The following is a 60,521-nucleotide window of genomic DNA, read 5'->3' as shown; positions in this document are numbered from 1 at the left end:
ATGGAGCCCAGGGCCTTGCATATGCCAGGCAAACACTCTACACCTGCCACCCAATTAAATGCTTTTTTTTTCTTCTTCTTGATTTCAGTTTCCACACCGTAGAAAAATGAGATTTTTCATTCTAAAAAACCTTTCACAGTGGACCAACTCCAGAATGTTCCATTGCAAAAGGGTAAAGGACGAGGAGGCACGAAGGACTCATCATGGGTTTCCCTCTCTTTTTGAAATTGTTTACTTTTTTAAAACTAAAAAGAACTTTTTTAAAAAATGAAAAGTAACCTTCACTTGTAGCTCCAGTGAGCTGGATCTTAGGGGGGAAAATATTCCCCAAACCATTTCTGCCAGCCTGTTTGGAGCCCTCGTGGGTGTCACTAATTCTCCTAGCTGGCCTCATGCAAGTAGGAGCAAAGGAGGTGACTGGAGTGCAGTCCCTGTCTGGAGTCACTCCCCTGTCCTGCTAGGCTCTGACCACTGGGACGTCCTACCCGACAATGGCAGATGAGTGCCCCTGGGAGCCACCAACTTCTGGTTTAGAAATGATGAATGGGAACACACAGCGAGCTACCCTGACAGATTCGCAGAATTCACGGAACACTGCTGAGTGCTGGCTGCCTGCCAGGCCACTGGGGACATGGGACTGGGCACAGGAGGGACAAAGTCTGGTCTGGGGCTGTTCCCTGTCTCCTCCTCTTCTCCCAGGACCTTCACATAACCGCTATTGGGCTGTTAGCTAATGAGTGGTCCTTCTTCCTGCCTTTTGATGTTTTTTTTTTTTTTTCTGAATTTTCAGAATTTACTACAATGAACACATATCTATTCTCTAATTTCCCTTACTTTGAAAATGTAAATAATCACAATCTCACCCCCCCTACACATACACACACAACCCAAGTTCCAATTTGTACTTTTCAGAAAAGGTTCAGCCTGACTTCTCATTTTAGAGATGGGGAAACTGAGGCTTAAAGAAGGGAACTGTCCAGCCCAAGGTCACTGGGCCATTAGGATTACGCCTCATTAACATGCTTTAGGAAGTCCCCTTCTCAGGTTAGAGTTCCAAGTGGGGGAGGGTCTCTGTTTTCATTGGCCAGGAGCTGCTCCCAGCTAAGCTGGGAGGTAAGAAGGTTCCCAGGGTCAAGGGCAACCTGAGACTTAATGCTCAGAAGCCCATTAATCTTCTTTGATGCCCGGCACCTGCCCAATAAGCAGGGCCAGCCCCTAGTGCCTGGTCACCAGAGCAGCCTGAGAGCCTGGCTCCTTCTTTCCCCAGATTCCCCCCCCCCCCATCCAGTGGCTGCTCAGCCCTGACCAGATCCGCGCTCCTCTAGTCCTGCCTCTGTCCCAGTCCTGGCCCAGTCCTACCTGTCCTCTGGTCAGTCCTGGGTAAGCTCCCACTCCTCTCTGAGCTCCAGTCTCTTTCCCTACCTCCTTGTGAAAAAGGTTGAACAGAAAGGTTCTACCACCCGGCCACCGTCACACCTGCTGCCTATAGGAGCAGGCTGGGCCTCGCTGGCACCCTTGAGAGAGGTCTTCCTGAAGTTTCCTGGGGGTGGCTGTCAGTGGTCTGTAAGGCTGGCAAGACCCCACCAAACAGAGCCTCGGGAAGCTGTTTGGTGGTCTCCCGTTTTACAGATGAGGCTTGGGGTGAGGATCTGCCCAGGTAACCTAGCTCCTCCTAGAACTCACTCCTCCCTACAGCCTGGGCACTGGGCTCTGTCTGGGCTCAGCATGTGGGACCTGGTGTGTTGCCCGGGCTCTTTGTGCCTTAGTCTCCACACCTCCAGTGCCAATAGGCAGGGTCCTCTGCTCCGAGGCTGAGGGAAAGATGAAAGATGACACTTGAGTGCTGCCAGCAGACTGGGTAAGCGTCCCTGGCGGAAGATAGACAGGCCAGGGCGCTCATGTATCTCGCTACATAACAGAGACTTCTTTGTGTTGTTGTCTTTGTTTTTTGTGGTGCTGGGGATTGAACTCAGGGAGTTGAGCATGCTCTAACCCTAACCACATTCTCAGCCTAGCACTTCTTAGATTAGAAATGGCCCCTCAGTCCTCCGTGAAGCCATTTGACCCTTCTCCTGCAGCAGTCCCACAGCCCCCAGTCCCCATTGCGGTGTCTACAGTGTCCCAACTGCCCTGACTCCCCTGCCCACCTGTTGGGCTTAGAAGCTTTTCTAGTGTGTCCACATGCATCGGGTGCTGCCAGGAGGGACGCCCAGCTCACCCAGGCTGGGCTACTCCCCAGCAGACAGGTTGTACCTCGGGGACAGGAACCAACTGGGAGTGCCCCCTGGGACCAGGTACAGGGCAGACGCTGCTAATGATGTGTAGAATGCATGAATGAGACGCAGGTGGAACTGACAACACCCTGGCAGACTCTTGCTCTTATGTCTCTCTCTCTCCACTCACCGAATCAAGGTGACTCTGAATGTGGAATTTGGCATCAGGTGACCTCGAGCCTAAACCCTGGCCAGCCAGCCATAGCCGATGCTACCTGTTACCCACCATGTCTCCTCAGCCATGCCCACTTGGGGGGCCTCTCAAACCAACTCCCAGATGCTTGAGACTCCCTTTGGGGTCCTATATCAGTCTTTTCTTTATTCTGACATCTGAGTCTTGCTGACCCTATAGGGACTGACAGTGCCCCCCGGTTCCTGCCAGGGCTGGCCAGTTCCTAGAAATAGTAGAGGAGTCCTTGGACGCACTCCTCTCAAGTGCCACACAAGCAACCCTGATCACACCCACCACCTCCTCTTTGGGACTCTCACACTCTGGGACACTATGCACCTGTGCTCATCACCCCAGGGCCAGACAGCAGACAGCCGGGGGGATGCCCTCTGCCCCAAAGCCTACTGGAAGAGTTCTTCAAGCTAGGAATCCTACACCTGCTTACCTTGCCTCCCTGTTCCTTCCCATGGAAACACAACAATTATCCTGCCCACAGCTCCCTCCCTCTCTCTGCCTCTGACTGGCCCTGGTACTGCCCCATGTGACCTCCATGGCATGCTGTGTCCCCTTCTGTTAGGAACTATGAGCACCAAAATTTCTCCTGATCTGTGGGCCTCACATTGCTGAATGATAATAAAACATAGATGATTTTAAAACAGCTTCTGGCTGGGGATGTAGCTCAGTGGTAAGTGCTTGCCTAGCACATGCAAGACCTTGGGTTTGATCCCCAACACAACCACAACAACAAAAGTTTAAAAATCAATAACAAGAACAGGCCCAAAGGCCCTCTGGCCATGCAGGGCAGGGCAGAGAGGCCGGGCAAGTGAATGGTCCCTGGAGCCCTCAATCAGTGACTGTCAGGAGCTGGTGGATAAATGCCCTCACTCCTTCACCCCTCAGGTAGCATGATCCGGGCACGATTGTCCTGGGAAGTGAGAAGCCAGAGCTGGTCTGGCGCTCACGGCTCCTGTGGATCATAAACAATCTCATGGGTCAGTATCAGATAAAGCCGCTTCCTAATCTTGACTTGGCACTGAACAAACAAAGCCACTAGGCACACCATGAAAATACCAATGTCCCTCCTATATTCAATGAGATGAGCGGCTGCTACTTCGTTCCACCTGCAGCGCCAGCCTCACTTTATCCCTCCACGTTCTAATAAAACTCATTAAGATACCCAAGCATGGAGTTGCTCCCCCTTCCTAAGAGCATCCAGTCTGGCTCTGCTTCCTTGGACCCCTCTCAAAATCCCCCAACACAAGCCTAGGAGGTCCTAGTGTGAGTCCTTCTTAGTACCATCCTCCTTGGATGCCCTAGGTTTCCCCGTGAAATTTGCTCTCACTCACTGCAGCAAGTCTATAAACCCAACTTTACCAATGTGGTTCTGGGAGTCCTTGGTGGGCTGGAGCAACAGAATAAGTTCCAGTCACTCCCAGACCTGAGCTGCTTGCTTACAAACCCTGCTTGTTAGCATCTCTTAGCTTTCTGTTACTGTGACAAAATACCTGAGATAATCAATTTATAAGGAGAAAAGCTTTATTGTGGCTCATGGTTTTAGAGGTCTCAGTCCATGGTCGCTTGGCCCTGTGGCCTTTGAGTCTGTCGTGAGGCAGACATGGTGGTGGGGAGCACTTGACAGAGAAAACTGTTCACTTCACAGCAGCCAGGAAGCAAAGAAAGAGAAAGAAGAGGGGCCAGGGCCCTGACATCCCCTTCCAGGGTACATCCCAAATGATCTAACTTCCTCCCATTAGGCCCCACCTCCTAAGGCTCCACCTCCTTCCAATAGGACCTCAGCCCAGAGACCAAGTCTTAAGTACATGGGCTTTTAAATACATCCAGGCCCTGACAGCTGACCTGAAGTTCCATGAACTGAGACCTTAAAACCAAAAAAATCCTTGGCACGACTTGACTTGTAGCTGAGTCACTCTAATCTCTACCTTCATTATCACATCTCTGTCTCAGTTTCTTATCTGGAAATCGGTTATTGGATTTAGGGCCAGCCTAATTCAGAAGGACTCTTTTTCTTAACTAATACTATATGCAAAGTCTATAAATAAGATGTTCTGGGTGAACATGAATTTGGTGACAGGGAGGACACTGTTCAATCCATTGCCATCTGACCCACCAAAAGTCATTTTGGTCCCACGTCCCAAGACAGATCTACCCATCCCAATGTGCCCCAAAGAGAGAAAATGGAAAGGATGAAGGGGTCTGCTAAGGTTTGGATAAGTGTCCTCCAGGGACCTCTGTGTTCAGGGAGATTCTCCAGTGGCTCTATTGGGAGACGGGAGAACTTTTAGAAGGTGGGGTTAGTAGGAGGTCCTTAGGGGATTGTGACACCCTAGCCCTTCTTCTTTCCTGCTCATGAGGTGAACAGTTTGCTCCACTACTTGCTCTCCCCACCTGCCACTACCATTTGATACACTCACCAGAACCCAGAGCAATGGATCCACCCTATCTTGGACGGAAACTCTAAACCTGGGAGCCCAAATAATACTTTTTTTCCTATATAAGTTAATTTTCTCAGGTGTTTCATTATGGTGATGGAAAGCTAATGGAACACAGGGTCACTTAGTCCAAAGTAAATGTGAAATCCTCTGAAATCTAGCAGGCAGCCCCATTAGATGCTGTGGCTGAATGCTCGGTTTGAACCTGGGGTGGTGACCTGCTTTCTGGGACCTGTCTTCTGTGGCTTGCCTTTGCATCTATGGCTCTCCCTCCGTCAGTAGGCCTTCATCCATTTCTGTACCTGTCAGTGCAGGCTGGCAGTGTTTCCCCCAGTGTGACAGTCCCAGAAAGCTTGCGGGTGCCCTGTGTAAACCACAGGGGTCCATGCCATTGACGAGAGGCTCTGCACAGGTCCTTCCTGGATAATTCCATCTCTGTTCCTGGATTCTGAGATGGTCGATTGGATGCATGAATCACATCCCTAATCTCTTCAACAAAAATATTCAATAACGTTTTTGGGGTTGTCTTCAGGCCACACCTTCCTGGCAGTGGAGTTCCTAATTTTAGCAATCTGGACATGCTGAGGACCTCTCAAATCACCAAGTGCTGGTTCCTTTTTTACTCAACACTTCCTTCCTCAATTTATGGCTTTGCTCTCAATCTGTACTACAGCAGCAAGAAGAAACCAGACTATATCTACCATACTTTGCTTGGAAATCTCCCCGGCTAAATATCCAAGTTCATTGCTCACAAGTTCCATTTTCCACCCAACAGCCAAGTTTGGTGCCACTCCATAACAAAGCTCACTTTTCTGCCAGTGCCCCCAAATGTGTTCCTCCTGAGCCCTCAAGAGAAGCACCTGAATGTTCATATTTCGACTAATACTCCGTTAATGATGAGTAATTCATTCTCTAAGACAATGAGAGCTCTTCCTATGGTTCTCCTCATTTCTTCCTAAACCCTCACAAGGAGAACCTTAAATAAATGTTCATATTTCCACCAACAATCCCTTGAAGTCAATCCAATTCAGCTATAGCAAAATACCACAGATGGGGTGATTCATAAACAATAAAAATCATGGTTCTGGAGGCCAGAAAGTCTACTATCAAGGTGTTGGCGATGACAAAGTCCCTCTTCCCATAATGTAATATGGCAGAGGGCAGAGAGACAGAGAGAGGCTTAAGTCTTCCTTTCATAAGGACCCCACTCCATGAAAACAGCATTAATTTATTAATGAGGGTAGAACCCTTATGGCCTAATCCCCTCTTAAATTCCCATCTCTTCACACTGTTACAAAGGTGATTGAGTTTCCAATACATGCTTTTGTAGGGACATATTCAAACTATAGTACTGGGGTTTTTTTCTATCATTTTCTACTACTATCACCAAATACTTGAAGCAGGCGAACTTGGTGAAGAAAAGAGGTCTATTTAGCTCACTGCTCTGGAGGTTCAAGGGCATGACCCTGGCATCAGCTCAGCTGTGGGTATGCCCCCAATCACCTAGAACTTCCCACTAGGCTTTACCTCTTAAACTTCCCGCCTCCTACCACCACACCGAGAGTCAAATGTCTAACATATGAACCTTTTAGGGAGATAAATAACATCCAAAATGGAACTGGAGATTATCATGCTGAGTGAAATAAGCCAATCCCCCAAAACCAAAGGCTGAATGTTCTCTCTGATATGCGGATGCTAATTCACAATAGGTTGGGGGTAAGGACAGAAGTACTTTGGATTAGACAAAGGGGAATGAAGGGAAGGGAGAGGGCATGGGAATCCGAAGACAGTAGAATGAATCAGACATCTTCCGACATTCCTATGCTCATATGTGAATACACGACCAGTGAAACTCCACATCACGTACAACCACAAGAATGGGAAGTTATACTCCATGTATACACAATATGTCCAAATACAGTCTGCTGTCATATACAACTAAAAAGGACAAATTAAGGGCTGGGGTTGTGGCTCAGTGGTAGAGCGCTTGCCTAGAACGTGTGAGGCACTGGGTTCGATCCTCAGCACATAAAAATGAATAAATAAAATAAAGGTATAAAAAAGTTGTATCTGTTTAGAAAAAAAAAATAACATTCAAACCATGGCACCCCTTGAACGAACCTCTCCAGCCTGTGTTACCCAAGACCAAAGCCATTTCCACATTTTCAAGGATTGCTGTAAAAATTACCACGGACTCCATGGCTTCACATGATAGAAATCCACTCTGGGGCTGGGATTGTGGCTCAGCGGTAGAGCGCTCGCCTAGCATGGGTGGGACCCGGGTTCGATCCTCAGCACCACATAAAAATAAAGGCATTGTGTTGTGTCCATCTACACCTAAAAAATAAATATCAAAAAAAAAAAAAAAAGAAATCCACTCTGTTCAGGAGGCTACGAGTCAGCAAGGGAGGCACCTTCAAGGTGGTGCTTCCTCTCAGACCCTCAGGGGAGGGTCCTTCCTTGCCTCTTCCCAGTTTCTGGCTGCTTCCAGACGTCCGTGGTATTCCTGGGCTCCTGGCTGAATCACATGGCTCTGGCTTCCTCCCTGTGTGTGCCTCTGCGTGTCCTGCCCTCTTCTGACCAGCACACCCCACCAATGGATTCGGGCTCTTCCTAATCCCACGTGGCTGTTGTGACTCTCCTTCACCTGAATTCTGCCTTAGCATCCTTCTTCTTCACGGTCCCCTCCTCGTCACACATGACCTACATAGTTTGAGATGGTCTCCACCCAATTCCTCTTTTAGATAGATAAGGCCCCATATCCTGAACCGCTCAACCACGTCGGACCACGTCGGCTTTAACTCTGGTGAACTTGACAGTGTAACCCAGCACTTCAAGGGTAGTGAAGCCCCTACCCTTCCAATGGACCCCTCCAGCCCTGTCTCAGGAAACCCACCTCCCTAACCGGCCAGGCCCCAGCAGAGGCTTAGGTCCACAGGCCCTGTTCTCCTGCTCCTTGGCCCTGGTTGGGCATGCATGTCCCAAATGCACCCTTTTTTCCCAAGTGGCCTTGTAAGACATGCTGCCCTCTGCTCTCTGGGCTCTGTGAGTACTGGTCAACTTGCCTTTCTCGTCTGTGTTTCCCGACTATGCTATACTTTTTGCGGTAGTGGTTACTGGGGATTGAACTCAGGGGCACTTGACCACTGAACCAATCCTCAGCCCTATTTTGTATTTAGAGACAGGGTCTGGCTGAGTTGCTTGGCACCTCACTGTTGCTGAGGCTGGTTTTGAACTCGCCATCCTCCTGCCTCAGCCTCCTGAGCCACTGGGATTACAGGCCTGCTTTACCATGCCTGGCTATGCTACACTTAATCACACCAAACCCAACTTAAATACCTCATTCCACAAACCCCAACCGAGACTTCGTCTTGATTAAACTGATTACATCTGCAAAGACCTTATTTTCAAATAAAGTCACATAATGAGGTTCCAGGAAGGTATGGAATTGAGGGACACCAGTCAATTTATTCTATCTTGTATCAGCTTCCATCCCTTCTCTGCCTTGCTCTCCACTCCCATATTGGATCAATTCCCAATTAAATTCCTTGCATTCTAATGCAGGGAGCTGAGTTTGCTACTAGGAGAGTCCACCTAAGACCCGGCCTCCCTGTGCTGAGCAGTGGGATCCTCCTCCTGAGGCAGGGTGAGAACCCTAGCCCCTTCCTCTGAGGTGCTACAAGAGAAGACAGCTAAATCCTACAGAGACCAAGGTTTAGGGCCTCATGCAGCCCAGTGACCACTTCCTGAATCTTGGAAATGGAGTGCTTTGAATGAGCCCCCAAATTATCTTTCTTAGAAATGGATGGGCTATTGGAGCATCAACATGCCCTTTGGGGACAGGAATTATTTGGGGGGTAGATGATTTATTTCTTTGAGTTTGGATACAGAAATGGAAAGCCATGCCCACTTTCTGGGATGCATGTAGCATTTATAGTGGGCGGAGCTTGAGGTTTTGGGGGATGGGGTGTAAAAGACTTGAGCTTCCTGCAGGGCAGGCCTGTCCCTGGCAGGAAGGAGGAAGGAGATGCTGTGAGCCTGGATTATGGGTGGGAGAGACATGGCCAAGGCAGAGCCTTCTGGAGGGAACAGGCTGGTCTGTAGTGGCTGCGAGAAGCGGGAGGGCAGCGGTTAGCGGGAGAGCAGTCATGATGTGAAATGTACCTGTTGGCGTCACTGCTTTAGAGGAAATCTCTGCCCCTGTTTGGGCCTCACGGGGAGACACTTCCTTCTGGATCCAAGATTTCCTGAGCTCAGGAAAAGCCCACTCCTTCCATGAGGTCATGTGACCTTCTGTTAGGGTCTGTATCTGGAATGTCCCCTGTCCTGAGGCTGGGTCCCCAGAGCAGCAGTGTTCAGCGGTGGTGCTTTGGGGCGGTGGTTGGATCGTGAGGCTCTGACCTCAGCAGTGGACTCGCAGTTGGGGTGGACTAATGGGAGGTGGCGGAAACTGAAAGGGATGGGACCGAGTTGAAGGAGTGGGTCCTGGGGTGTGCTCCCTGGAAACTATACCTGTTCCGGCCCCTTCCTCCCTTCCCTCCTCTCTACTCCTCCTTCTCCCCCCTCCCCCTCCCCTTTTCTCCTCCCCCTCCCCCCATCTCTTACCGGCTGCCTGGAGGTGACAGCTCTGCTCCACCACACCCTTCCTATCTTGATGCTCTCCCTCACCTCAAACCCAGAGCCGTGGAGCTTGCCAACCTTGGACTGGAACCTCTGAAACCATGGGCCCAAATAAATCTTTCCTCCTTTACATCGTTTTTCTCAGTTACTTTATCACAGCGACCAGAAAAACGGACTCACCTACCTCCACCTTGGTTCACACGACCGTCCAGACCCAACCCCGGTGGCTGAGGGAACTGGGGTGCTTACTGGCCTGCCCATGTCACAGGATATAAAAGGTGGAGTCCACTTCCTGGAATATCCTTGACTTTCCAGAAATGCAGAGCTCCGACAGCCCATTCCCAGGTCCAGCTCTCCTCTGAGCTGAGTGTCACTGCTGTCCCTGACCCCAGGCGTAGTAGCCTCATGTGGTTCTGGTTGGTCAGAGAGGTCTGAGTCCATCCTGGGGCCGGCACAGGGCTTCCATTGGTGAAGAGAAGATAAGGCACCAAGGAGCAAGGACAGCAGAGAGGGGGGTGCCTTGGAGACCCTAGGGCAGCATGGGGTGTGGGCTCCCTGGCCCAGCAGGGAGGGGCCTGCGAGCCCTCAGGGTTCAAGGGAAACCTACCTGACAGGCTTGAGGCCACTGAGGCTCCCGTGGAACCCGCGCTCTCACTGCTGTGGCTACGATGCAGCCTTCCTGAGGACTGTGGAGCCTCGGCCTAGCTCCTGGCTGGCAGCAGGCACAGAGCCCAGAAACTCCAGGGGCAGCGGGCAGGGTGGGGCAGGCCCTGGGGCCAGCCAGGCTGGAGGCCTGGGATGGAATGCCCAGAATGTAGGTGGGGGCCAGCTGCCTCCCCAGGCTGCCCTGACCCAGCGGCCTCCCTCCTGGGTCCCCCAGACTCCAAGTCCAGCCTCATCCAGCATCCCTGGAGTCGGGGAGGAGCCTGTGGCCTCTGCTGGGTCGCATCTCCTCTTAGTTCTCTCCCGCATGAATGGATGTAGGTAGGATCGGTGACCATGAGAGGTGAGGTGGGCAGGGGCCACCTGGCACCCTTAGGGACCATGGCTGCCTCCACCCAGGGAGAGGGGGAGATGCCAAGCAGGGTGGATGGGCCTGAACCCCACCACCCTGTGACAGCTTCCGCCTGCACAGACAGCTTGCCCTGCCCACTGGGGGCAGGTATCAGAAAGGATCAGGCCGCGGGGTCATGATGCAGCCACCATAGTTGACAGCTGGGCTCATGGCTCTCCCTGTTGTCCTCCTGTCGGACCTAGAGGGGACTCCTCTGCAGAGACAGAGGTGAGCCCATCCTCCTCCCCAGATGCCCAGAGCCAGGCCAGGCCAGGCTGCTCAGAGGGGCTTGGGTTCCAGGAGGCAGGAGAGGCCCCTGCTTACGGCAGAGGCCCTGAGGACTGCACAGGTGGCTGGTGGGGGGCCGGTTGTATGAAGTTCTGGGGCTTCAGAATGACCTGCTGCCCCCATGGGAGGGTGGGAGAGGAGCACAGGTGGTGTCTAATCCACTTGGGTCCAAACCCCCCTCTGCCTTGTCCTGGGAGAGTGGTGGCCTGTCTGGGTCTCAGTGTGCCTGTCTCTAGGGTGGAATCAGGCATCTGAGAGGGAGGTGTCGCTGGGACCCAGACGTGAAGCAGGAGAGTGCCGGACCTCATGCACCCTCCATTTCCCCATCAGTAGATGAGGATTCCAGACCCAAAGGGTCCAGAGGCCATGCGACACAGTGGGGGGACCACGGGCCTTCCCAAGGCTGTCTGCTCCTACTCTGTGCCAGGCTCTGCTGGAGGGGCTGCATCCTGCCCTCTCAGAGGTTCAGCTCTCCCTGGAGAAACAGGCTAAACAAGAGAGTAAGGAGCCAAACAAAAAAAGTGGAGCCAGGCACAGTGGCCCAGGCCTGTAACCTCAGCTACTCGGGAAGCTGAGGCAGGAAGATTCCCTCTGGGGAGGCCCTCCAGGAAGGAGGACCTGCAGGCAGAGCCCCGGGCACAGAGCAGAGCAGGTGCAAGGTGGCAGGAAGCTGTGGGTTCTGAAGGTGGGGCAGCTGGAGGAAACAAGGCTACAAGTGTGGCAAGGCCAGGGGTACAGGTGGCATTCAATTCCCCTTGTTCCAAGAATCCAAGTGACATCCAAAGTACACTTGCTTCTCTCATGGGGCTGGCACTCAGAAGGTGTGGCAGCAGTGCCTGGCACATGAGCAACATGAGATGGACAGTGAGTGAGTGAGTGAATTCTGGCCAGCCCTTAACTCACTGTGTGACCCCAGGTGAGCGTACTCCCCTCTCTGGTCCTGTTTCACTACTGCCAAGACACCCTCTGAATCATGATTCTCTTCTCAGGCAGTATGTAGGGGGGACCTAGCTGCAGCAGGCCTTACTGTGGGCTGCTTTTTCTTCCCCGGGACGCTGCAGATGCAGCCAGCACCTGACTCTGGGCTTGGTGTGCCAGATGAGGCCGTCAGCTACCTCTGCTACCTACACAGAAGCTGAGCTCCAACATCTCTGCTGTGGGTCTGTCCACGCCTCTCTTCTGTTTTTCTCTTTTTTTTTTTCTCCTGTGAATGGACCTGGGAAAACCTTTCTGCTCAAGAGTCCTGTCCTCTAAGCTCTGTCCCTGGACTGGCACCAGGAGCTGCCAACCTGAAGGCCGTGCAGGCAACGGGCTGGGATGGGCACAGGGCACCATGGACCCTGTCCTGTTTCTGAGACCCCAGAAGCCACCTCTCCTAGCTCACCCTGGGGCCCTTCTTCCTAGGCCAGGGGTGGCCTCTTGTGCCTGTGAGGGAGGGTGGCCTTGGGGAGGAGGAGGAGGAGGAAGGACAGGGAAGAGGCGGAGAGCCACCACCTGCCCATGGTGTGGCAGTTGTCACTGCTCCACAGGTGAGCAGTGGCGTGTGCCTGGGCCTGGGCTATGGGGGCAGAGCAGGTGACTGAGATCCAGGTCGCCCAGACATGCGGGTGTGGAGGCCTGAGGCATGTGACCCTAGTAGCCCTCTTGCCGGGGTGTCCAGTTGAGGGGATTCTGGGGACAGACCCACAGTGCAGTGGCTCATGGCTCTGCAGGCAGAGGCCCCTCACTGCCCCTGTTGGAGCCTTGGTCTCCTAATCTGGCAAAAATGGGAAGAGCAGCCTGCGGCCTCCAGACCAGCCCCACTGGCACCTGGCAGGTCTGCGCGGTGGGTGACAGAGCCTGAGAGCCGGCCCTGCCTCAGGCCCCCGGTGACATGGAGCTGAGTGCCCTTCGGCACCTTGCCCCTGATTCCTGGCAGTTTTACCTTCTGTGGACTGAGCTGTACCCTCTGCCACCCAGGGGTGGCTGGGAACATGGTGATTTCAGACTGCAGCAACGGCTAGCATTTATGGGGATATTTCACAAGGAAGAATACCCGGGTTTCCTTGGTTTGTTTGTTTGTTTCTCTTTTTTCCCCGGATTTCTCTCACCTCTGGAAAACACTGGAAGCTCCCTCTGCCTCTCAGGCCCACACCGGGGGAGGCTCCCCACACTGTCCAGCACTGGCCTCGGTCCACCCGCAAGTCACTGTGAGGTCCTGGAGCCCTGTCTCCCTCCCATCCCCACGGGGGCTGCTGCAGCTGGAGACAGAGGTCGGGGTTACGGGCCCCACCCTGGGAGCCCCACAGCAGTCTCCGGACCCCCACAGACGGCAGTCCCTATGGGAGTCACTGTGCCCAGGGGGCCAGTTCCAGCTGATGGCTCCGTGGGTCTCACAGGCTTCATCTGTCCGTGACTGTTTCCCCCCCCTCCCCAGGTGGGAACATCCTGGGGTGGTGATGAGATGGCAGGAATGAACGCAGCTCTGGGAGCAGGTGGAGCCGTGTTAGGGCCCAAGCAAGGGTGTGAGCCTCGAAGAGGAGGGTGACATCAGGGCTGCTCCAGCCACCACGTGGGGCTCCATGCCTCCTGCACCTGAAGCCCTGCCCAGGCCCAAGCTGGGTGGGGCACTTGACGCATTTGCTTGAGGGACAGTGAGAAGGACCAGGCCCCAGCTCCTAGGTGGGCGCATGGAGCTGCTTTGCTTCCTGAGCCTCAGCTTCCTCAGGGCGAAGCGAGCACCAGGCACACGGCCAGGTGTAGCAGGGACTCCACGCACAGTGTCCTGGGGCCTCCCCACACAGCCCAGGAGTCTCCTGCAGGAGCCGGTTCCCCCCACCTTGCCTCTGCCCCACCCCAGCTCACTATGCCCCCGCCCCACCTTACCTGTGTCCCCATCTACCTGTGACAATCACCCATTTCTGGCTCACACCCACCCTGTCAGCCTCCCAGGTGGGCACCCCACATCTGCCCAGGTGTCCCCACATAGTGCCGTCATCAGTCTCTAACTCCCCCCCTCCCGCTGGCCCAGGGCTCTGTTGCACGGTACCCCCACCCTCATGACCTTTGCCATGTCCCCCACGTCTTGTACGCAAGACCCCAACACCCTTGGTTGGACCAGAGATGTAGAACTGCTGGGCCAGGGAGTACCCCACGCAATTCTGTCACCCTTGCGTCATCTCCTTCCTTGGGGGGCCCAAGGCTGTGCCCACGTGCTGAGAGCCAGTGTTTATTTACACAGACAAGCACGGCGTCCACCCCCGAAGGGGACAGCCACAGTCTCCCACGCCCACCACACAGGGCCAGGGCCAGCCTCCCAGCAGTGTTTCTGAGTGTGACTGTTCAGGACCTGAGAGTCCTGCGGGACAGGGCAGGTCCACCCTTGGTCCCTCCGTGGGTAGCTCAGACAGGGCGGCCAGCCGTGAGGCAGAGCCTCGGAGAGGGCGGAGAAGGCAGGTGGAGCCCAAGAAGCAAGTCCCAGTCCAGTTCCACAGGGGCCAGGGCAGACCCCAGGCAGCACTGCCCACTCCAGGAGCAACAGCGGACCCGGTGGGAAGCGGTCATCGCTGGGCAGCACCCACACAGCCTCCTCTGTCTTACGAGCCAAAGCGACCACAGGACCGACTCAGAGGACGTGGCCTTTGGCAGTAGCCCAGGTTCCCTGCTCCCGCCACACTGCTGGGCTAGAGCCAGGCTTGGGCTCTTTCCTGAGACGTGCTGGGTGACTCTGGGCAAGCGGGTGGTCTTCTCCGGGCCTCAGTTTCTCCTCATCAAAGCAGAGAGACCCTCCAGGGTCTGAGCCGTGGGACTTCCCACCGCCCCACCCCCGCAGTGCGTCACTTCTTCATGTGGTCAGACGTTGCCTCCCGGGAGAACAGCGGCTCCTCGTGTCATTGTCACAGAGAGCAAAGCTTTGCTCAGGAAGAAGCTGTGCCAGTCGGGGCCTGGGCCTGCGGGGCACCAGGGCTCTCCTGGGTGGTGTCCCCGTGGGCAGCAGCACGCAGTGCTCCCAGCCAGCTCTGCTGCAGCTCCCTGGAGGGGGCCCTGAAGTACCAGCACTGCTGACCCTGCTGCAGCTTCCACAGGTGTCCCGCTGTCAGTCCCTCCTCGGGGTCTGGAGTGCCCACCCTGCAGCCAGACAGAGGGACGGCGTGCGGCAGCCGGCCATCCTGCAGCAAGAGAGGGTCACCACCTGAGCAGGCCGCTGGACTGCCATGTCCAGTGCCAGGCCAACTCTGAGCCGGATGGGCCTGTGGACATGCAGGACAGGCGGCCCCTGGGAGGACGCTGGCAGGGGGCCTTGCCCACCTCACCAGAACCCCAGGCCCCGTGGCGTCCTTCTGATTCCCAAGTCCCGGGGAGCCAAGTCAGGACAGCCCCTGTGACACGGGCAGTCAGCAGCTGGGACTGAGAGGGACAGGGCAAGAGTTCCTGATGAACGAGGGGCCATGTGGGCTTTGTAGCTGCACCCGCCACGTTCTGTACTCCCAGCTGCGTCCAGCCAGGGCGAATGGACAGGTGAACAAGCAAGTGTGTGTGGGAGGGAGGAGCCAGCCCTCTGTGCCCCCTGCCTGCCCCTGGTCCCCTGGTTGGCTCTGGGGTCCTGGCATCACCCTGTCTCCTCAGGGTGGGGAGGAGGGTCATTCTGGGCAGCTGGGAAAACTGAGGCCTAAGACCACAGAATAGGTCAGCCCCAGGAGGGTGACCCAGACTTGCTGTGAGTGCTACAGGCCTGAGACTCTGGGCTGTGAGGACAGGCACATGACCTGGGGCAGGGAACACATACCTCGCTGCTGCCACGCAGGTCCAGCACCCGGGGGTCCGATGCGGGGATGGTGGCCCACACCTCAATCCAGGATGTGCCATTGTCTGAGAGCCACAGGGGGCCGCTGATGAGGCTGGGCTGGGGACCCACGGCGGGTGGTTTCTAGGAACACGGAGACAGGTGAGGTCACTGAACTGTAGAGGTCCCTCCCTTGAGGGGCCAGAGATGCTCCGAAGGAGCTGGCCACAGAGATGCGGCTGACACCTGGAGGGAGGCTGGGCCCGGCCTCACTTGGTTCCAGGGTCACTCCAGGCATTCTGAGGGGCTCAGGTGCCATAGAGTCACGAGGAGTTTGTAGAACATGGGGAGTGAGGCCACGAGGTCGAAACCTCAGGAGAAAAGCCTTGGTACAGTAAGCACCACGTGTGGGTCACCATGCAAAGGACCCTGCCGTTTCAGTTCTTCACACACCACATGCCACATAGAAGCGCACCCACCACACAAGCGTACACACACAATTCCCATGCCACACACACATACAACTCCCTCACCTGCCTCACTCACGGGTCCTCGTGATGTGCTCTAGAGCTGCTCTGGAGAGGAGTCCCTGAGACATCTACACGTGGTTCCAACACCATTTGCTAGATCTGGTCTCCTAAGACCTGGTGGCCCTTTGAGGCCTGAGCCCACCCTCCACAGGTCTCCCAGAATACGTGTCAGTATTGACCATGCAGAACCAGGTGGGCCCAGGCGGGCAGGGCACGGAGCATCCTACTGGGCCTCCATTCTGCCCTGGTCCTCATATCCTTACATCTGTGACCTCTTAGAGCAAAAACCCAGAGAAGGGACCCCTGACAGCTACGAGCCAGGATGGTCAGGAGCTTCGACCACACATGGACCCCAGCCTATCTGGCCACCCAACTGAAGCCTTAGGAGGAAAACCAATGTTATAAACAGGTTCCAGGAAACCCAACTTCTTGAAGCTGGCGCTGAGAACATCATAGTGTGTCAAGTGGAGAGAAAGGGCAATACATTTTTCTGGAAAAGCATGTTTTCCCTTTCTCAGATTTCCTAGGACTTCAGAAAGTAGGGACTGTGTTAGAAAAGTGGCCATATTCAGGGGAAGTAGGGGACCTCCCACGTACCTCCAGGACCTGCCTGTCCTAAGGACTAGCAGGGAGGCAGGCCATCGGGTAGACCTCAGTGCTGGACTTGGGGGCAGCTCCATACTAATCAGGGTCACAGGGAGTGGAGCTGACAGGGGTTCCCATCTAACCCCTGGATAAGAATCATTCCCAAGCCTCCGCCCTGAGCCGTCCTGAGAAGCCCAGTGTGCACTTACTTTGTATGATATTTTGCTTTCAATTGGCAATCACTCCAACTGGCTCTCCCCGGTTCCAGGACCTGTGAAGTCCACTGAGACCCCTTCCCCCTCATTTCCAATCTGAGGAACCAGGGCCACCCACCTCTGTGCTCTGCTTGGAATCAGAGGGAGCCTCAGCACTGGGACTTGCAGGGGCCACCCGCTCTGCCAGGAAACACCCTCTGCAGACCCGGCTCTGTCTGCTGTTCTCAGCCTTGAATTCAGAGCACTTCCCACAGATGACCTGCAAGACAGAGAGTCCTGTGACCCGGCAACCCAGGCAGAGGAGAAGGAGAGACGCAACAACATGGGAGGAGTGACGGCTTGGCCTAGAATGAGGAGGGGGCCAGGAGCCCCCTCTAAGGGCAGAGCAAGACTGGTGCCCCCATGTCCTGTCCTCCTTACCTGGATGACCCAGAGTTCAAGGACCTATATGCAAAAAGAATGGGCTGAGCCACCAAGCACATGAGAAGACCCCAAATCACTGGTCATCAGGAAAATACAAATCAAAACATAAGGAGAAACTACCTCACACCCTTCAGGATGGCTATTATTTAAAAAAAAAATAGCCAGGCATTGTGATGAACACCTGTTATTCCAGCGACTCGAGAGGCCGAGGCAGAAGGATTTGAAGTTTGAGGCCAGCCTTGGCAAGACTATGTCTCAAAATAAAAAGGTCAGGGGATGTAACAGTGATAGAGTACTCCTGGGTTCAAATCCCGATGCCACACACACACACACACACACACACACACACAACAAGTGTCGGTGAGATGGAGAAATTGGAAACTTTTTACTATCAGGGGGATGCAGAATGGGACAGCTGCTATGGTACAGTGTGGTTCCTGCTCAAAAAATTAAACATAGAATTACCATAGGAACCAGCAAAACCCCTCTGGACATACACCCAAAGAACCAAAAACAGGAACTGGAAGAAACATGTGCATAGCTCCTAGCAGCACTACCCATCATCCCTCAAAGATGAAGGTGACCCAAGTGTCCATGATGCATGAACAAGGAAATCCATGCATAAAATGGAATACGGAAGAACATGGAAATAAGCCAGTGGGTGCCCCTTTGGGACTCTTCCAGAGCTCTCACTACCCGGGACCCCATCCCCACTGGCAGACGCCTCCATTTCTCTGGGCCTCGTCCCATTGTCTCTCCCGCCTCAGTCTTCCTCCCTGCACTGGGTCATCTCCCCAGAACACGAGCCTCTCCTCCTGACCCAGCTCTCTGCACTCCCCCACTTCAGCACCCCCTTCTCTTTTCAACCCTGGGCATTTTCGTGCCCTGACCTGACACTGCCTGGGTCACACCAAACTTGGCCTCCCTGTGGTCAAGGATGATGCTGGACTCAGCACCTGGGAGCCCTTGCAGCGTGGAACCACCTCTCCTGAGATGCTCACCCCTCTCTGGGCCATCTCCCCTGCTTTCCTGACCCCCATGGAGACTGGGGCTCCTAACGGCTCCCTCCCTGGGCACAGCCGGCTGAGCCCTCCCACCCTGTCCTGCACCCTGTCAGATGCCAGGCCCCTCCCCACTCCACATCAGTCAGCTGACCTGGGCTCCTCCCTCCCTTCCACGGCAGCCCAGGCTCTGGATAAGCGCCTCTCACATCCTCTTCCATTCCTTCCTCACGAGAGACTCCAGCTGTCTCCCATCTGCTTTCCACCAAGACGCCAGCATAGGAGCCCACAGAAGCTCCATCTTCCACCTGACCTTGCTGGCTTCCCTGACCCCGGCACAGCTTGGGCCTGAGCCACAGCCTGTGGGCCATCCTGTACCCCCCACACCCTTCTCCCCAATATTCAGCCATTCACCCTTCCATCCATCCCACCACCCATCTATCCATCATCCATCCATCCATGTAGCCACTCACCCACCCACCCATCCAAGGACTCATCCACTTATTCCTTCCTCTTCTAGATCCTGGCCAGCATGGCAAGGTTTTACATAAAGACGTGACAAGGAACACCTGCAAGGAACAGACTGTTGACACTCTTTGAAAAGACATCTCCAAGTCATCTGTGGTGAGATCCACTTGCAAACAGATGTAATTTTAATACCTTAACCTAAAAATACTTGAATCATTGGGTTCTTCCTCCCTCCCCTACCTCTGGTACTGAGGATGGAACCCAGGGGTACTCCATCATTGAGCTACAACCTCAGCCCCTGTTATTTTTTTACTTTGAGACAGGGTCTCAATAGGTTACCCAGGCTGGCCTTGAACTGGTAAACCTCCTGCCTCAGCCTCCGGAGTCACTGGGATTACAGGTGCGCTCCACGGCACCTGCTCCTCAGGGACACTTACATGCTTCCATAGTCCACTCTCAGGAGCAAGGGATCTGGAGGTGAGTGAAGAGGGATGGAGATGGTGTGGGTGTTTGCGGGGGACTGTCAGAGATGTCCCTCTTCACAGGGGCCCTGGGCACTGGGGCGGAGGTGGGCAGGAGAGCGCTCCACCTTGGCCACACCCTCCCCTCCAGTCCCTCCTCTGCTCCTCGTGCAAGGACATTACCATCCCTTTGTGCTCAAGGTTGCCCAGCTAGGGGCGCTGTGGTTCTAACTCCAAAGTCTTTTTAGATGCAAAGAATGTTTGTCAGACACTGGAGCTGACAGGAGAAATGTGATTAAGCTTCTACTGCAGAGGGACAATCTCATGCTCAAGGACGTCTGCGTCCAAGAGGCGGGATCTGGAGGTGTCCTTACAGGGCGGCCACGTGGTTCTGAGAACTCACCAGCTGCACGCATGCGCCGCATCTGCCGCTGGCTGGCAGGGCTCAGCTCCTGCCCTTGAGGACTTGTGAGCACCTGGCAAGGGACCCCTGCTCGGTGTCGAAGCCCCTCCCTCCCTCTCGCCCGCACTCACTGCCCCGCACAGCTTGCAGTGATGCCTCCTCTTGGTGATGGAGTTGAAGGTCTCACCGCAGCTCTTACAGCTCTGCTTCTCCTTGTCACGCTTGGCCTTCGAGGAGAGTTTTCTGGACTCGAGCTACAAAGACACACACGGTGCCATCAGCTTCCATGAATGTATTGCAGCACGCTGCCCCATTGAGGAGTGGAATGAGCTAAAGAGTCAAGGAGGCCAGATCCCCCTTCCTGCGCTGACCCCCAGGGTCCACCCCAGTGCATCCCATCCCATCAAGCAATATTCCAAATGGATCAAGAACTTTATGTTTGGAACAACTCGGCCAGTGACTATCTGGTGTGTCTGAGAAAAAATATCAACGGAGCCAAGGCTGGAGGGAAATGGTGCATACTAGATGGCAGTCTGCACAGATGGCATGTGGCACCAGGGACCGGGGTGTCCCCACCTCCAACCCTGCAGCTCTTGGAGATTCTGAGTCCATCTTTCATCCAGCTCTGAACTGGGCACTCAGGCAGGTCCTCCCTCGGCCACGTGCCTGAAACATCCGTATGTGCTTGTGTATCAGTGGGGGAGCGTGTGGGAGCACACAAGAGGAAACCGGGGAGCCCAGGCCCTGCTCAAGGGCTCAATTCCCCATTCTGTCTCCTGCAATGCTACCTGAACTTCCCAGAGAGGTTGGTGGCACGGAGGACAGGAGCAGCTTTACCGAGGCTGCAGCTGAGCCTCAGTCTCCCTGTCTGACTATGACCAGTGACAGTCCCCAGGCTCCTGCCCTGGCCCTCATCAGCCAAGAGGCCCTGGATGAGTCACTTCTCTTCTGAGCTTCAATTTCCTCATTTGTCAGGTGGAGTGAGTAACTGAGGCCCAGGGCAAGGAACGGACAGTGAGAAGGAAAAGGACAGCATAGAGGAAGGGGCCATCCCCGGGGTCTGCCATGGCTCTGCAGCCTCTGTCCCCTGCCCACCTTCAGGTGAGAAATCAAAGGCCCAGGTGGAAGGAGTGGTTGGCAGTCAGGTGGCCAGACAGCTCGGACCTGTGACTCTCAGGGACCTAGGGTAGAGGACCCTTCCATGGCACCCAGGAGGCAGCTGAGAACCCAGGAAGCTGTGGGGCCATCGGGGAATCGGGGGATGGAGGGAAGGCTGTGACATGCTGGGGCGGGTGGCCAACAGCTCAGCCCCCAGGATGAGTGGAGGCCCAGCCCCAGCCAAAGTTCAGAAGAAAATTCCTAGGGCAAGGAGGCCTACTCAGGGCTGGGGACATCATCAGGCAAGTCTGCCATGGTCAGCCCATAGAGCTAAGCCAAGCCCTAGGACAGGGGCCCTAGCACTTCCTGGCTCCTACATACTGAGGCCCATAGCCCATCTCTCATGAGGCTCTGCCCCTGACCAGACTAGTTCCTCAACACAGAGATCTGGTTTGATTTGTAGATTGCAGTGACCAGGTGGCCAGAGGGGGAGGAAGCCCCCTGTGTGGCCAGGGATGGGTCTACTGGTCAGCCACACTCCCCTCTTTGATGAGGTTACCAGGCAGTTTGACGCAAGGAAAAGGCTCAGATTCTCTGCACAGGTGTCAGGATGTCTGAAAGCTGGACCCACGTCTTTCCAGGACGTTGGAAAGTAACTGGTCAAGTAACTCTGCCCAAACCACCCAAAATGTGCCAACATCGACCCAGAAGTTGGTCTCCACCAAGGGCCAACAGGGCTGTTCCCTAAGCAGTTCTTCTTCATTGGAGTTAGCTGCACATCCCGGAACTGGGGGGAGAACTCCATAAGACAGACTCAGACCCCAAGCAGTGGCCCTGATGGAGTCACATCAGTTACATCAGACAGCGGAAAGACACAGCATGGGAAATCCAGGTGGACACAAGCCAAGGGCACAGCACAGGGTCTTTCCTACAGGAGGCGGCCAGCAGAAGCCAGGCCGGGCCCCTCTACTCCTCTTGGGATGGCTCTTTCCTGGAGCACAGGGTGGGCCTCCTCCAGGAAAGGCAAGTCCCGCATTGTGAGGGAGTCCTTGGCACAAGGGTGGCCAGGGTGAGGTCCTTGCTGGTGCCTTGGGTCTTGGTGTCACCACCCACAGTAGGTCTAGCACCCTGGGACCTTTTGCACTCTGACTTTTAGAGCTTCTGTGGACACAAGGGGACTTTTGCAGAATGAGGAAGGCTTTGAATTCTTCGGGGCCCCTTACAAAACTTCCTGGTTGGGGTTTGGCTTCTCTTTGGAAAGAGGGTCGTAGAGGGACAGTACCTCTAAAGACATCTCAGCCCAGGAAATGAAACCACTGTACCATGGGTAGATTCATTTTCCTTTCTACATAGGCTAAGAAAAAGCTTAAGTTTGGAATTCTGGAGCAAAGATCACTCTTTGGTGTCAGAATTAAATTTTTCTTTTGAGAACCTTGTAAATGCCCACTGTGCGTATATATGTCCCACCCTGTTTGCTCAGTGCAGGTCGACAGACGCACCCTGAGCCATTCCGGGTCTCACCCAAAGCTCAGCTCAGCTCAGCTCTGCTGGGGATGCGGTGGGGGTGGAGACACCCATGGAAAACACACAGTGATACCTACTCCGGGCAGGGATGCCTCAGCTGTAGGCCTATTGCTGGAGGTGGGGCAGGCCCCAGGTTGGTGCAGGTGAAGGGACAAAGATGAGGAGAACAGAACTGCAGTTGTGACCCCAAGAACCTGGCTGTCATGGGGTGAATGCTATAGAACCTGCAGAAGGCTGAGCCTGGGCAGGAGAAGGCAAGTGAGGTAGACCAAGCAGTCATTTGGCCACGAGTACCATAGTGACCACAGTCTTACCCAGGGAGATGCCAGACATGGATTGAGGTAAGGAGGTGGGCGGGCATTGAAGCGCTTATTATATTAGGCACCCAACAGTTTCCCTGATCTCTCCTGCCAGGGGAAACTGAGGCTGGAGAAGGTTAACACTTGCCTGAGGCCTCAATCCTTGGCCAATTCTGAGTCTGTGTCTTTCTGCAGGGTAAACCATTTTAAAACATGACCTTTCTGGTTCCTTCCAGCTAGAACACTTCTGGTCTGGGCACTGACCCCCAGTTAGCCCTTGCCAATGCCCCTTGGGCCAGCCCTAAGCATGGCTATTCCTACAAACAACCCAGTCCTCCTCACCCAGGGCTTCCTTGACCACATCCCCACCCACTTCTGCTTTTTCTCCATCTCTAGGGCATTGGAGGTCCCATCTCCATGGCGTAGGGGCTCAGCCCCAGGGAAAGTAGCACAAATAAGAAACTGGTGGCTTCCCAGGGTGCCCGCAATCCTAGCTACTCCAGAGACCAAGGCAGGAAGATGGCAGGTTCGAGACTAGCCTTGGCAGCTCAGCAAGAACCTGTCTGAAAAAAAAGTGGGGGGCTGTGGATGTCGTTCAGTTGTAAAGTGTCCCTAGATTCAACCCCTAGCACTAAACAAGTGGCTTTCATATGCCTCAGTGACCAGTGATGCCTCCTGAGGCCTATCCCAGGCTGAAGACTGGATCCAGTCCAGGGTACCTCATGAAGCAGTGGGCTGCCTGGGAGTGTTCGCACACAGTTATGTGAGCTGTGGAGTCCCCTGCTGACTGTGAGCACGCACCCTTCTGGCAGGACAGTCTGTGGGTGCAGCCACACACCCACAAGTACCCACTGCTTCCCATACATCCCTATAAATCCTCCAGGAAAGGGACCAGGAACCACATGGGTTGGGTACCACCAGCCTCACTCACACTGTTGAGCAATATGAATAGTTGCCCATGGGCTGATTCACACAATAAGTGTGGGCAGAGCACACAAAGGGGCAAAGGCTTGGGGCCTGGCAGAGCAAGGGAGTCCAGGGCATCTCAGGGAGCAGGGCAGGAAGCAGGTACAACCAGACAAAAGCTGAGCCAGGCAGCCAGCTGGGAGCTTAGACATTCGTTTCCCTGCTGGTTTCCTGTACCACCCTCTGACTTTCTGACTTTCAGTTTCAACAGAATTGACCCCCAGGATGCCTGCTGTGTGGGCAGGCAGCAGTGCCACTGAGGAAGGGGTCTCTCCTCTTGCCTGCTTGTCTTGAGCTTCCCCCTTCGCCTCCTCGTCCCACCCCTGAAAGGCCCCAGCCTTCCCTAGGAACTTCCACAGGGTTGTCTGACGCCCATCCAGACACCCCATGAGACCTGGTAAGCTCAGGTCGCAGGGAAGGGGATGACACCAGCCAGGCCACCCAGGCGGGCCTACCTGGCCAGGGCTGCACACTGCTCTGTGAGGTGGGAAGTGATGTCACCCTACCAAAGAGGTATGTGCCTCTCCTCCCAGCCTTTCCCTGCTCTTCACCACCAGGTGGCCCTGTCCCCACGGGGATTCCTTGACATCTGCTTCAGGGCCAACACATGGCACTCCCCTGAACCTGCTTCCTCCCCCACAGTGGGACTGGCCGTGACACAACTCCAGAGTGGCAATAGGACTGGGATACCAGAGACCTCAAGGGCTGGCCATGAGTGGGCAGGCTGAGTCCTCAGCTGGCCTGGGCCTCATCCAGGTAGGCCCACACCTGTCCCTGAGCAGTGAGACGTCTGGGGTGTGTGAAAGAGAGACAGAGACAGACATGAGAGACAGGAGGATAGACAGGGAGACGGAGAGGAAGTACGGGGAGCGAGGCAGGTGTGCAGAGCATGTAGGGCTGTCCTCTGTGGCGGTGTCTCGAAGACCCCCAGGGGGGGGAGGAGCCCATGTCTAGGCTGGGGCTGGGGACAGCCAACCTGAGCCCGGAGAACAGCAGGACCCAGCAAGGTGCCTAGGAATGGCCTTACCAGCACTCTGGTCCCAGCAGCCACCCAGGGTGCTCCTGGGCTCCCTGTGGCATCAGTGTTAGTGAGTGTCGAGCCCCAGTTAATGACATGGCTCCAAGTGCTGGTGCTCACTGGAGCAGGAAGTCACTGGGGGACTCCACTGCGCTTCTTTAATCTCCCACATTAAATGGAGGGAGAGGGGTCTCTCCAAGGTCTCCGTGGAGTCCCTGGCTGGCAGGCACGGGGCCTGGCCCTGAGTGTCACCCTTGGGGGCTGCTCTGAATTCAGGGAGATGAGAACACAGGAGGCAAGAGGTGAGAGCACCAGCTTAGGGTGAGGGCTGAGGCCAGGATGCTTTCCTGGGCTCCTCCTAAGGACCTGGTACCTTGCTGCCACATGACAGGGGGAACCTAAAGAAACCTGCTAGCCTCGCTTGCTCTTAGCTGACTTAAAATCACTAATTCTGGAGGTCACACAGCTGGGCGATCGTTATTAGTCTCCCAGTAGGTTTTTTTGGTAGGTAACAGCTCTGACATGTGGACTATTGTGATTATGGCCGCCCAGGTTATTTTCCAGGGACCATAAAGCAGCCTCCGCTGAAAACTCTGACTCCTCACCCAGGCCTGGCACGTGTTCTGTGGGAGACTGGACAAGATGAGAACCCTTGGCATCCGCCTTCATGTAATGCCTCTCCCCTTTGTTCCATTTTAACCTTTGGGTCAGATTTTTATACTCAGCTCTCGATGTGGACATGCTGGTCATTTGAAAAGTGTTTTGTCCAAAACTACAATGTAGGGTAGACTTGCCTGGTCTCTCTTTCTCTCTCTCTCTCTCTCTCTCTCTCCCCCTCCCTCCTTCAAGGCTAAGGGCACCTGCCAGCCACCTTGACTGGAAACACCAAACCATGAAAGGAGTAAGAAGAGGTGGCACCAGAGTTCCTCCAGGGTATTTAGACGAGAACAGTCCTTCTCTTAAAAGCCTAGCCCACTGTCCTGTTACTCCTCCTAGTCTATATCTCTAACTCCTCAAGTTCCTGGAATGGAAAAGCTATGTTGTGAGCAAAGTCCCCACTTCTCCATTCTTTGGCGGCTGAATAAAGCCTTTCTTTCTCCCCAACACTCGCCTCTTTGACATTGGTTTTTCCGTGGCTGATCTTCTGGACCTGGGTTCAGTATGATGACATGTTTTCTTAAGGCCTAAATTTACACGGAACAAGCACAAATGTTCATGTAGAGCTCAGAGAATTCGTGCACAGGCACACAGCCACGTGACAACCACCAACAGACTCCCTGGCGGCCTCTACCAAGAGCCCCAGCAGTGACCACCTCCAGGATCCAAGTCACCAGAGCCTGGTCTCAGACATAGCTTCACAATTGCACACCCTGGCCCTGAACACACTGGGGGGAGGGGCAGGCTGACCTCTGAGCTTTGCTTGACCCCTGACACCTCCTGCCCCTGTTGAATGCTGGGTGTGCGTTACTTACCCCTATGGCACCCCCACTGCCATCGGTCACCAATGCAGGCTCCAGGGAGCTTGTGCTCACCATCTAGAAAGGAATTCAGAGGCTGAATGTAAGGTGACTCCAAGGCCACACGGCTGCATGTTCTGTGCAGCAGGGGGTCACTTCCTCAAACTCAGCACCTCTGTGCATGGCGGTAGGAGGTGCAAGAGAAAGAATCAGCAAAGCCTCATAAAGTCTGTGTGGAGCTATTCCCACAGATGGGGCTGCTAAGCAAGGCTTGGCAAGCTGGTCCCTCCTGGACGCACCTCCACAGAGTCTGAAGGGCAGCCTGGACCCAGGGCATCAGGTTCCCTCTTCCCAGGGGTCCTTGCTATGCCCCTAGCCCCCACCCAGGACACTGCCCAGGAACAGACACTTCCAGGCCTTCCTCGCAGCAGGCCGAGATCAACCTCCTGGTTCAACTTTCTCTCCCAGATAGGAGGGATGGCCAGGCTCTGCCTTGGCCTCAGCCCTGTCTTTTCCTCCTGGCTACTCAGTGGAGACCCTGCAGCAGGCCTCCTGCACTGACCCAAATCCACATGGAGTCTACCCCCTGTCCCCCAGGGCAGCTCCCCAGGGAATCAGAAGAGCTGCCCTCAGTGCTCTCTCCACAGGGCTCTGAGCTGACATTTCCCGGAGCATGAGGGCATTAGGGGAGAATTTACAACTGCAAAAAGATGCCTGCAGCCATTGGACATCCTGGGTTGGTCACAGTGGCATAGAGGAAGGGCACAGGGGCTCAGTGATGATGGCGATGACAGTGATCTGGGTGTGTCCCTGAGCTTCTGTGAAACTCAGGTTCCACGGGCATTAAGATAAGACCCTTCCATGCACAAGGCTGGCATGCAGATGGCAAAACACAATAAGGTACTTCTTCCACACAGGCACGGACCCCCAGACTGTGGGGCCCAGCAGGCTGCAGGGGGCACTCTGTCAAGGGCAGGCAGGTGAACACACGTCTGAGCTCCCTTCCTGGATGCCTGCCCCTCTCTCCTGGGCAGCCAGCCATCCCCACCCTCCTGGCACAGGCTTCTGACTCACCGGGGAATCTGGGCAGAGGCCCGAGTCCTCGTCCAGGCTGCAGGCACTGCTGAACGCCCTGAAGGTCTCGCTCTTCTGCTTGTGCTTCTCAATGGTGGCCTGAATGACCTGGACCCAGAGCAGAGCCAGAGGGCTGTCAGAGCTTGAGGAGGACGTGGACACTGTGGGGGGCATCTGCCTGCCTCTGTCCTCCAGGATGGGGTCTGGGTGTCATGGAACACTGCCCACGCCTGTGACCATTTTATTTCCCCTCAATGAATGTGAGTTGGGGGTGCAGCTAGTCCCACAGATGGGGCTGCTAAGCAAGGCTTGGCAAGCTGGTCCCTCCTGGATGCACCTCCACAGAGTCTGAAGGGCAGCCTGGACCATGGGCTCTTCCTTGGAGCCACTGGGACCACGGAGACCCCCTCTGAAGGAGGACACTTACCTGCAGCCCCTCTGGGCCCATTTACGGCTACTTATTTATGGGGGAGGAGTTCAAAGTGGCAAGTGGATTGAAAGTCTTGTGGCATCTGAAGGCGCTTATGAAGACACGCCAGTCACTACCTGACTTCAAGGGGCGGAACACTGGGAGAAGCAATGAGCGGTGGGGGACATGGTCACAGAGCCACCTTCTCTGATCCAACAGGAAATGGTCACACTGCTCAATAACTTGGGGATCTGGTTATTTCAAAAATTTAGAAGCTTTACCTGAATCCATTCTTTCTTCTCTTCTTCTGTCCTATAAAAACAAGAATAGTATTTTACTAACCTGGTCTTGGAGACTGACTGTAGACCGCCAGTCTCTCTCCGCCCTGCGCACACACCAGCCACTCATTCTCCTAACTGAGGCTTGAGGCGTGGAAGGTTGGCTCTCAGGGCCTGAAGCAATTGTGGCCAGGTAGGACCAGGCTGGCCATTCAGAGCAGCTGCAGCAAGGCCAGTCAACCCACCCCTCCCTGGGCCTTAGCAGATGGTTACAGACTCTCAAGTCAGGGGTGAGGTGTGGGAGGCTGGATCTGCCACACACTCACAACACAAGCCTGGCAATGGGACCACAGCCTCTGAAATTCAGAACAGACACACTGCACTTTAACCAGCAACGTTGTCAGAAATGTATCAGATGGATACAATGACACAGACACACAAAATCCTAAGCATGAGAACACTGTCACCAATTGCCAGGGTGAGATCCAGGGAGGTCCAGGGACCTATCCATGGGAACCTGTTAATGATGATGAGGGAGAATTATGTTGCTTTAGAAAATGGTGTGAGGATAAGGGACGATGCCTGAAAAATTTAGTGAAAAATGGAAGATGTGGTCCAGGCTATCCTGGAATAGCATCTGTGGTTATCCCATCTGGAGAGGTGATTTTGAAAGAGTACATGGGGCTATGTGACGGAGCACTCGCCTAGCGTGTGCAAGGCCCTGGGTTCAATTCCCAGGACTGAAAAAAATAATCCTGATATAAAATTCTTTTTTTTTTTGGTAAATATTTATTTTTTTAGATGTAGATGGACACAACACAATGCCTTTATTTTTATGTGGTGCTGAGGATCGAACCCGGGTCCCGCCCATGCTAGGGGAGCGCTCTGCCACTGAGCCACAATCCCAGCCCCTAAAATTCTTGAAAAGTATGTGAGTGTAGAAACTTCCAGAAGGATCCTTAAGCAAGGGTTAAGAATGTCTGCCGGGCCTGGGGAACAGGAACTGGGCAGAGGCTTAATTTTTATTGACCTCCCCTTGGTGTAGTAAAACGTTGAATTGTGGATAAAAGAAAAAAAAATAAAAATATATTGAAAGGTTATTGCATTTAGGAAAATACACCGTTTGGACAATGAGGTCAAAGAAGTTCACAGCGCAGCAGACACTAGGGAGGCCAGAGCCATACCGGGCCTGAAGCTCCAGGGACCTTTTCTTTCCTGTGATGATGAATGTATGTGCTGCGTTTGGCTTGACGATATCCTGCACCTGCAGGAACAGGAGAAAAGAACAAAGAACAAAACATAAACAAACTCAAGCCCGTCATTCCAGCTCTTCCTCAGCACCAGCCACATGCAAAATTTTTTTTTTCACATGGAAAATCATCTTTGAAATTTTTCCCTAGGGAGATGTCAGAGGCGATAGGTCATGGTGGCTGCTGACAGCTGCTGCAGGAGGGGACCCAAGGGGGATACTGGATTGTCTGCCCTGCCCAAAGAGGGCTGGGACCCTGTGCTTGGAACATGGCTGATCACATGCCTGACCAAACCTATCTGCCCATCAGCCTCCTCTAGAGGTGGCCCCCAGCCAGTCCCAGCCCAGCCTTTCCCACCAGCACTTCCAGACCCCACCTCCCTGCAGCAGGTACACTCCTTAGGGGGGTTGAGGATCTTATGAGAAGAGCTAGGCAGGCCTGAGCCCCCTTACAGATATCTGAGTCCATGTGGGCAGGTGCATCCTCAGTGTAAAGACGAAAATGGAAGAGCATGAGCCCAGATAGAGTGGATGAAATAGTGTTGTTTCCTTCTGGAGTCTCAGAATCCGCCCTCAGCACCAGACCACAGAGCACAGTGGCAGAACAGAACTGGTGGTCCCTGTGGTCCTCAGTCCCCTCAGAATCCACCTCCTCCCTACACCTGCCAGCTGGTGGCTTTAAGGAATACAGACTCTGGACCCTGCTCAGAACCTCTGGACTCTCCCAGCCACAGGCTGAGAACTGCATTAACACATCAGATTCATTATCAGGACTGATTTCTTATAGAGAAACACTGGGAAAATGGTTGCTTCTAACTAGGGAAAAAGGTATTTTCCCCCTCTCTGGTTAGCCACTTGTAATAGCTGGGTTTCTTAACCTAGATTCAGAGAATTTCAAGGAAAGAAGGGGTTTTATTTTTTGGTGTCATTTAAGAAAAACTTTACTTTTCTTCCCTCACCCAGGAACTTTACTTTGGAAACGATTAAACACTTTCATGTAGCCAATATTTTTGGAGCTCTGGCTAATTCAAAGCCTTCCCCACAGGGGACAGCATCTATTCCACCTGCCACCGTGAGACATGGAACAGGCTCACAGAACCAGGGTATAGCAAGCACACACAGGCACCTGTGAGCCCTCTGCTGGCTCCAAGAGGGTGCAGGAAAGGAGAGAGCTCAGGGCCAGGGTCCAGGCCAGGGAAGCAGACCCATGATCCACCTCAGATTTGTTCCTATAACCTAAGCATCACCTTTGGGCCTCTAAATGAGGCCCTGAGGTCTGGCCTTAGGTGACAACCCCTGCAGCTATTGAGTCTGTGCACTTGAGATTCCAATCACCTCCTGTGTCAGCCAATCATTCAACATGGGGCCAGCAGGGACCAGGCAGGTGGGCCAAACCAGAGAGTGTGGAACCCTGCCCACCCAGCCCAAGATGACAGGGCCAAGATGATGTCCTAGCCACTCTTTGATTACATATAGAGTTGGTGGCCAGAGCCTGAGTCCCCACTCCTATTTGTGCCCCACCCCCAGTGGGGGAGCAGGCTTGGGAGATAGGGGCTCACCCACCTGGAGACCAGAGATGTCCATTTTCTCCCTGACACTGAACTTCTGGCCCATGAGTCGCAGTTTGGGCACACAGTAGAGGACCATGCTGTTGAACTGAAAGAGGGACAACATGGTGAGTGGCCACAGGACACTTGCTCCTTCTAAGTTTTTCTTTTTCTTTCCTTTTTTTTAATATTTATTTTTTAGTTATAGTTGGAAACAATACCTTTATTTTGTTTATTTATTTTTATGTGGTGCTGAGGATCGAACCCAGGGCCTCTCACATGCTAGGCAAGCGCTCTACCGCTGAACCACAACTCCAGCCCTTTTCTTTAAGGTCAAAAAGTAAAGTATATTTTTTAAGAGATGCAGAGGGGGGCTGGGGTGTAGCTCAGTGGCAGAGGATTTGCCTAATGTGTAAAGCCCTGGGTTTGATTCTCAGTACCTCAAAGGAGATTAAATAAACAAAAAGTTAATAAATTGAGACAGGCAAGGTGGTAATCCCAGTTATTCAAGAGGCTGAGGTGAGAGGAGTGTGATTTTGAGGCCAGCCTGGGCAACTTAATAAAACCCTATTTGAAAAAAAAAAAAAAAAAAGATGTGTGCAATCATTTTAGCCATGGTTACATCTATCTTTGAGATGATTGTGGACAATAGCTTTATTTTTGTCCCATTCCTACTTTTTCATTTGTCCACCAGACACATGAGCTAATTGTGTAATAAGAAAGTAAAACTTTTGAATAAGCCACTGATACACAAACATGAACGAAACCCAGCAATGCGCTTGTTGAATGAACCAGCTTTGTCTCAGAGCATTTATGTGCCGTTCTGGAAAAGTGAAGCTATAGAAACTGAGAACAGGTTGATGGCAGCCAGAGGCTGCAGGAATACTTAACTCCACAGGGGCAGGACAAGGGAATTGGGGGACAGTGCTCATATTCTTCAGTAACTTGATGATGGTAACATCAACTGAATTTGTGCAAAGTCAGAACTGCACAGCAAAGGTGAGTTTTGCTGAATGTGAATTTCTAGAGAAAAGAACTTGCAAAGATCTAACTGCTTATTCAAGAAGAATAGAAGCTAGAGGAAATTATCAGGGGCCTGGAGTGGATCTCTTGCTGTAATTCCTTCCTGTCTTTCCCCTTTCCTCTAAATCAGAGTTTGGTTCTGGGATAGTTGGAATCACGTGAGGCTCCAGTTTGCGTTCTCCTGGTTGCTGGAGACGGCCCAATCCCCACAGAGGACAGGGATGGATGCAAGAGATAAAAATAGGAGATCTTTGCAGCAAACAGGGTTGAGCCGCTGGCAAAAGATGATGTCTTCAATCCTGACAGGAGAGGACACAGGAAAGCCACGTCCTTGAGCCCTGTCAGTTCTTTTCAGGACTTGAAGGGGCAGGTGAGGGGCTCTATGGCTGGGGTGGCAGCTGGACTCACCAAGAAGAGGTGGCGGTCCTGGGCCGTGCCATTCTTGGCCGACAGCTTCTGAATGTGGCCCTCCTTGATCAGCTCATTGGCCGGGTTGACGATGTCTTCCTCTCCACCCAGCTGCTCGTACACCTCCAGGAGTTTGTGCATTTTCTCCTGCAAGAGACACAGAATTCAGGCAGGAGTAAGCCTACAGGGGCTGCTGGGGACCCAGGGGAACAGAGTCTTCACTGCAACTTCAACCCAGATCCCAATAGGGTAATGGGCCTGCTGACATGGCATGGGAGGGAGACATGGGGACATTTGAGTTGGGTATTAAAGGACGAACAGATGTTCATCACGCAAATAATAATAATAATAATAAATAATAATAAATAAATAACAGCTACCTCCTTTGCTATGTGTTTAGCTCATTTAACTCTGACATTAACTGTGTAAAGTGGGCACCATGATTATCTTCAGTTTACAGATAATTACATGAAGAGGTCAGTTTAGTGGCCTCAATCCACATGTCACCTTTCCTAAGCACTGGTTGGGTGGTACATGGCCAGGCAGAACCCTGAGGTGTGATGGGACAGGGTCAGTAGCTCATGGTCTCAGCTCTGAGGTGGAGGTCAGTGCAGCAGAAGGTAGGGCTGAGCCTGACGGCACTTGACAGTAGCAACACAGTCTGGGGCTGCCATGCCTCAGCCGCTCCTGTGGTTGGACGTGAATGATCTTGGCCTGCACACCTAGGCTCAGGTGAGTTTGGCTTGCCCTTCTGTCTCTGGCATGGATGCAGGTAAATGCAAGTGGACCAAACAACACAGCAAGGATGTGGGGGATTCTCAAGGAACAGCAGGGCAGGGCTGAGGACCTTGCAGGAAATAGGGATGCGCAGGTCCCTGGTATATATACAGAGAAGTTGGGTGTGTACCTTTAGTTTTTTAGAGGGCAGGGCTTATACCTGGCATGTACCAGGAGGGATGAGCTTACACCTGGCATGTACTGGAGGCAGGTCTTATATATGGCAAATTCAAGGGAAGTTGGGCATGGCACTCCTGGGGCCTGCACTATAGCTGGCTGGGCATACCTACCTGGCTTGTTCTAAGGGGGGCTAAGCACCTACCTGGTATGCACCACAGAGGCAAGGCATACACCTGGCATGTATTTTGGGAACTGGGTGTGCACCTGATGTGTATTAGGGAGGCTGGGGTATACAGTTGGCATGTAATAGAGTGGGCTGGATGTGTACATAGTGTGTACTAGGGAAACTAGGTGTGCACTTGGTGTGTCTTAGGGAAGCTTTGTAGGTCCCTGGTAGGTGCTGGGGGTTGGGCACACACTTGGTGCATATTTGGGGGGCTGGGTATATACCTGGAACCACTGGAGAGCTGGGCATGTACAGAGACAGCCAGGGAAAGAGACTGAAATACACTATCAGGAAATGAATGAGTGATTTAATGATGACAATGACGACAGCTGACTCTTATTTGGCCAGGTCGTGGTTTAAACACAGAATGAACAGTGACTCTCCCAATCCTCGTGTGGCCAGTGAGAAAAGCTCTGTCGGGGCCCCCCTTTCAAAGATGGGGAAGGTAAGGGGCAAGCACTAAATAACTGACTGAAGATCACAGATCTAGTGAGGAACAGGCCTGTCCAGCACGAGACAGGGCCCCTGACCACCTAGGGGCAGGGGATGAAGGTGCTCCCCGAGGAGGCCCACCTGGAGCAGGGATGAGGTGCCCTGTGGGGGGCCACCTGGGGACAGGGTAGATGTGCTCTCTAAAACAGCCCCCCGGCCCTGGCTCCTGCACTGCTCTGCCATTTACCACCCCCAGGCCCTCACTCACCATCTTCCGAATGGCAGCATTGGAGTGGTTGGCCGCTGTGGAGATGAGCTCCAGGGATCCTGCGGGAGGGGGAACCAAGTCACCCTGGGCACAGAGCGGCTCTGCACACTTACAGGACAGGCTGACTCTGGAGCCGTGGGTGGCTGCTCCGTGGGGAGGTTCCCACACTCAGCCCTTCTGAAGGTGCCCAGGCTGCTCCAGACACCCGGCCCAGGCACAGGGTGGCCCTGCAAATACACCTCATCTGCTGGCAGCCTGCTGGGGCCACATCACGTGGGACCCCACTCTCCTGCCTGGACTCCTGTCCTGTCTGCCACCAGCCACAACGGTCACTGCTAGGGGACTAGGAGCGGCCCTCACCAGGCCCACCAGGTCCTGTGGGGGCCTACACTCTGGATGGCACCAGCGTTTGGCAGCACATAATAAATAAGTCCCCCTCCTAAGTCTGCTGGAGGAGATTCACTAAGTCACTTCCTCAAGGGCTTCTCTCTCTGTGTCTCTCTGATTCTCTCTCTCTCCCCTATCTCCCCTTCTCTGTATGTCTCTCTCCCCGTCCTCTGTTTCTGTCTCGGTCTCTCCCTCCCTCCCCCTCTGTCTCTCAGATTCTCTGCCTCTCTCTCCTCTGTCCCTCTGTGTCTCTGCCTCTCTCCCTCTCCCCCACCCCAGGGCTTTCAGCAGCTGTCCCTGTCCCATCCCAGGCCCCCTCACTTCCCGGCGCCTCCACTCACTCTCCGCATCCTTCCAGTCCGGGGCCCCCCTGGGGAGCCTCTTCAGGTAGTCCTTGAGCAGCAGCTCGTAGCGGGGGACCCTCTGCACGGGCTCCAGCATGTGGTGCTGCAGCGTCAGGTTCCCACACACATCCTGCTTCTGCGGGGACACAGGGCAGTGCGGGGCACCCTGAGGACATGCACGTCCACACTGGCCCTGCTCCTGCTGCTGGCCACCACAGACCCAGGAGGCTGCCTGGAGCGGTCTGCCCTTGAAGACACGACTGGCACAGACCACATTTTTTTTTTTTAATTGTAGATGGACACAATATCTTTATTTTTTAATTTATTTTTTAATGTAGTGCTAAGGATCGAACCCAGTGCCTCACACATGCTCAACCTCTGAGCTACAACCCCAGCCCCACCGACCACGCTTTATAACGGGGAAGCTAAGGCTCAGAGAGGACCAGAACCCTGACTGGGATGGCTGCAGGCCCAGAGCTCACACCCTTAATGGAAAAATGGACACCAGGACAAGACTGCCCCCTGCTGGCTAGAGTGATTTTTCCACACCATGCTCATGCGTGGGTCTGAGCTGACCTCCTCTCCCCTTGGCTGGAAGATGGAGAAAGCTGTTCCTTCCTCTCCCTACAGGGAATCAGGCCAGCATCTCTCCTCACACCTAGAGCTGCTCAGAGTGCTACAGACTTTTTCATTACAAACACAAGAGTGGCCGGGCACAGTGGTGCACACCTGTCATCCCAGCGACTCAGGAGGCTGAGACAGGAGGATTGCAGCCTCAGCAACTTAGTAAGGCTGTAAGCAAGTTAGTGAGACCCCGTCTCAGAAAATAAAAGGAGTGGGGATGTGGCTCAGTGGTGACACAGGAGAACATTCTCATTCACATTTAAGGGAAAAGGCTAACTGTCTATAACTCTGTCTTCAAAGACTCAAAAAAAGAGAGGATGATGGACAGGACAAAATGCTACCAGTTTGTAACAACTTGTCATTTTTGCAACTTTTTTTGTAAGTGTTTAAAATTATTTAAAAACAAATGTTTAATTTTAAATATGCCTTGGATTGCACAGAGGGAAATCTCCAGAGGCCACAGGAAACTTGACTGTGATGCTATACTGTTTTGTCCACTCCAGGGCTTCTCAGCCTTGGCCTCTGGTCATTTGGGTGGGAGACTCTGTGGGCTGTCCTGTGCATGGCAGAGCATCCCTGGCTTCCACCCACCAGATGCCAGGAACAACATCAATGTCTACAGACATGGTGTAGGTCCCTGGGGGGGGGGTGGCAATGTCATCTACAGAGAATGGCTGGACCCTGCTGATTCCAAGGGGTGGAGCCCTCCCACAGCCTGCCTGGTTCAGAGATCTGCCCAGGGTGTGGGAACAGGTGACTGTGGGCCATGACGGCCAGCAAGTGTCCCCAGACAGATGTTGCTTGGGACGATATCTGCCTAATGTGGATGGGGGACAGCAGCCTGTGCCAGGCTCAGTGTCTGTCTTCATCTCAGGAAGGAGCTGCTTATTGAGCTCCGTGGCGCATACTGTCATGGTGCGTGGCTACATGAGTAGTGTCACATCTCCCAGGAAGAAAGCACGCTCCCAGAGTATCCCTCCCCTCCTCCTGCATTCTGAGACCCAGAGGGGAGACACGGCTGACAGCAACCTGGGGAACAAACCAAATGAACCCCGATTTTTTTTCTGTTCTTTCTCCAAATAACAAAGTCAGATATCGATGGGCCAATGCAAATTTAGACGGAGGTCAGCTTCCTCAATGATGGTGTTAAGATGATGATGACAATGATGATGACAATGTAGGAAGAAGAGAAGGGGGCAGAGTAGGGGAAAGAGAAGAAAAGAAAACGGCAAACTTAAGCATGAGGACAAGGAAGGACACGCAGGCCATGTGCAGGTTGGGCCAGGGAGGAGCAGAGGGGACCCCAGCCATGGTCCCTCTGAATAATTGATGGTACCTTGACTTTAAGGGGAACACACTTCCTGGGAACGAAAGCATGTTGCAACCTGTGTCCTGGAAAGTGGACTTTTGTCCTGGTCTCCTCTGAGGACATAAAAACCATGGCACCTCCACCAGCTGAATGCTCCACCCTCTGAGAAACCCCGCTCAGGATGGGCCCTGTCTGCCCTGGAGGCCTGGCTGTCGCTGATTCTGTGGACAATGTGAGCTGGGCAGTGGTGAGAGTGTCCTGGGGGAGCTGCTGGGTCAGCAAATGCAGCTGGTTGAGGCTGTTCTGTGGGGACAGCCAGGGTGAGAGCCAGGGAGGAGCCAGCTAAGAAGTATAAGGAGAGAGGTCAAAGGGGGAAAGGAGGGGCTCAGGGAGAGGACATGGTGGTCTTTTCTGGGGACTGACTCTGCTTCTGAGTCAGGGGCACTAGGAGACCATGGTGACCTCATGACACATAGCCTAGGGAAAAGGTATTAGGGGCCACTCCAGATACCCAGTGGTGAGCACTCAGGGCCCAGGAACCCTCCAAGCTACAGTGAGGCGTGTGGTGTGCGTGTATGTGTGTGTGCATGCACATTCGGGGTCACTACTGATGTTGAGACTAGCATTCATTCAAAAAATGAACCTGGGTTCTTCCCACACATCCCAATCCATCTGGACACTATAGTGGTCTATCTTTTTAAAAAGCTACCTTTTGTACCTGTGGTGAATGTAGGTACTTAAAAACCAAAAATTCTATATGGCCATCCTCACTGTAAAGCTAATAAATCAAAGATTCCTGGGCAAAAGTAAATCATGTCAAGGTGACAGATAAAAGTTGAGGTTCTTAACCTACAAAAACCTTGTGAATCAGCAGGAAAAAGACCAACACTGCGGGAGACAAGGGTGGTTATAAACAGGCTGTTGCTGACAAAGAAAAAGATAATAGGACACCTGCTAAATGCCTGCCCTACACCTCGAGGGACACTTGGAGTCAGATCTCTGAATCCAGGTTCTATCAAATAATCATCTGTGCTGCTAAGCCACGATTTATCCATCTGTGAAATGGGAATGACGATTTGTCCCTGGGAGTCAGAGTGAAGTGTCTGTAGAGCACCAGGACCCATCCCATAATTTTACTGATTTTCTCTCTGCGCCCAATGCACCCAGCTGCACGAGCCTGGAGGACGTCTGTGCCCACACCCTGCGGCCACCTACCTGGATGCTGTGGATAACGTCCTTAAACGGCAGCGAGCGCTGGGTCCACGTGCTCACCAGCCCCACCGCCCTGTCAAAGTTCTTGACATACTCGCCATACATCTTCAGGAACGGGGCTAGCTTCTGCAGGATGTCCCCAAGCCGGGGGTTTGTGTCCCTTGTTAGAGGAGGAGGGTCATCAGAGAAGCAGCCTGGGTGGGAGGGGCCTCCCGAGGTTAAAGGACATGAACTTCACCCATGAACTGCACAGGGGGATACGGGGCAGGCAAGGGCAACAACCTGAGTCCCTGTCTTGTGTGACGGTGGGCACATTGGTCGCCTGCTCTGAGCCTGTTTCCTCCCCTATGTTTTGGAGAGGAGAATATAACATGTCACTGGACATTTGAGGAGAAGATGTCTATGAAGCTCCTCAACAGCTCAGGCTGAGAATCGGAGCCCAAACACAGGAGCACGAGCAGTAGGGGGACCCCTTGGGTGACAGGTCACAGTTCATAAGAGGATCAACTTTACACCTTTTAAGTGAGCAAAGGTTAGAAACGATGGTTCTGTCCAATGCCGACAGTCACCAGGGAGCAGCCCTTCACGCTGCACCATCATACAAACTTCCTTCTCCTCTGGATGGGGCTTTGAGAATAAGTCATGAGAAGTAAAAAAGCATATTACTAGTCTTTGATTTTGGAGCTCTCTGTTGGGGATTTATTCTAAGTAAATACTTACAAAGAAAGAAAAAAGCCTTGGGCACAAAGGCCTAGCTGTGGTGCTCCTTTGAAAGGATACATGTGGGTTTGATCGAAAGGCCCAGCAACTCGGGGACGGGAGGGTGGGGAAGTGGTGGTTCCCTTGCACCAGAAAGGGAGTGGGGGAGGCTCCTGTTAGGCCCTTACGGTTGAATCTCTGTGGCATGAAAGGAGAATCTGTCTCTCACCCACAAGGACTTTGTCAGCAAGGCCCCACCCAATCCTGACCACCGGGGGGGACACAGTGTATCCTGCTCTGCAGCTGGACTCTGTCCTGAATATTCACAAAGCGACTCAGCACCCCCCTAGGCTACAGGTGAAAGAATCCCCAGCCAAGTCCCCTGGTCCTAGTCTCTGGGGACACCAAGAGGAAGCCAGGCTTGTGAAAGAGGTGGACAGCAGGGGCCCTAAGCCTAGCTTTAGGTTTCCCCAAATTTGGGGTGGGGGTGCACATAACAAGGAGAAATGACGGGTTGAGGGGCCTCGTCTGTGATGTGTCACTAATCGTGTCTTGTAACCAAGCCTTTGCTAAGAATGGGCAGAAGCCACAGAGGGGCAGGATCAACCGAGGAGGAAGATCTATAATCTCCTGTTGATGGGGAGGAAATCTCCTTCCTTTTCAAAGCCAAGGTGCAGTGCATGCTAGAAAGGAAAATAAAACCCACTAGCACTACTTGTTCACCCTCTTGTGTTTCTGGATATCGAGTCTCATTTCAATTCCGTGGATCCCTGTGACTTAAAATCCCCTCATTTTCGTATCATCAGTTTCCTCAAAATTTAAGGCTTGGAGACCTTATGTGGCCCATCAAGGTCACCAGCAAGGAAGAGTGGGGCTGGGATTGGGACCTAGGACCAGGCCAAGAAGGGAGGCACCCAGGCCACCGCGAGACAGGCCCCCCCAGGTGCTGCCTGGTTCTTGCACAAGGAGCCGGGGGGCCGTGGCTGGTACTCACCACTCCTCCGTGATCCGCCGCTGCAGCTCGGGCAGCAGGAACTGACCATGGAAGCGGTAGATGGAGGAGATGTTAGAGAAGATGCCAGTAGTGACTTCCGAAGGGATCCCCGCTTTTGTCAGCGCGGTGCAGAAAACCTGGGCATGAAGAAGCCCATGTCCACCAGGGAGCACGGACCATGGTGGGCAGTTACCGCAAGAGGCATCTGTCACAGCGGGGGGGCCTGGGCAGTGTCCCCACCCTGTTTTTCTTAATGAATGCCAGAGTTGTTGTCTTTTTTTGTCATTAAACTGGTTCCAAGCTTATTTAGAGCTGAGAATTGTGAGCGAGGCAGGGGCAGTCCCTGGGGAAGGAGCAAGACATCTTCCTGTTCCCCTTCTCACAAGAAATGAAAAGTCAAGATTTCCTTCTCTGGCTTCTGAGATTCAAGCAGAAGCAATGCACCCTGTCAAGTCTTGGTTTCCACGGGCACTTTATTTCCTGTGCTCAGGGGCCCCGTGTCACCTCGTGAACTCTGATGTGTGGCACTCCCACCCCAACTTATTTACGCAGAAAAATGCCCAGCAGCCATTTACATACTCAGATCATGCAACCACCAAGAAGAGTCCCAAAGGTGGTTGGGCAGAACCTTCACCCCACAGCCACAGGCATGGAAAGAAAAACGTAGGTTTCTAGACCGGACTTAAATTTTTCAAAGTTTTAGCATTTTTTACTCCAAATGCAATGTTCAATCAATGTAAGGATGAAGAGTTTGTCTCTGAAACTGCCCATAGGAATTCTGCAAGTGGACAAAGCCGGGCCCCTCAGCTGTGGGCTACCTGGTCCAGCAGGTGCAGCCGCTTCACGTAGGTCTCTTCAGTGTGCAGGAGCTCCTGGGCGATGTTGAACAGCTTCTGCGGGTCAGAACACTGCAAGGGGAAGGAAAGCAGCTGGGTTACCTGCAGTGTGCCAGGATGACCAGGGGACAAGAGGACCAAAGGAGGCCACTAGGACTGGGATTCGGTGTCAGTTCTCACAGATGCTATTTCCAGGGAGGGATTCAGGAAAAGCACAATCCTCCCCAAACCAGTCCCCTCCAAACAGCTGTACTCCGGAGATGACTCTCCATTCCTAGAGCTTTGACTACAAAAAAGCTGTAGTGACCACAGAAAAATCTATATTGCCGCGTTGGGGATGTAGCTCCGTGGTATAGTGTCTACCCAGCATGTGTGAGGCCCTAGGTTCAATCCCCAGCACTGTAAAGTTAAAAAAAAAATTAAAAAGTAATTGCCGAGCAATATCAGATGGCAGTCTGAGAAGTTGCAGACCCTCCTTCCTCCATAGAAACACAGACTTGACAATAATATACAGACTACCAAACCTCTAGGACAAATACAAAGGCCAGTTGAAAAGCCACAGCACTCACAATTGTAAAATCAAGAAGGGATTCCAGGGGAAAGTGTAGGAAAATTGGTGGCATTTGGCATGCCTGTCTATTTGTACTGCAATAGCAAAATATCTGAGAATGGGAACTTACAAAAAACAGAAATCTATTTCTCACAGTTACGCAAGCTAGAAGTCCAAGATCAAGATCAATAATGAGGTTTGGTGTCAGATGAGGTCACAGTCTCTGTTTCCAAAATGATGACTTTGAAGGCTTGCCCCCACGTGACAGAGGGATGAAAGGTCAAAAGGGGGGTGAATGCTGTGTCCTCCAATATCAGAAGAGCAGAAGAGAATGGACCCACAAACTTCCTTTTATTTTATTACTTCTTAATTTTTACAGTGCTGAAAATTGAACCCAGGGCTCAGGTGTGCTCGGCAAGTGCTCTGCACTGAGCTACAGCCCCTGCCTTCCTCCCTCCCTTTTGTAAGAGCCTTGATTCTATCCACAAAAGCTCTGTCCTTGTGATTTATTCACTTCCCGAAGGCCCCACTTCTTGGTTCTATCACTAGAGTGATTAAGTTTTAACATGTAGATTTGGGGGGCACATTCAGTCCACAGCAGTGACCTTTAGTGCTCCTCTCCCTATGTGGCACAGCAGGGAACAACTGGGAGGCAACCTCCCATACCAGAGGGCCTCCTGCAGGACAAGAGTCAAAGAATTAAACATGTGCCCATGGTTCTGGTGTGTCTGACAGCCACCCCAGGGACTGGACTCTGTCTTATCTGAGTGCAGAACTAATGAGATCAGCACAAGACTTTGAAAGTCACTGAAAACTAAGCCTAACAGTTTGTGAGAGCTTCAGTTCTGCAGGCAGATGCTAAGGCAATAGGTTGGAGAAGGTTTGAGAGGTTCTAGGACCTCTAACTGGACTAATTAGTGAAGGACTTTTCCTTCATAAAGATTGGGAGAGGAAATTGTTTTTTAAATGCCCAGATTTCAGCACACACACACACACACACCCCTCCAAATTACAAGCATACAAAGAAACAGGGAAATATGGCCTAATCAGAGGAATAAAATAAAAACCTCAAACCAACCCTTAAAAACCACAAATTTATGAGCTTCTTGAGAAAAACAAATCAATATATATTTTTATAAAAGTTCTTAATGAACTAAAAGGACACAGAAGTAACTAAATAAAACCAGGAAGTGATGCATGAGCAAAATGAAAATATAACAAAGGGATTAAAAACTGTAGAAGAAAAAAGAAAGGACTGAATGTCCATCAGATGGACCAACATATCCATGTGGGAACTACAAAGGATAAGAAAGAGACAAGAGCAGAGAATATTTTGAAGAAATAATGGCTGAAAGTCCCCAAATTTGGAAAAAAAAATTCAAGAAGCTCAAAGAACTTCAACTAAAATAAATCAAGAGAGAACCTCATGGAACCTGTTGTAAAGGGCTGGGGTTGTGGCTCAGTGGTAGAGCACTTGCCTGGCATGTGTGAGGCACTGGGTTCAATCCTCAGCACCACATATAAATAAATAAATAAAATGAAGGTATTGTGTCCATCTACAACAGCCCCCCCAAAAAAAATTTTAAAAGAAACATGTTATAATCAAAACATTCAAAATCAAAGACAACAAGGAAAAAAGCAATTATTTAATATATAGGGGCTTTCATGAGATTATCAGAGGATTCCCCAGGAAAATTCGCAGGCCAGAAGGGAGTGGGATGATAAATTCAAAACATTGACAGAGGGCTAGGGCTGTAGCTCAGTAGTAAAGTGCTTGCCTCAAATGTGTGAGGCACTGGGTTTGATCCTCAGCGCCACAAAAAAATAAATAAAGATATTCTATGTTCATCTACAACTAAATAAATATTAAAAAAAAAAAAACATTGAAAGAGCCAAACATGTTGGTGCACACCTGCAATCCCAGCAACTTGGGAGGTGGAGGCAGAAGAATCAAAAGTCCAAAGCCAGCCTCAGCAACTTAGCAAGGCCTAAGCAACTTAGTGAGATCCTGTCTCAAAATAAAAAAAATAAAAAGAGCTGGGGGTGTGGCTCAGTGGTTAAGCACTTCTGGGTTCAATCCTCAACACCAAAAAAAAAAAAAAAAAGTGCTGAAAGTACAAAAACCTGTCAATTAAGATTATAGCATCAGGGTCTCTGCATCAGCAGCAAAAGAAAGTTTCTTCCACTTTTTGACAGAGTATTGGTTGAAAGGGGTGCAGCCGAAACTGTAACCAAAGGAGGCATTATGCTTCCAGAAAAATCCCAAGGAAAAATATTGCAAGCAACAGTAGTAGCTGTGAGATCAGGCTCTAAAGGAAAGGGTAGAGAGATTCAGCCAGTTAGAGTGAAAGTTGGAGATAAAGTTCTTCTCCCAGAGTACAGAGGCACCATAGTAGTTCTAGATGACAAGGATTACTTCTTATTTAGAGATGGTGACATTCTTGGAAAGTATGTAGACTGAAACAAATCACTGTTGAAATGACATCCTATGAAGCTGCCCAGTCCACTGAAGTTCTGAAATCTTTCATCATGTAAATAATTTCCGTGTCTCTTTTATAATAAACTGATGATAATCTAATAATAATTAAAAAATAATAATAATATAGCATCAGAGCAGGGCATGGTGGCCCACGCCTCTGACCCGGTGGCTTTAGAGGCTGAAGCAGGAGGATTGCGAGATCAAAGCCAGCCTCAGCCCCTTATTGAGGCACTAAGCAACTGAGTGAGACCTTGCCTCTTAAAAAATAATAATAATAATAATAGTACAAAAAAGGGCTGGGGATGTGGCTCAGTGGTTAAGTGCTCCTGGGTTCAATCCCCAGTAGCAGAAAAAAGAAAAGAATATAGCATCAGGCAAAACTGCCTTTAAAAAATAGAAAAGAAATGAAGACTTTCCCAGGTAAAGAAAAACAAAAGCTAAGGGAGTTCTTTAGCACTCAACCTGCTCTACAAAAAGAGATGAAAGGATTCCTTCAAGTTGAAATGAAAGGATGGTAAACAGCAAGGTTCTCTAATACAGGCAAATACATGGATGAATATAATAATGTAGAACTAGAAAACAAGAGCATAGTGAAAATCCACAGATATATACAAATTAACCAGCACTTGTGGTAGGGAACTCATCTGGCACATATGAGGCCCTGGGTTCGATCCTCAGCACCACATAAAATTAAATAAAATAAAATAAAGGCATTGTGTCCAACGACACCTAAAAATATAAATATTTTTTTAAAAAGATCCTGAAGCAGCCACCTAACTTTACACTTCAAGAAACTAGAAAAAGAATAGCAAGCTAAACTCAAAGCTAGCTAAAGGAAGGAAATAGTATAGATCAGAACAGTGATAAATGAAACAGAATGGAAAAACAATAGAAAAAACTAGACAAAACCAAGTTGTTTTTTTTTTAAAGGTTAGCAAAATTAAGAAAACTTGAACTAGATTAACTTTATATAGAGAGATAACTAAATCAGAAGTGAAAGAGGGAACCCTATAATTGATACCATGGTAGTAAAAAGATCCTGAGAATACCATAACAATCATACACTCCCAAATTGTACCATCTAGAAGAAATAAATGTTTAGAAACACATAACCTACAAAGACTGAATCATGAAGAAATAGAAAATCTGAGATCAATAATGAATAAGGACATTAAATCAAAAATTTCCCAAAAAAGTAAAGTCCAAGGCCAGGTGGCATCACTGGTGAATTCTACAAAATGTTTAAAAAATTATCATTCTCAACGCCTCACCCTGCACTTAGGGAGCACCGAAATTCAAAGTGTTAAATGCTTAAGTCTAATTGAGCCTCAAGTATTTTGCTAACCCTAGAAGAACATCCCCTTTTAGTAAATGGGTGGAGATTCTGCCCCAGAGAAATTCCTGTCTGGGAATTGGCTCAACCTCATGAATCCAGGAGTGCCAGCCCAGCCATCCTGATCCCCTAGTGGTCCCCAGCCCTCCTCCAGTCCCTGTGGGAATGGCAGCTTCACACCTGACCAGGCGACCTCACATGTCCACTGAGATCTGAGCAACCTCAGGGCCAAGAAGAGTGCTGCTGCGTGTGACCCTAAACTTTTCCTAATGCCTTTCCCTTATGACTCTCGGGTTCCAGCTAACTCCTCATAGTGCAGAGCCTGGTGCACTAGCTTGATGTGTCACCACCTGTGTCACCCCCTGTCCCCCACCAGGTCTCCTAACTGGACCCAAGTTGAGTGAGGCAGTGCTGCGGTTGGGAGCTGGAATGTCCCTCAAGGGCTGGTGTGTTAAAGATTTGGTCCCTGGCCTGGTGCTACTGGGAGGAGGTAGAAACTTTGGGGAATGGGAAGCCTTTAGCTCAGTGGGGAAATGGCCTGCAAGGGGATTGGGGGACTCCAGTCCCATCCTCTTGGTCTCTTTCACTCCCCGGCCATGAGTTGCCTGGCTTTGCTTCACGGTGTGATCTTGCCAAGATGGGCCACCAAAAGGACAACCAATCATGGACTGAAGCCTCTAAAATTGTGAGCAGCCAAAATAAAACTTTTCTCTTTGTAAGTTGATTTTCTCAGGTATTTGTAGTGATGAAGGTTGACTAAAACAAGGGACAAAGCCCAGGATCCTGGGCTCCTGGACCAATACTAGCCCCAAGGACCTGGTGCATGGTGAATGCTTATTCTTTTTTTTTTTTTTTTTTTTAGTACTGGGGATTGAACTCAGCGGCACTCAATCACTGATCCACACCCCCAGTCCTATATTATATTTTATTTAGAGACAGGGTCTCACTGAGCTGCTTAGCACCTCGCTGTTGCTGAGGCTGGCTTTGAACTCCTGATCCTCTTGCCTCGGCCTCCTAAGCCACTGGAAGTACAGGTATGTGCCACCATGCCCAGCGAACAGTTATTCTTACGGGTAATGGAAGCACTAGAGACTTTCCTTTTTTTCTGGTACTGGGGATTGAAACCAGGGATGAATAACCACTGAGCCACACCCCTAGTCCTTTTTATTATTTATTCTTATGTTGAAACAGATTCTCACTAAGTTACTTAGGGCCTCACTAAGTTGCTGAGGCTAGCCTCCAACTTGTGATCCTCCTGAGCCACCTTCTACCACACCTTACAAATGCAAACCAACCAACTCCAGTCCACACCATCACCTCCTTTGGGAGGATCTCACTCTGGGCTACTACCCACCGGTGCTCATCACCCCAGGGCCAGGTACCAGAGAACCAGGGAGAGCCTTCTGCCCCAAAGCCTGCTGAAGTTCTCCAAGCTAGGAATGCTGCACCTGCTCACCACGGCAAGGCTACTGCCCACAGTTCTTCCTCGCGCTCTGTCTCTGACTGGCCCTCGGGCTGCCCATGTGGCCCCTGGGGCATGCTGTGCCCCTTTCTGCTGGGAACTATGGTCATCAAACTATGTTTTCACTGGCAGCTGTCTCCTGGTCTGGGGATTGAACTCAGGGGCACTCAGCCACTGAGCCACATCCCCACCTGAATAGTAACACCCGTATGAACACAGGGCCCGGCCTTCCCTCTGCAGAGCTGGCTCACAGTGGCCTAGGCACAGCTAGCTGCCTTTCACCTGCCAAGCCCACACAGTTAGCAGCAAAACTGTACCAGAGCCAGCAGGCCCCACCCGGCCAAATGCCTCCTGGACCTGGTCATTTGGCAGCTTGCCCTCATCTCTAGGAGCACAGGGCACTCAGCCTCAGCCATGCCCTGTGGGTGACCCTGGGGAAACACTATGCTCCCCGTGCCTCAGTTTCCCCTTTTAGAAAATGGGTGGCGCTCCTGCTGCCTTCCTTGAGGCTCGCATCTGTGGGTGGCACCACCAGTAAGATTGACCATCACCCCATCCTAGGGTGGGGGATGCCCCACCATGCAGCATGGAAGTTGAGGCTCAAGGTTAAGGTCGCTGCCCAAGGTTTCAGGTGGGGCTGGCCTGGCTTTTCCCAGCTGACCCCACCCCAGGACCCTCCCCTTGCATGTGTGCTTCTTATTGGAAAACAAGGCACCGATGTCATGGACCACAGATCTCAAACCCTCTCCAAGGAGGGCCCCCACAGACCGTACCCGAGATGGAGGAAGAGGGGCCTACCTGGGCCAGGCCGGTGTCCTCCTCAGCTCTCGCAGGGCTCTTCTCAGGGTCGGGCTCCTCACCCACGTCACTGTCAGCCTCCTCCTGGGGGCTGTCCTGCAACGCCTGGCTGTCCACACCAGTCTCAGAGTGCAGCCCTAGCATCGTGGGACCTGGGGGGACCTCGGGGCCCTCCTCACAGGGGAAGCTGTCACAGGTTATACTGGAGGACGGGCTGTCAATCCCGCTGTCCCGGTTGGGGATCTTCATGATGCTTCTGGACTCCCCCAAGGGGCAGGTGTCTGGAGTGCCATCTCCTGCTGCAGCCGGGCTGTCAGGATCCCCTGGGTGGGTGCCAATTCCAATAGGAAGCTCTCGAAGCTTCCCCAGGGAGGAGCTGCCAGGCCCGGCATTGGTGACAGCTTCTGGGGACATTGAGGATCCCTCACCTGATTCCATCCTTGAAGCAGAACTCAGTGGGTTCTGTGGGAAGCTGCCAGGGAGAAATGAACCCAGCTCAGGGGAGCCCCTGAAAGCAGCCCCAAGACAAAGTCGGGTAGGGCTGCATCCGCAATGTCGCCACCCTGGGGGACTTCAGCGGGGTCCTGTCTGGATAGGCTGTCTGAGAACGGCACATGGAAAACATGTTATTTTAAAATCATGTTCTTCTACATGAAAAAACAAAGTCGTTCTCCAGTGTAGCTGTGGGATGAGGCCATCCAATGCTCAGTAAGTTCAAAACAACCGCGGCCAGAGCACAAGCACAGCGGCTTCCATTCATAACGCACTTTTGTGTCCATAGTATTTTGGGAGCTGATGATACTCCCAGAAGATGAGGCTGGGGTCCCCAGCGCCTTCACCTCCTCCCCCTGGCCATTACCATCACCTGCTGCACAGGCCTCCCGGGGGGAGGGCCAGGTGAGAGGTGGGAAGGTGGGTCTTGCCCCAGGATATGGGCTCAGGCCTTTGCCTCGGGTGATGGTCACTTACCTCTTAGCTAATGCCACTGAGGTTTGACAGGTGAGTGTCTGCTTCCTGCTGGTTCTGGGGTTGGCCGGCAGAGGCTGGACGATTTGATGGAAATCTCCTGCCTAGCAGGTTTGAACTGGAGCCATTGGGGACCTACTGGAAAAGCAGCAGAGGAGAATGGAAACCGTCTCCTCCAGCTGGCACGCGGAGCAGCCCCAAGACCCAGTTCTACAAGCAGGGGGTGGAGAAGGGCAGCTCAGGCCCCTCCCAGAGCAGCAGACCCCCAGGCAGGGCACAAGGGTCTTCGAGATGGACGCAGGACATGGCAAAGCCCATCCTTGACCTCTCTGGCCACACGCATTGCAGAGAAGGGCAGGGTGGCACCAGCGGCCACACCCCATGCGTGGGCAGTGCCCTGCAACCAGGAAGGACAGATCACCTTAAATATGCAGGAGGTGCCCAGAATGAGGAGAGCCAAGGGCACCACCTGGCCTCTCCCCAGCCCACACCCCTACCTCACCTGGACACCCTCCAGGACACAGGCATATAGCCATTCCCCTGTACACTCACACACACACACACACACACACACACACTCACACACACTCACACTCACAAAGTAGCTCCTATACTCCCATTGACACGCACACAGTAGCTACCTTGATCACAAACACATTCACACAGTAATGCGCACACACGTTACCTCTCTCACATGCCCACATTGACACACAGACTCACTTACACTCACACTCAGATATTCTTCTTCCAGAAGCTTCTTTATGTGCTTCCTCCCTCACTGCTAAGCACAATAAATGGTGATCAGTGCAGAAACTGGCTCCTCCGGGTACAGGCTGTCTTCCCTGAGCTGGCACCTGGTGGTCTCACCTCCCAGAGAGCACAGCACACAGCCCACTGCGGGACCACCTCCTGCGGGCGTCCCCCGTGACTTTAGGAGCCAATGGGTGCCTGCAAAGCTCCTCCCCACCCACACAAGCTCCTGTGGGTAAGACTACCTCTGAGTGGACCTTTCTTCAAGCGACTTCAGGTGGACATTTGTCATTGGCTACTGCCACATTCTGAGCTAGCTCAATGGACAGAAATATTAAGATTTCCCAACAGAAAATACGTGTTTTGCTGCATTCTTCTCATAGCATGGGAGATAAACTCAAGTTTCCAGAAGTCAGACATGACACTGAGATAAAAGTACACGGATGGAATGTGGGCTGTGCTCAGCCCTCGTGTCCAAGAGGCAGCTGTCTGGCAGGGCAGAGTCTGGTTCAACCCCAACTCCGAGGAATTATGCTTCTGATCAAGGTGGAACAACAGAAGCCAGATTTATTCTCACCTGAAACAGCAGGACACGAACAAGACTCTGTAAGCCAGTCAGCAAAGCCCCGTGACCCCTGAGAGGAGGGATCAAATGGGACAAGCCTCCCTGTTGCTCCCACTCACTGTCTGCAGACCGTGCTGGGCCGAGGAGTGGGGACGGGGATTCTCCAAGTTGAGAAGACAGAGCTGGGAGTCTGGGAGACCAAGGTGACTGGGGCTTACAGAACAGAGCCCTGGAGAGGAGAGAGCCGCACAGAGAAAGAACCTGGAGATGTGGAGGGGGTCCCTCAAGGACTGTTCAGCATGTCGATGTGAGGAAACAAGAGAGGCTAGAGAAAGAATGGCCTGAAAAGATCAGAGGGAACATTCCCTGAAGCTCACGCAGGGCAAAGCCATCCCTCTTCCTACCAGCCAGTCTTGAAAGTCCAAGGTTGACGCACAGACTCACATACACTCACACTCAGATATTCTTCTTCCAGGGCATTAGGTCCAGAACTCAGGAGGGACATGCCCTAAGAGTGGGGGTTAACCCTACAGTACCCATTGTTCTGATCTCACCTGACAAATCTTAACAGGAAGGCCAAACTGTTAACAACTTAGCTGCATCCCTGAAGAGAGCTCAAAAATACTCAAATAATTTAAAAACAAAACAAAACCCAGCTCCCAGCAAAAGAAGTCACAACGTCTAGAATCCAATCAATAATTACTAGACACACAAAGAGACTATACAACCCCTAATAAGGGAAAAAAAACAAACAAAACAAAACTCCATCCATCGAAACTGACCATAACAGACACCGATGTTGGAGATAGCAGACAGGAACATAAAGACATGGATTATGTCTGTATTTGAATGATGGTGACAGAGTGGTCACTGCAAGTCACTGTGATCCTGCTCAGCTTTTCCTGACTTGGTTTGGTGGCTTTACATTTAAACCCCAGCAAGACCATATCAGCAGTGAGCAAGGCACAGGGTGCCCTGACCACCCAGGTAAGATGATTGGGGGCCAGCCAAATCAACACCACCTCATGGCCTGGAGGTGCCCAGAAGCACTGAATACTCACCTCGGGGTCTCAGCCTGGGAAGTGCTTGAGTCGTCACTGATGAAAACTAAGGTTCTCTGTCGTCACTGCTGAGAACACAGCGGAGTGCCTCATGCCTTGGAATTGGGGTAGGGGTCAGAACAGGAAAGAGGTACCAGGGCAAGCTGGGTGGAGAGAAAAGGAGACAAAGGTGTATCTGCCTCTGTTCAGATGCCTCGGTCAGATACTCACAAATCCAGGTCACACTACCACCTCTAAAAGTGACTTGTACTTCTACCACGCGGCCTGCGCAGTGGTTTCATTAATGAGGTTCTAGGCATAAAGTTAGTTAGACGAGATCGAAATAAAAACACAAGACTCAATTACCTTAATTCTATTGCTAGGTCCGAGACGGCTCCCCTCTCTGGTTCGCTCCTCTAGCCGCCCAGCAGGGCAGCAGGGATTACTCAGGGCTAGCAGGAGAGAGAGAGCGAGCACGCCGGGGACTAGCCTTTTATTAGGGAACCAGAGATTCAGGGGAGAATTCCATCCAATGAAGGTTGAGGGGGGGCTGCACTCCAAGGTCAGGGTCAGCGATTGGGTCCCCGGGGTCAGTGGTCAGGCACACCCCCACACGGATGGGCTCTCTCATCAGGAGAGGGCCGGGAAAAACTTCGACTTTTGCCAAAGTGCCTCAGACCCTCAACGGGAGGCACCCGATCACGTGTGAGAATGGCGCCCCACATGTACTGTTTTAAACTGGGTGAGTCTGCTCTAGTTTGGATTTTGAATCTCTCTGAAGTGTCCATGTGCTAAAGGCTTGGTCACCAGCCTGTGGTGCTACTGGGAGGTGGTAGAAGCTTCTGGAGGCAGGGTAGGAGTTAGCTCACTGGGAGTCTGTCCTGGAAGGGGATATTGGGATCCCCACCTTTTCTAGTCTCTCTTTTTAATTTCTGGCTGCCTTGAAATGAATAGGCCTCCTCCACTCATGTACTGTGCCACCATTGACCCAAAGCAATAAGGCCAAGTGACCATGGACTGAAACCTTGGAAACCATGAGCCCAAAAAAACCTTTCCCCCTTGTAAGTTGATTTATCTCAGGAATTTGTTACAGCAATGAAAAGCTGACTAACACAAATGGATAAGCAAAATGCAGACTACCCATACAATGGTATGGTATTCAGACTTCAGGAAGGAGGCTGGACATATTCGACAACACGGATGAGTCTTGAGGTCATTATTCTGACTGAAATAAGCCAGACACACAAGGACAAATTATTATTATTGTTAGTAGTAGTATAATTATTAGTAGTATTATTCTACTAATCTGAGCTTATGTGGGAAGGGAGGAGCTCTGCAGGTACCCATTGGCTCCTATAGCCATAGGGGATACCGCTGGAGCTGGCCCCACTCTGGGCTGTGTGCTGTGCTCTCTGATTTTGGGGGGAGTTCACTTTCCTGGGACCAAGGACACCTCATTGGGTGACAAATCCAGAGGGAGAAGGAAGGGGAGGAATAGAGAGCCCTGCCCAGTCAAGTTCACCAGAGGCTCCAGGCAACCCCAGCCTCATAGATGGTCCTGCCTGGACTTTCCCCTGCTCTGACCCCAGGCCCATCTTCTGGGCTCTCCCTGGGGACATGACAGCCCCTCATCCCCCCACGCTGAATGTGGCATGGCCAACCTCAATACATTGTTTCATCTTGAAGGCAACATAACGATTATTGGCCCCAAGACTTTGCATCTAGCATGACCCTGTTTCTACCCTTTACTGTCCAGACAACCAGGTTCAAACTCAGTGTCACCCAGCTTTAGTCTCCTAAAGCATCTCCAGGCCTCTGTCATAAGCAGAGGCTGAAAGTTCTAGTCAACTGCAGCAGAACTTGGTAAAATCATGCAACTGGTCCAGAAATAATGATTTTTGTCTGAGGTTGGAAGAATAGAAACTCAGAGATAGTAAGCCCAGGAATGCATGGGGGTCAACACACGGAAATGTAGCAAAAGTTCTAGCATACCACTGACAGCTACCTGTCACACAGGGTTGCTGTGTCCAGGAAACCAAAGGCAGTACCATTTTTACTTATATGTTTACTCAGTACTTTTTGTTTGGTTTCTGTTTTTATTTTCTCTTTAAATTTTCTACTTTATTTATTTACACTTTTTATTTATTTCCTATATTTAGTCTCTATTTTGATTTCTTTCATTGAGAAGGAACATAAATACCAACATTACAACCATGAATGAAATATTACTGTTCCTTATCATACATTAAAAAAAATGAGAAAAATTAAGATTCAGCCTTTAAAATAGAATAAGATTCCTTCCCTGTATTTGGAGCTAGATGTATGATAAAGAAAGTAGAATCTCAGGATGGGCACACAGCTATTCCCGACAAAATTATTTGAGGGAATGTATTTGGCTAGATATTTGAAATTTTTCATAATAAATATTGGAGCAAACAATTGACCCTGAAGCCCCCAAGATCCTTGGTCCCCCTCGCGAGGGAGGAGAGATTCTGAATTTCATTCTTTCCATACATTCAGGCAGCTTCTCCCAGTGAACACTCTGGGCTCCTGACATCATCCTACTTGTGATAATGCTTGTTATTTCCCATTTTAAAAAAGTAAATGAATAATCCCAGCAACTCAGGAGGCTGAGGCATGAGGATCTTAAGTTCAAAACCAGCCTCAGCAACTTAGAGAGGCCCTAAGCAACTTATGAGACCCTGTCTCAAAATTAAAAAAAATAAAAAGGGCTGGGGAATGTAGCTCAGTGGTAAAGCATCCCTGGGTTTAATCCTTGTTATCAAAAAAAAAAAAAAAAGTAAATGAAACAAGACAAAAAAACCAAGAACTTCTTGGCAGCCTCCAAGCTAAACCAAAATTCTCAACATACGTGTCCCCTTTGACCTCTCCTTCCACCCCCATCCCATGCATCATACCACTTCAAGGACCAGCACCCCTCACTCCCTGTTTTATCCAGCTCTCTGCTCCCGACAGGCCCTCCCTAGAGAAGACACCCTCCACCCTCACCTGTCCTGCTCTCCCCCAGAGCATCTCTTTCCCCCACTCTTGCCCCCCGTCGTCCTCCTCCCTCTCAGGATGTAAGTGACGTAGGAAGAGCCTTATCTCCTTCGTGCAGCCCTAGGCCTGGTACACAGGACTCCATATTTAGGGGGAATAAATAAATGCATTCATTTGAACTGGCAGAGCAAGGAGTTTTTATATCCCCTCTAAAATATTCTTTCCCTTAAACAAAAATAGTGTTTTGACTGAGTCCACATTTTAAAACAACAAAATCCAAGTTGAGATCACGAAAGGCCTCATTCCACCTCAGAGCAGTCCTGGCTAAGTCAGGCCATCACATCCTCTTATCCAAACACACCGTGACCCGTCAGGCCACCGCCGAGACAGGGAGGTCCAGATGGCCAATTCCCCCCTCCCAGTCCCAGGCGTGACTTGTAAGAACTAAATGTGGAAACCCCCTCCACCACAGAACCTGCACAGATTTCAAAGGTCCATCATCAGACAAAATATGGGGTCTAATTGACCAGACCCCCAACTTCACAGGATGTAAGTGCTCGGGTCACCCCACTTCACAGATCCCAGAGTCCAGTTGTCCCTCACTGGACAGGCAGGGGGAAGAGCATGGCAGACAGCAGGGAAGGCAGGGAGACTGAGCAAGCCAGGGGAGGTGGGGCTGCCGGTGAGGTGTTGGAGGGGGGCAAAGAGGGAGGGGAAGGGGCAGAGACTGGTGGGGCCAGGACGGCTCTTGACAGCCAGCCACGAGGCAACCCAGTCGGTAAGATGAGTTCCATTCTGATTTTTTTTAAAGATTGTAGGATGCAAGGAGGATCCATTTGTGGGGGCCTGGAAGCCACCCCGACAGTCGGCTGATGGTGATGGAGGATACTGTCCTGGCACCTGAGTCAGGGAACCCAAGGAAGAGCAGGGCACAGTTAGGCCAAGTATCCCCCTCTGCAGAGCAGGAGGTGCCGTGTGCACAGGGACATGTCACCAGACTGCAGTAGGCTTGTCCCCAGACTTGTCATGTGGCTGTCCCCATTTCACACAGGGTCTTTCCCCACCCTCTTCTTCGCTACCAGCAAAGACACATCCATGGCTGGCAGTGGCCCATTTCCCCCACTGGACACTGACTCCCTGGTCACCTACCAGGACCCAGAAATATCTGCAGAACGGAGGATCCAGTGACCCGAGGATGATGATGGCAGTGAATGAAGGGCCCCTCATCTCTTGTCTCCTTCCTGGGCTGGCGTGGCCCCTGCTCACTGCCAGTCACCCTGTGCAGGGACAGGCAGGGACAGGCTGTCTCTGCAGTGGCCGGCTCTGGGCTTTCTTTTGTCCTTGTTCATTGTTTTTGACACACGCTCATATCCCTGAGCCTCCTTGTAGCTGCAGAACACTCCACAAACCCTGTCTCCTCTGGGTTTCACATCTGCCCAGGGCTGTCCTGGACTCCTTCGGCCGCTCCTTTTACTATGGAGCCTCAGTTTCCCCTTCTGTAAATGGGGATCGTGATAGGCCCACCTGGGGCAGGTAGGGAGGGTGCTGTGGGAGCTCCAAGCACAGGTTCAGAGATTCCTGAGGTTATCATTCTAGCCCATGAGCCACTCTTCAGAGCACGGGGCAGGAAAGCCAGACACAACCTTACGCCCTCCCACTGCGAGGAGGCCTCTCAGAACAAGGCTACTTCGGCTCTAACCTCAAAGAACAACAGGCTCCAGGCCTCTGTGTGCAAAGGTCACGGTCCAGTGTGGCTCTGAGAGGCCTTTCACCTTGAGAGGTGCTGGTCTCAGTGCAGAGGCGACAGTCCCCTTGAAGACGGAACCTGGGCCTCAGCCCTGGTAACAGCCCATCTGGGACCAACCACTTCCTCCCCTCCACACTGCGGCCAGCCCCACCCAGCCCCAGGCTGCTGAATGTGTTGTCCTCTCTGAAAATTTGTGTGGGGACCCAGACAGTCAACTCAGAGACTAGGGGGCCTGGGGGCAAGCTGTCAGAGGGCTCGGTCTCCATTTCCTCTTTTGTTAAAAAGGCTTCCCACGGCCCTTCTGGGTGCTGGGAAGGGCCACTCTGAATAGTCTCAGAGCTGCCCCCATCCTGAACCTCAATGAACCAGTGGAATTCAGATTAAGAGACAAGGAAATCGAAGCAGAGTGGGATTTGCCCCAAGTCACAGTGCAAGAGAGAAGGCTCTGGTGGACTTTCTTATCCCTGCCATTGCCCTGGGCCTGGCTCCCAGACGCTCATTCCCCCACAGCGCTTACCAACCTCAAGAAAAATGGAAATGATATGGACGTCTCCAGTAATAAGGACCCCGCTCTGCAAGCTCCATAGATCCCAGAGGCCAGTGATCCCAATCCCGGGAGTTGCCCGGGACCCTTCCTTAGGCATTGTTGTCCTCTCTGCACCATGTGAACAAGTACTGTGCCACCAAGTTGGGCTGCTGCTGCTGCTGCTGCTATGGCCCTACCCTTGAGCTGCCTGCCTCTAAGGTGGCATCCCCAATGCCCCAGGCTGCCCAGGCCCAGCTAGGAGTCCCAAGGAGGCCTTGGTGGACTCAGTCCTCCTTCCTGGTAGAGCCTCCTAGAAGAGCCATGTCTGTCAATGTCTAAACTATGAACTTCAGAGGAAGCTTCTGGAGCCACATTGAATAGGAAGGCCTGCATCTGGGACTGCCTTCCCAGGCTTTGCCCCCAGGCCTGGGTGACACAAGAGGCACCTAGGCTGTGGTCCCACGGCCTGAGGCACCACTCAGCACCACGGAGTAGCTTCCTGCCTTGAAAACATCCGCCTCCCTCGAATGGTTCTTGCTTTGCTCCAAATGCCTCCACCACCCCAAAGTCTCCCTCACAAAACCAGACAGTGTTAGGGCTCCGCGAAGATCCCCGGAGCCAATCCCCACTCACCACTCGCTATTCTCCCAGGCAAGCGTCTCTTCCTCTCGGGCTGAACTTCATGCAGTAGCAAAGCACGACTTCCTCTTTCTAATTTTCACAACACAGGGTCACAAAATGATGGCGTATTTGCATTTCCGTATCATTACGCAGCCGGAGAAGAGCTGGGCTTGGTGGTTCTGGAGATCCCTCTTTGCTGGGTGGTGGGGGCGCCATCCTCAGCCACAGCTGCACCCACCCACTGGTTAAAATGTAACAGGCTGCTGCGAGGGGCCCTAAGTGTTCTGGGCAAGGACCACCACCACCCTCCTGCCTCTGCCTTTGCAGCCACAGATGTCTCTGGGGAGGAGGAGCCCAGCAGGGTTGGCCCAGAAGCCCTGGCAGAGCCTTCCAGAGCTTTATGGGTGGAAAAAATGAAATGGCCTCAGAAGATTGGAAAATAGGGAAGCCCCGCTTCAGACAGCTTATTTTAAGGAACTATCAGGGGACCTAGACAGAGCCCCTAACTAGACCCCAAGAGGCTCCCTTGTTGTCTTAGGGAGAAAGTCAATGGAAAATAAAACAGGGGTGCTAAAAGACTTGGACTGCAAAGTCTGACTCGGTTGTACTCATGCCCTATTCATGCAGCTCTAAATTCTTTTTTTAAAAGCAATTTCCCTGGGTCTTAGTCTCCTTATTGTCAGATGGGGGTGATCACATAGGCCCTTTCAGGAGTACTGGGAGGGGCGTCACATGAGCTACCAACCTCAGTGCACCTGTGGCAGCGCCTTGTACCAGGGAAATGTCTTGTGGGTGTGTGACAAATAAAACCAAGCTACAACCACAGAAGGCATAAAGGGACCTGTGAAAGGGGTGATGTCTGCAATCCATAGTGACTTCCTGGAACATTTCAACAGAGTGTGAAACAGAGGGGTGCTTCGTGAGTTCCCCAATGATGTCCACTGTGGCTGGAAATGGGGTCTCATACACACAACTCAACTCCTCCCAATGTTTACCAGTATTTTTGTTGGGATGAGGATGCTGGGAGATGCCACCCATTTCACTCTCTCAGGTCATCTTCCTCTTAACCCCAGAGAATTGGAAGAATGCTCTAGAGATGCACGATGGAGCACGCATTCATTCCCCTCAACAAATGTGCAGTGATGGTCTTGTGTGTCCGCCCTGGAGATGGAGGTGATGCAGAGCTTGTCTCCAGGTTCTGTCTGACTCTGCTGGGCCCCCATCTGAGGATACAGAGCTGCTGTGACCAGCAGCAATAGGCACAGGTGGCTGGAGAATCTCAAAGGCTCAAGCCCTGGCTCACAGGTGGTATGGCCTTTTGTACCTCAGAGCCTCATTTCTTTCTTTATAATATGGGCAAAACACAAGACATCTGTGTTGGAACTGTTGTGAGGAATGACAACCTGGCCCATGGCATTCTTTGACAGGTGCTCAAGGAATCTCAGCAGTTGTCATTTGAGTCACCATTGCTGAAATTCCCAGTGTCCGGGCCCTGAAGTCTTAGCTTCCATGCCCCAAGGGGACAACCCCCACACCAGGATGCAGCCCTGGACCATCCAGACACTTCCAACCAAGCCAGGAAGGATAGAGTCTGCCACCATTGCTCAGTACAGCTGCCCTCTGCTGAGATATCCTAAGCCAAGAGGCTGGTGGTGGGATCTTATCAGGACCAGAGACCAAGGTCAGGGCTCACCAAGAGTACAGAAGTGACTTAAGGAAGTCAGGATGAACACTGCAACAGAGTGGCAGGCCATGTGTGAAAACCCACAAGGTGAAGGACAAAAAAGGGGATATGGGTGTTGGGGAATCCATGGCTTAAAAGCAGAACTGAGGCTAAGTGTCCTCTTGTTCCTAAATAGGGGTAAGGGGAGGAAATAGAGCCTCTATCTGGGGGTGGCACCATCTTAAAAAAATCATCGTGGGTGGACCAGCAGTTGCCACATCCTGATAGCTACACTGTGTAGCCCTTTCCACTGTGAACAGGACTGACTCATGGACACTAGTGTCCAATGGGACCTGCAGAAGTAACAAAGGTGACTTCCAAGACCAGGTAATACATAACACTGCCGCTTCTGTGGGGGTGGGGATGGGGTGGAGGCCAGCTACCATGCCAGGAGGATGCCCAAGCAGCCCTGAGGAGAGGCTCACATGGGAAGAGTTGAGGCCCCAGCCAAGAGCCAGCACCAGCTTGCCATGAATGAGTGAATCACTTTGGACATGGACCTTCAACCCCAGTCAGGCCTTCAAATGAGACCACAGCCCCAGCTACCACTGGACGGTAGCCTCATGAGACCCAGAGCCAGAACCAAGCTGCACTCAAATTTCTGGCCCACCAAACTAAAGAGAGTTAATAATCAATTACTACTGTTTTAAACCAATATATTTTGAGTAATTTGTAAGACAGCAATAGTTAAGCTACACAATATTTTCATCAGGAAGAGCAAAGGGTGGGTGGCCTGGGGTTGGAAGAGGGAAGATTCAGCTCATAGAAGAGAAGCACCCACCAGGAAGAACAGCACACATTCTGATTTCTCTCGTTATTTCATTCATGTCCCAATGGTTCAACTGAGTCCTTAACCCTGAATGGATCCTAGTGACCACGGAAGACTCCCGCGGGCCACAGTGAAGATCCGTTTTTGTTGTACAGTTTCCAGGACCCCGAATAACTCTGTGGAGGTAGAGACTCTTCAGAGCAGGGCCGTGGGCTCCCTCAGCCGCAGAGACGCACTCATCCTCCCCCAAACAGTTCACTGCATGGGGAGACAGCTCCAGTGAGGAGGGGGGCTCTCCTAGGCCCCTGTTCTTTCCAAGGACCCCCTAAACCCTCCCTACCAGGAAAGCCAGCAATGACTTGGGGACAGACGGGGTCCTGGCCAACACCCATCTGTGAAGGTCAAGCAGCTGTAAAGGTGGGGACCCTGAGGGACCTGGACGGAACTACAGGTCAGGTTAGGGAGAGCAGGAGGGCAGAGACTGCGAGGAGGAGCAGGATCCTCTCTCCCAGGGAATGTTCCCTGGGAGTGTCCGCTCATCAGGAGGAGTCTGCAGCTGCTGTGAAGGCAAGTCAGATGCCTTCACGCAGTCAGTCAACAACCCTCTGGGAGCATCTACTAGATACAGAAGAACAGACTGCAGGCTCCCAAGACAGTTCCATAGAAGGAGGCTTTTAGAGGCCCTGGAGTCTGCCACTCCTCCTGAGCAAGGTCCTTTTTCTTATTTGTTAGGGTCACGGTCACTCCAGCAACAGGGGCATGGTGCTCGGAGTCCGACTGCTTTTCCAATCACCCTCCTATTTTGGGGAACTGAGAGCCACAGATCCCACATCCTTCCTGGAAACCTTCAGACTCCAAGCGTTGGACCAAGTGTCCAAGTTATTCTCATTTTTTCAAAAAGACAAGAGAAATATCAGTTTAGCAGGGCAGGAGTAGAGTGAGACCCACCGCGGTTACTTCCAACCCATCTGGATAGGGAGACGCCTTGGTCGGCACCCCAAGACAAACCCTGCTGAACACTGGACCTACAGACTAGACCAGGGGAAGCAGAAGCTCCCAGAGACAGTGTGGACCGCTTATGTGGCTGTCTTTGGGTGGTGAGGCTCTGGGGAGGTTATATTTTCATATAACACATAAATTTCAACAAAGAGCATTTATGATATTTGTCATCAAGAGAAATGCCAATCTGTTGAAAAATAAGAGAATGAAAACTCTCATGGCTCATCCAAGACTCCCAGCCCAGAGCTCTTCACACAATGAAAGCCAGCTGTCTCCATGTCTGTTTATGTACGGAAATTTTAATTTCTACTTAGCTGTCCTAAATCTCTCCAAGGAAAAATGCGGTCAAGAAACCAAAAAAAAAGAAAGGATGCTGAGTGTAATTTTGCTTTCCAAAAAAGAGATTTTTTTTGCAAAAAGTTTTCGGGATTGCATTAAACTGAAATTTCATTTGACTCAAAGAGAGACAATATTTCCTGAAACTTTACATCACCTTTACCTTCATGGGCCTTCCCTGATCAGGCAGTTGAGGGGAGGACAAGCCCAGATCTTGGACCCCTGAGACCTGTGTGCTGTCAAGCTCAGTGGCGTTGGATGGATCCTTTTGCCCCAACACAGAGTGAGTATCTTGCAACACCAGGACACTAAGGGGCTCTCTGGAGAAACGCTTGTAAAAGGCAGAGAGAAAGGAGTAACTCATTTCTCCTCTTTATCTAAAAAAAGAAGAAGGAGGAAAAGAAGAAGGAGAAAAAGAGGAAGAGGAGGAGTGGGAGAGGGAAGAGCATTAAAAAATATTTGACAGTTTAATCCTCTTAGCCAAAGGATCCTTTAGCATGGAACCCAAGAGGTAATCCATCTTCAACACTGAGACAAAGTGACATTTTGAGAACTCCCCAGACAGGGGGCGTAATTA

At 52.0% G+C, this 60,521-nt stretch overlaps 1 protein-coding gene and 1 pseudogene across 1 annotated transcript; one reads left to right on the top strand and one right to left on the bottom strand.

Moving 5' to 3' along the window:
* Positions 1 to 14,152: 14,152 nt before the first annotated feature.
* Positions 14,153 to 56,200, bottom strand: Fgd3 (FYVE, RhoGEF and PH domain containing 3). The gene is made up of 19 exons (XM_026406934.2): positions 56,130 to 56,200; positions 50,245 to 50,387; positions 47,872 to 48,006; positions 46,903 to 47,374; positions 40,263 to 40,352; positions 39,445 to 39,581; positions 37,755 to 37,911; positions 34,604 to 34,742; positions 33,876 to 33,934; positions 32,053 to 32,199; positions 30,638 to 30,730; positions 29,010 to 29,089; positions 27,829 to 27,859; positions 27,139 to 27,246; positions 26,080 to 26,142; positions 19,834 to 19,956; positions 17,065 to 17,205; positions 15,620 to 15,760; positions 14,153 to 15,002 (listed from the first exon to the last, which is right to left on the bottom strand). The coding sequence occupies exons 4-19, from the start codon at positions 47,338 to 47,340 to the stop codon at positions 14,751 to 14,753; spliced, it is 2,199 nt and encodes a 732-aa protein (XP_026262719.2). The 5' UTR covers positions 47,341 to 47,374; positions 47,872 to 48,006; positions 50,245 to 50,387; positions 56,130 to 56,200; the 3' UTR covers positions 14,153 to 14,750.
* On the top strand, positions 41,544 to 43,291 carry LOC113195406 (10 kDa heat shock protein, mitochondrial pseudogene; annotated as a pseudogene).
* Positions 56,201 to 60,521: the final 4,321 nt, after the last annotated feature.

The sequence above is a fragment of the Urocitellus parryii genome, chromosome 13 (assembly GCF_045843805.1).
Source record: "Urocitellus parryii isolate mUroPar1 chromosome 13, mUroPar1.hap1, whole genome shotgun sequence".
Classification (NCBI taxonomy): Eukaryota; Metazoa; Chordata; class Mammalia; order Rodentia; family Sciuridae; genus Urocitellus; species Urocitellus parryii.
Note: the sequence above shows the minus strand (reverse complement) of the source record. Positions and strands in the feature narration are given on the sequence as shown.

What these genes read in the sequence shown, in the direction of transcription:
- Fgd3 (XM_026406934.2), bottom strand. Translation starts at nt 47,340, where the DNA reads ATGGAATCAGGTGAGGGATCCTCAATGTCCCCAGAAGCTGTCACCAAT. An exon ending in ATGCTGCCATTCGGAAGATG is followed by an intron (nt 32,200 to 33,875) that starts GTGAGTGAGGGC and finishes TGTCTCTTGCAG; the next exon opens with GAGAAAATGCACAAACTCCT. An exon ending in GCAGTGGGGGTGCCATAGGG is followed by an intron (nt 19,957 to 26,079) that starts GTAAGTAACGCA and finishes GTGTCTTTGTAG; the next exon opens with CTCGAGTCCAGAAAACTCTC.